The sequence below is a fragment of the Strigops habroptila genome, chromosome 5, assembly GCF_004027225.2.
Source record: "Strigops habroptila isolate Jane chromosome 5, bStrHab1.2.pri, whole genome shotgun sequence".
Taxonomy (NCBI): Eukaryota; Metazoa; Chordata; class Aves; order Psittaciformes; family Psittacidae; genus Strigops; species Strigops habroptila.
The window spans coordinates 8,177,070-8,249,158 of record NC_044281.2 but is presented as its reverse complement, the minus strand read 5'-3'; the positions used below and the strand labels follow the sequence as shown (position 1 = coordinate 8,249,158).

Here is a 72,089-nt window from a genome sequence, read left to right as displayed (position 1 = left end):
ATTGAAACCAAGGACTGTATGACTGATTTTTGCTGTGCTGCTGCTCTGATTGTAACTGTGTGTGAGAAGCAGCATTTTTTGCAATGAACTTGGACAGGTTATATGGGCTCTGAATCATTCCTATAAGGGAACTTAAGCCTCACCAGAAAGAGGAACTGATACTGAAGTGCAAACAAGGCGCAGAAGAGCCTAACATTGCCAAGACATTAATAGCTCACTAAAGTAACTCTGGGACTAAAGTTTTAAGTCTGACTCTTGCAGAGTTTAGATACCTCCAGGACTAGACAAGCATCTCAGTTTCTGGACTCTTAATTTTGTGTGAAGTTGCCTGAATTGCTTATAGAGTTCAGTTTACATGCCAGAGTCCTTTTAGGGATTTGAATCCTATATTGTAGATTTATTCTTGATGCTGGAGGAGATGATGGAGGTAACCTCCAGTGAAGGAATCTTACTTGCCCATCTCATCCAGGAGAGGCCAGTTCTTGACTAGATGCATTAAGTGTCTTGCTTTGGCTTCCCAGTACACATGTTTTCTGCCATAGCCTTTTATTTTTGACCTTGTAGTGTCTTTCTAGGTCATGCCTTCTGTTGAGCAGCAGTGCAGGTTAACTTCTTTTATGCATGTGAATCACAAGTAGAAAAATATTATCTCTCCATAAAAGCCTTAAAGTTCTAATGGGTTCTCATTAACCTTTCTTCTTGTGCCAGATCTTATTCAGCAAACCGTCTCCCCAGTCCCTGTACTACTTACTACACATGAGATAAGGTACAGACCACACCACACCCATGGGAGACAGTTCTGCCTCTGTACTACTTCATGATGTCAGACAGAATTGTATGACCACTTACGCTCTGTACTGAAAAATCAGGCAAGAGGTTACTCTGATTTCTCATGCAACTAAATTTAAAAATGAGAAAATCCCTTGAACCAAGCACCTTAGTTCAACTGATCTATCTAAAGGATCTTTACCAGGCTGAATAGGGTTGTTTATGTGTTTAATCATAATGTAATTTGGAGACTGTTGAAATTCCTTAACTTAAAACACCAAACACCAGCACTGACATATTTGCAAATAGTGTTGTACCTCTCTGCACTGTTAACTAAGGCTTCTCTTTGAGGAAAGGTAACTTAGTGAAATAGGGAAATAAAAACTTGCCTTGGCTTCCCCTTCTTCATTGTCCTTGATTTCATTTTTCCATTGACTCTTACTTTGTTTCTTTCCAGAGTGGAAATATTAGCTTTCCTCAGATAATTCAAAACCCCAAAGTTTAGTTCTTGGAATTTCTAAAGCCAAATGTTATGCAAGTATCTAACTTACTCATCTTAGTTAACCATTAGTCAAATTATTAACTTTGAATTCTAAATAGAATAACCTAAACATTTCTTCGAATGGCAAGGAATAATTCTCTGTAGATTCAGAAAAGCAGCTTCATACTATAAGCAGTTTCACTTGCCTTTCAAAAGCTCCAATTTCATAATAGGACTCTTAAATGGCTTTGAGATGTATTTCTAAGCAGCCTGAAGCCCTGATGTGCAGAACCATTGAGCATCTAGCAACTCTTAGGCATAGAACAATGGCACCATTAATTGAAACTTACAGGAGCCCAGAGGGTGTAATGCCACTCCAGTGGATAAGATTGGGGAGGGTGAGACATTCACTACCAGCAAATGGAAGATGCATTCATGCTAAGAACAGTCTGCTTGTTTTGACTGCAAACATCAAAGTGTGGAACAGAAAGGAGTGAGGACTTTGCTCACTATGTTCTGAGAATGCCTACAACTGCTGTCAACCAGGGTGACTCGATAAGGAAATTTAAAGCCATTTCAAAGGTCTGTTGCTATCGTGGTGGGTACTGTGGTCATCATTTATTAGAAGTAAATGGAGGAGATTAAGAAATATATGGTCCAGTATTGGGAGATAGTAGTTGCTAAAATAATCTTTACAGGAAAGAATTATATTATATGAGGTACCTTTTAATGTCTGGAGTTGTGCATGCTCGGTTTGAATGTTACAGAGATAGGCTTAGGTGCCCATAATGTCACTAGGACATAAGTGTAATCTTATCCCATGACTAACATTTTTACCTGCAGGAGTACAGTTCCGCTGTGAATCCAGCATGCTAAACCTGGTAGACCTCGTACAGGCAAAACTGGTGGGAGTAAGGGTTTGGCTTACAAATATCTTGTTTGGTCACAGTAAACTTAAACCTTAGAACACTTCAAAGGTGTCTCTGGTCAGCAGTCTAACTCCTGCTCCTGCTGGAACCACTTACAGATGGAGCAAGACTTAGCTTGTTGTGTATACATGTGCAATACTCAATTACATTTGTCAGTATTTCATTGTAAGTGTTTAGCAATTGCTTCATATCATCAACTAATTTTTGACAGATATGAATGCCACAATAAGAAGAATTGATCAGTTGACCAATATCTTGGCCCCAATGGCAGTTGGTCAGATAATGACATTTGGCTCCCCAATGATTGGCTGTGGATTCATTTCTGGCTGGAACCTGATGTCGATGTGTGTGGAATATCTGCTGCTCTGGAAGGTTTATCAGAAAACCCCTACTCTGGCTCTCAAATCTGCAAAAGTTGAAGAATCAGAACTGAAGCAGCTGAATGTAAAGAAAGGTATTGAAAACACAAAAGTAACTGTTTAAATTCACAGAATACTCACTGTATCAGTCAAACTAAAATGTTGACTTTTGTCTTCTGCAGACACTGCTTTGATGCCTGTATAGCTTTTTACTCATAGCTTGGAGGTTTCAGGTTTTGAATACAGAGACTCTGAAGTAACAATACTTCACAACCATTTGAGGAATCCCATAAAATGCAGCCAAAGAATGAATTCTGTCCTTTTTAAATTAATCTTCTAGAGTAAGTCTGCCCTGTTACTTAGGGCTGATTGCGAGGAATACTTTTATCCACCTATACCATAGCTAATAAGCTGGACAAAGCCCTTTGCTCTGTAATGTCTACAAGCAAAACTACCTGTGTAGGTAGGACTTTTTCTTGCTAACTCAGCTCTACTTAGTACTAACAGGCTTTCAGGAGATTGTAGAATAGGTAGTAATATTTCTAGTCTGGCATGCTTCAGTGAGTTCCACAGGCTGCAGGAAATGGTGGAGAAAACCAATCTACTTGGACCTTTTGCTATGCTTCCTTAGCCAAACCAAACAACTGTGATTTGCAATGTAGATAGCTATGACTATAAGCAACCTTAAAATTGGTACATTACTTTAGATAGTCTTCATGTCAGAAATTAAAATTGCTTCAGAAGCAGACTGTTTGTTATGAAGTATTTGAAACATCAGATACTGGAATACAAAACAGAAGCATTTTCCCATTTTTAAGGGAATACTGCTGAAAGCTCACGCTAAGGGCTCCCAAATGCGACATGCTGTGGGTTTAGGTTTTTTTTTTTTAAGAATTATAAATAATTCCTGGGTTTTTTTTTTTTTGTTTAAGAGCTAATTGGCAATCTGTTCTTTGCCCAGTATAGCCAGCAGATCCATTGTGGTAATAGCTGGTCCAGTGAGCTATTGGACCAGGTTGATCGCAGCTTGGGATAGGGAAGCAAGATAAAGAGCATAGAAGGCTCTATAGATTTGGAGCTGGCTCTTGAATGCTCATGGAAAATGAAGCATTCAGCTGATGTCAGTATGTAAGAAAACTCTCAGCCTGCCATTGCAGTATTCTGATTTCAGTAGAGGACTTGCATTTTTAAAAGTTGCCGAAAAGCTTTATGTCTCACTTGCAGTATGTGGAGTTTGTTTCAAACTTGACAGTGTGAAAACACTGCTCAGGAATCCAAACACTTGTATAGTTTCTATCTACACTGCTAATCTAAAAACCGCTGTGGGGTTTTTGATTATCGTTTGTCATCAGTGTAAGTGCTGTTCTTCTATATTGGAGTGAAAATGGAATTGTAGAAAAGCATGATCTGAGATTTTTATTTTTTTTTAAGGCAAGTCTTTGGCTTTGGTAGGCTTCAGCAAGCATTTCTGCCTTGGTTCTTTTACCATGACGTGAGATATTGACAGATGTTTAAGTATTCCCTACCCTCTGTGGTTACTGCATTTAAATAGAAAGCTATGCTAAAATGCCAACTAACATTAGCATTCATTAAGCAAATAATTTCTTCATGGAAATAGAGCATACAGTCTCAAGTCTATAGAGAAGAAGCAAGCCATGCTTTCTTCTACCACAGTTTAATTAAATAAGTAGGAGTTTAACTTGATAGGGATAAACTTTACTTGATCTTTCTATACAGGTGGCATTTAAGGACACTTTAAAGCATTTAAGTAATCAGAGGTTGATTCAAGGTTAATTGCAAAATTTAACTGATGCACTTATGCAGCAGTGAACTTTCTAACTGCAAACAATTGTCTTAGTTTGCACTCTGCACTTTCCAGGCAGGAATGTATCTAACAGTTACATTTCTGTTTACAGAGAGTGACATGAAACCTGCTGAAGGAGTGCAGTTAATTGTTGAAAAAGATGTAACTGGCTTTGAGCCTCGACAGGAGAAGGAAGTGAGCTGTGGTGCCCGGATTGCTGAGCCTTTCATCACGTTCCGTGATGGATGGGTTGCGTACTACAACCAGCCAGTGTTTCTTGCAGGCATGGGTCTTGCCTTTCTGTACATGACTGTTCTGGGCTTTGATTGTATTACTACAGGCTATGCCTACACTCAGGGTTTGAGTGGCTCAGTGCTAAGTCTCCTGATGGGTGCCTCAGCAGTCACTGGAATCATGGGAACAGTAGCTTTCACTTGGCTTCGTCGCAAATGTGGCCTGGTTCGCACAGGTCTCATTTCTGGAGTTGCTCAATTTGCTTGCCTGGTCTTATGTGCCGTCTCTGTGTTCATGCCTGGAAGTCCTATGGATTTGACTGTCTCCCCATTTGCCGACATCAGTGCCAGGCTGTTTGAAAGTGAACCATTAGCTACTATAGCATCTCCAGAAGATAAGCCTGAAATGTTTTTTGCGACTGGAATGCCCAACTTGTTAAACGGGTCTACTACTCCGGCTACCAGCGACCCAGAGATGAGTCCTGAGCCTGTGCCTTTAATCTCTGTTAGTCTCCTGTTTGCAGGAGTCATTGCTGCTAGAGTTGGTAAGTATTATATTTCTATTAAAATGTGAGCTATTGACTGCTTTTAATTATAAAAGTACAGTGCCTATCAACTCAATACCAATTTGAGTTTATAATTGTAGGCTACAGTTGAAGCGTTGTGTCACATTTCTAAGGCTAATTCATTACAGTTTGCATAAAAATGAAATGATCTTGCAATAGTATTGCCAGTGCAGAGACTGCAATACTGATTTCTTCCATATCATATATCGCTAATAGCAGAAAAGTTACCACATTTGAAGGTGAATGTAACTTGTTTCTTTGCTCATTTCTAGATATCTTCCTTCACAACCATATAAAACCATTCGTTAATTGGAAACAATACTAAACACTTCTGCTAAGAAAACCTTCAAACTTAGCAGTCCAGTAAATTAATCCATTCATCAAATAAATTGTCTAACCTTTAAACTTGTGAACAGCAAAGGAGTTTAGGACAGAAACTTTTATTTGGATGATGCTTAATTTATCGAGGCATTGCTGATTAGTGTCGTATTAGTATCTGCCAACAGAAGAGGCAATCAAACACATAAATGTAATTAACAGCAAGTCTCATGTGTAGAATTTTGGAGGAATGAAATAATTGATTCACGTGTATTAAGTTTGTTTGCAAGATAAACTTTTAAAACTGAATCATTAATGGACTAAAATAGCATAGAAGATAGTGTCAACAGAGACTAGTTGTAAACTATTATGTATTCTGCACAGTTTAAAATGTGTTTGTTTTTTTTTTGTTTGCAAACATTTTATGCAAAACTTAGCAATCGTAACTAGCATGAATACACTGTAAATAGCTGTAAACCAGCTGTTTAAGGAACAGATGAACAAAACATTGTTAACTTGATAGATATGTTGAAGCAAGATGTGACAGGCAAGTTAATGTGTGAAGCTGTATGTGTTATCTCGGGATATATTGGTAAGGGGAAAGTAAATTGCTCCCAACTGTCAGTGTGAAATCCATTCCAGACTGACAGGAAGCTAGCCTTGTCCTGTGCATTTTGGCAAAAGTGGAAAATTTGGAAGCATGAATTGAATTGTGCCGGCAAAGAAAGCTCATCATAAGAACTCCAGTTGTATTGATAACTGTGTTTTCTCTCCATAGGCCTTTGGTCCTTTGATTTGACTGTCACACAGTTGCTCCAAGAAAATGTGGTAGAATCTGAAAGAGGCATCATAAACGGTGTCCAAAACTCCATGAATTATCTTCTTGATTTGCTGCACTTCATCATGGTCATCTTGGCCCCAAATCCTGAAGCTTTTGGCTTATTGGTGCTTATTTCTGTGTCTTTTGTTGCCATGGGCCACGTAATGTACTTCAGATTTGCCCAGAAAACCTTGGGAAAACAACTTTTTGCATGCCGCACTCCTGATCCCAAAGTCTCTGACAGTTCACCAACTGGTAATACATCTACTGTCTGAAAGGATCCACTTCTCTTACTAACTTGCTACACAAATATAATGGTTAAACACATATACTGCCTTTAGTGACCCTAAGGTGTTTCTCTAGAGTCGAACGCATAACTTAGCTGTTTGAGGGAGCTGTTCAAAGAGAGCTAAAATTCATCTTACAGTGGCCCTGTAAAAATGTTTCATGTTTGTTAGAGGACAACCTAGTTGGATCCTGATAACTGGTGTTTCAAAGGATCCCTACATCTAGTATTTGATCTCAAAAGTTACGCTGACTTTCTGTCGCTGACCCCCTATCAGTACACCTGTATTGATACTTTTTAGTGGTTATACTAACTCAATTTGTTCATGAATTCTGAACAATTCTTGTATCCATTGAGCAAAACAAGGGTTTGGGGTTTTTTTTAGTTGCTTCAGAATAACTTGATATACAGTATTTGATTTTTTTTTTTGGTGGAGTTTTTCCTCTGTTTTTCCCCTTACCATGAACAATCCTGCTCCCCTGTCTTCTCAAATTGGTATAAACATCATTCTTGGATGCCTGAAGTGGACTCTTAAGTTCTGATGTTTTCCCAAAATGCATTTTTAGTACTCTGTTTCGGTTTAACTTTACAGAAACACCTTTATAGGGTTTTTTGCATGTTCTCTTACAATTTAGACAAGTGCTAGGTACAAGATACTGTATTACACTTTTGTTGCACTTGATAAGTAAAACATAGCCTCATCTTAGCAGAAGCTATTAATGTAACATTATAAAGCATGGCTTTTTTAATTGCAAATGACAGGTCTATTCAGGTTTGATGTAGCAGAAAGTGCTAAGGTCAGGAGTACTGGTACAGAAAGATAAAGTCTAGGGCTAATTTAGTTTTTGCCTCAGAGTACAAGCAGCTTTAGTTTATTTTTGCATGCTGTTGTTTTCAAAAACCCTACTAAAGCATGATATATTGGTATATTATTAGTATTCCAGGCAAAAGAAGTCGTAAAGTGGATTACTTGCATGTATCTGTTTTACATGTATGTGAATTTTGACTTATTTTGTTCTAAAATACCGCTAAAACAATGAGATGTTGGACTGTGTGGCCCTCTAAAGCAACTTTGGAGCAATGAAGAAAGATATATCCCTCTGATTTTCAGGAAGTTCTTGCATTTGTTTTTTTCTTTTTTTTTACCCTGCATGTCTACTAACACAGTACTTCCGTAGTCAATAACTGTATGTGCACTTTTGTGGAAACACTTTGCTTTTGCAGTAGAGTTGAACCTGGTGGTGATCTGAATTTTCCTATGGCATGACTAGGACTTCTAAACTTAAATCTTTGTAAAAATGTTTGTTTGCAAAATAATTGGTATGCAAAAACATATGTCAGCAACTCATGAAGGGTATCCTCTGCAACTTTTAAGCCATTTTGTACATTAGGTACTGTCCTTCAGCCATCAGTTTTGCCAAACTTCAACCCTGAATGCGTGTGAGCTCCATTGACATTAAAGGTGTTACACCAGGGCTGAATCTAGGCCATTCATCATAAAATTTGTAATGATTACATTATGTATCAAACTAAATAGAATGTGGCTTTTGTCTTGGATACTGCATTTTGTAAGAGGAGTGAAAGTGAATGTACAGCCAATGTACTTGTAGCCCTCAGTATTCAATAACTGGATGTAACAATTCTTCTCCTCTAATGGACCAAAACTACCCATTACTGCTATGTTACTGAAAGTGTCTCAGGGATGTTTTCATTAGGTTTATAAGTGTTTATACTTTGACCAAGCTTTAGGTTTTGTTTTGATATAATGAAGTAAAATATGTAAATTACAGTAGCTTTAAAAATTTGTGACTCAATCCTGAGTGTAAGTAAGTTCTTAAGGAAAAGGGAATTTCACCATCAGCAGGATTTAAAAGTCAGAAAACAAATAAAACAAACTCTTCTAGATTTGTAGAATAAATACGCCCAAAGGATAGCCTGTATGGTATGTGATAAGTACACAAGTAAATAAAATACCTCTGATTTGCCAAATATGTTTTCTCACATGTATCTAATCTGAATTGGGACCAGATTTTAATATTGCTGAATATAAGTAAAGGTAGCCTAAATGTCAGTGAATGCCTCCATACTGCACTTTGAACATCTGAATGCCATTGTATTTGTTGGACTCACTGGCCATCAGGGAAACAAAGCTGAAAATGCGGTTTCTTGTGGGCTGTCTATAGCCTACAAAACCCAGTGTGCCTAAAGCTTTATGCTGTAGCGATCGCTGAGCACTAGACATCCAAGAGAGGATGTATTCCTGAAGTCTGGAGAACTCCAGAAACGTAACAAATAGAGCTGGGAGCATACTATGTTCCCATCTGTTTCCAAAGTCTTTTTTTTCCCCAAGAGCAATGTAGTCTTATTTGAGTTGAGTAGCAATTCATTTCATAAATAGTTCCACTAGATAGTGCAGTCTGAATCTCAAGCCGAAAAAAAAGTAGTATTGGGAGGGGCTGGACCTTTGTGTTTTGTCCACATGATGTTGCTAGGATTCGTACGAGCAGATATACACCTGGAAGGCAAGACAATCCTAAAAGAGAAAGGTGAATGCTAGCTGTAAGAGGAATAAAGAGGTCTAAATTGAAATCTTGAATGTATTGGTCTGAGTCAGATGTCAAAAAATGTATGCTGCTTGAGCCCACCCCATTTGTGTGTAAGTCTGATGTACGCAGACACCTGTACTGATCAGTACTTTGAAGCAATGTGGAGCCTGAAGTCTTACTTGGCAGGACTTTCAGTAAGAAAGCATTTTTGGCCTTGTATTTATTTTTTTTTTTAATGTGTCCAATTTGGATGAAAACTGCCCTTAAAATGTACGCACTAAAAATCAATCTTACAAAATAGCATATTTTATTATACAACCTTATGCTGGACATAGTATTGATTTATGTATTACTATTGTTAAATCTGATGAATAAATTTGCATAAAAATTTATTTGTCCTGTTTACTGAGTTTGTGGGCATCTTGCTATGCGGTATTTAGCATGGATCTGGTAGAGGAAGGTTTTCCATAGTGATGGGATGGAAGCAGCCATGAAGCACAAACAAATAATATTGAGGAGAAAGAAACAAGTGTAGTAAAGCCTTTCTGTGACCCTATAGCTCTGTCTTTAGTGAACTGATTTTTTTATTTACCATCCACAGTTGTAACTTAAGACACAACAGCTGAAAGTGAAGTTGTGCTCTTACAACCTGAACCCAGGACCAACATTGGTGATATAGCAGTTTTATGTATTGATTTGCTGAGCAACACAAAGCAAATGATTTTACCTTCCCAGTCATCTTTTACCATACTGAATTTGAGATGATGGCCTTCTGTAGCAGCAACCTGTATGTGAAACCATTAGACATAATAATGTGGTTTTAGTCTTGAAAAGTACTCCAGTTGAGTATTTTATACAACATTGCTTCTTGTTATATGTATTTAGGATATGCTTGCATGATAAATCCATCTTTGGAAGGATGCTGTGCTCATTTGCAAGGATTTCCCTGATTCCTCTTTGAACTACAGGTTTTCCTAGAAAAATACCTTTATGGGTTGTGCCCAGTTACATTATTACCGTGATATTCCCCTATGGGAATTAGAATTAGTAATAATTACTTATTCCCATGTGGGAATTGGAATGTGAAACTATGGGCTTTGTTGCATGTATCAGACAGTAGCATTAGGGTGAGTGGTGTACCTTTTTAATAGGAGCTACCAAAATGTCAAAGAAGTCAGATAAAAATTCCTAAAAATTGAAATGAGTAATTTCCTTCACTGCCACTTGAAAAATAAGAGAAGTCTTAGAATACTGACTTGAAAATGTAGTTGCACTGATCCACCCCTGTAGGTGTAAAGAAGAAATGTCAATAGTATTGTCTAGTACACTTAATGGATAAAGAACACTTTTTCTGACTGAAGAAGGCCCTTTGCAATTTACTGTTTAGTGGTTTCACTGTTTTCCTTTACTCAGGTGTTCACATTGTGGAAAGTTCTGAGCAATACCCAGTGGAATTCAGTGCTCAGCAACCAAAGGTAGAATGATTGAAGATACCTACTGCTCTGATTACTTGCTTGTTGCTCTATGTCACTTACTAGGTAGTTGAGATACCAGCCCTTCCTGTGGAAGGCAATATGTATTGCATATTACATATTTTATTACTTTGTCCTGGAACATTTAACTGCTTTTATTTTCAAATCGATTTTCTTAAACTGAGCACTGATGATATGGGGACTGAAAATTGAATCTTGTTGAAGGAAAAAGGGTATAGTGAACTCAGTCCCTTCAATTTAAACTATCTTTTGTTTCTCTAATGAGAAAACACTCTTAGAAATTCCAAAAGGGTAAGTAAGTTAGTGTCTAGTAGTTCAAAAAATGCTACAGTTACTGTTGTCTTTGCTTCTACAGAGTATATGGTGTGTATGTCCCATGTTAGCAGAGCTAGCTCATTGCCTTTCTAAAAGTTGGCTGTGTTCCCTCAGTGACCACTGCCAAAGATCACATCTTTTGATGTCACAGTGTTACACTTCTTTCCCACTGGACAGAGGCTTCTCTCACAGCCTCCTACACAACTAGTTTTGCAAAGCATTTATTTGAACTCATAGTCTACAAAGGATCACAAGTTGCAGGTAAAGCTTTCATAAATCACAGAATGGTTTGGTTTGGAAGGGACCTTAAAGATCATGTAGTTGCACCCCCCTGCTATAGGCAGGGATGCCAAAGAAAAGAAATCAGACATTCAATGATAGAAATGAACAGGCAATTCCAGAGTAATTTAAAATAATAATTTCTACTGCTTTTTAGTATTAAAAACTAACAGATGATTCTGAGTCAATGAGAAGTCATAAGCTCTTCATAACTGTGAAACAATACAAGATTACAAGCAAACCTGAAGTAATTCAGAGTAAAGATTGTTTCTGCTAGAGAAAGAGGGCAACTAATAGATCTAGCTTTTCTAAATCTAGCACTGTGGAGGTGATAAATATTTTTTATCTGTCTCAAAACTGACCTGTTTTCAGGTCCTCAAGGAGTGTTTTGTGCTGTACTCTGCATTCATGTCTTTCTCAAGTACTTAGTACCAGAGAAACTAGTAGTAAGTATTAGAGTAATAGTCCTTAATGTTTTGCCCTCTCTACTCACACATTCTTTTCCCTGCTTGTGAGTACTGTTAACTGCATGGTGTGAAATCATTGTAATTTTATTCTCGGAGTTAGACTATGTCTCTAACTTCTGGTTTAAATAACATACTATATTTTGCAACTCTGAAGGGCAGAAAAACCTGAACAAGGATGTTTGCTTAAATGCTTGCAAAGTGCATGGACAAAGTGCACACTGTTCAATAATGCTTTTCCAAATACTTCAGCTTGTCCTTGTGTGGGTCAGTATTTCTTTCTAGTTAAACTTTATTGCATTTGGTCACAAGAGAGGCATGGAAACACGTGCTTTCCACTCTTATTCTAGGCATAGAGAGATGGAGCAATCTGTTTTCACACATGCAGAGTTAAGAGTTCTTAATCCTTTGTAAATGTATGGGAAGTTACTTGACTTATGTTTAGAAAATCTGATTCTCCTCCTTTGGCAGATAAGGGAAAGAGAATGTACAGTAGACACTGCTGTTAGAACTTCAGTGGGTGTCTAAGCATAACTCATTAAGACCAAAAGCAAACCCGCAAAACAGCAGAACACTTGTTAAAGCTGTACAGATTGGCTCAGAAAACACACCCACTTTGTTCATAGTAATCCATTGTCCACTTCAGTCAGGGGAAAGACAGTATAGAGGATTTCTGCATCCCAATGACACCATATCAGAGTCTGAAAACAAGTTCTTCCTTGAGCAGCAGAACTCACGAAGCACGGTTTTCGCTATCTATGTGTCCTCAGCCCTTACATGCCCACAGCTGCAGTAACTGTGGTTCCTACCCCTGTCTTGTGTAATCCTAACTCTCCCACGAGGTCTCCTTACAGTGCTCCCCTCTCCCCTGTTTTATCAGCAGAGCAAAGTAGAGCATGTGTTCTGACTGATCCTCAGGATTGATGTGTGTGCAACGGGCCCATGAGTGCTCAGGGACTGATTAGCCAGCTCACAGGACAAACAGCACACACAGGTCTTGTGCTCATGGCTTTTCCCTCAGAGAAGGGAAACAGTTTCAGGTTTCTCTTCTACTCAGCTGCTGATTCTAATAACATCTTTAAAGTCAATCTTTGAGACCTTTCCCTTTCATAATGTCATAGAACCATATCATAGAATGCTTTGGGTTGGAAGGTACCTTAAAGATCATAGAACTATAGAATCAACTAGATGAAAAAGACCTTTAAGATCATCAAGTTCAACTGTACCCCCAGGACTGCCAATACCACCACTAAACCATGTCATTGAGGGCCTCATCTACATGCTTTGTGAACGCTTCCAGAGATGGTGATTCCACCACTGCCCTGGGCAGCCTGTTCCAATGCCTGACCACTCTCTTGGTGAAGAATCTTCTCCAAATATCCAGTCTAAACCTCCCCTGGCGCAGCTTGAGGCTGATCCTCTTGTCCTATCACTGATTACTAGGGAAAACACACCAGCCACGTCCTTAATCCATCCTCCTTTCAGATATTTGTAGAGAGCGATAAGGTCCCCCCTGAGCCTTCTCTTCTCCAGACTAAACAACCCCATCTAGTTCCAAACCCATGCTATGGGCAGAGACATCTTCCACTAGACCAGGTTGCTCCAAGCCCCATCCAACCTAGCCTTGAACACTGCCACAGCTTCTCTGGGCAACTCGTGCAAGTGTCTCACCACCCTCATAGTGAAGAATTCTCTTCTAATGTCTAATCGAATTCTACCCTCTTGTCAGTTTGAAGTCATTCCCCCTTGACCTGTCACTGCATGCTCTTGTAATAAGCCCCTCTCCATATTTCTTGTAGCCTCTTTAGGCACTGGAAGCTGCTCTAAGGTCTCTCCAGAGCCTTCCCCAGGCTGAACAAGCCCCTGTCTTCATAGCAGAGGTGCTCCAGCCCTCTGATCATCTTCATGGCCCTTCTTGGGACTCGCTCCAATCCCATCATGTTTAGATGGAATTAACCAAGTGGTTTAAAAGTTGTTTGTCAGGAAGTAAGGGAGGTGACAGAGAGCAGTGTAATTGCCTAAGTCCTGTGTCCTTAGAAAAAATGGGTAAAATTGTGTTATGCCTGCGATGTGATGTGTGGTATGGCTGTATGTCTGTTGCCAGCACTAACACCTTAACAAACTGATACAGTGGTCCAAAAAAAAAAAAGATGAAATCCAGTGTAGACAAGTGCAAGTCACTACATTTAAGCAGGACCAACCGGCTGTTCCAATACTGGATACGGAACCCCTATCTGTTTTCCTAGAAAAGAAAAGAATAGCACAACAAAGGCCAAACATTAGTAATACTAAAAAAATAAAATTGAAATGGGTCTATAGTACGTATGATTCATTAATTGAATAGTACAGGGTGCTGTTCTCTTTGGAATTAGGAATAATGGAGTAATGCATCCCATTTTTCCTTCACGTCTGTCTTGAACAGCAGTGCTAACTGGAGAAAACCCAGAAGAGTGCAAAAGTTGTAATCAGAGTTCTAGGAATCGAGACAAAAGTGAAAGAATTTGGGTCATTTAGAGACTGAGAGGTGGTGTGCTAACAATACCTATGTAAAAGGGAATGGGAATAATGTCTATGTAATTGTGCTTGACAAGACAAGCAGTAACAAAGTCAGATTACAGCATGCTTGAAACCCTGGAAGTTGTGAAGTTTCTAATCCTGAATATCTTGAAGGGCAGGTACCATTTTTCCAGCTCTCTTTTCATGCAATTTTATATAATATGTTCCTGCAGTCCTTCCAGTTCAGTATTTCCTCTAGAACCGCTGCTGAGTAGCGTATTTCACACTGACTTTTCACACTAGCTTACGACCAGTTAATTGCCCTCCAGAGATCTGTCACATGGATAGCTTGTCCATCATAAATCTTTCCATTTAATGTCTTAATGTTTGCTTTCAGTTTATAAGCAATCTCTGAATTCGCTGTTGCAAGCTGTTCTGCAAGATTATTAAAGTGTTCAGGCATCTTTTGTAAGAAGGAAAGCCTTTTTTCCTGAGTACTGTCAAAACTCCACAATTACCACAGTCAGATTTCATAGAGCGATGATACAGCAGATCTTCAAAGGGGTGCTGCTGAAGGCAGAGCTGAAATACGTGGTTGAAAGAACAAAACTGTGTGAAAATACTCTTTACGCTTAAAACGTACAAGTAAACAGCTTCATGAAGCACCTTTTCATCTGAGGAGCTTTATGAGTAGGACACCTAAAGTGAAGAAAACACACATTATTCACATTACCATTTTCAATACAGTTCAAACAATTTCAGATATTTTACCTTGACCTAAAGAACTGAAATCGATGCCTCTTCATTAATGTTCACATAATTTCAGCAGGGAATCTTCTACAACTGAACAAGATCTTCTGAATTATTTAACATGAGTTAGGAATATTAGATTTTTGGTACAACAGTACAAATATTCCTGTTTTCATTAAGCAGACTTGCCAAAGCTATTTTCCAAAACACTCATATGTAATACTCCTATGAAGAGCCCGCCTGCATTGTATGTATACATATCCTTCACAGTCTGCTGCTTTGGGCTCTTCTAGCTGTCTGAAGCCTGCTCATTTAAGAGCTGCAGGCCTTAACTTGGACAGTGTGTTCCCTGAGACTGCTCCTAGAAAGGCAGATTTTGGTTCTAAAACTGCTGAAAAGGTAAATGAAGTGTTTGAATTCCTTTATTTCTTGGAACTTCTTTCCTTTGGCCAACCACATTAGACATAAGAACTGACAGGGAGTTATAAAAATATGTGGTCTGTCCAGCTGAGAAAGAGTGAGGAGGAGTTGTCCATGTTAGAAATGTTTGTTCAGCTGCTACTGGAGTAAGGCCAGTTACTGTTTACAGTATGAAGTGTGCTGCAGTCCATTTATCTGCTAAAGATAACAAAACAAGATAAAGGATCCATTCTTTGAGACAGTTTTGACAAAAGTTTCAGAGGAATAAAAATTACTTACTTGAAATGTTAGGAGCTTTTTTCCTTATTTATTTACTTGGCTGAGATATACTGCTCCCTGTCACCCTGTACTGAGCTTGGCATTGTTCAGCCATACCCAGAAGGGGCTAACTGACACAGCCAGGGACCAAAGAACACTAAACAGCCCATCTGGGCTTCAGAGCTTCCTTGGTGGATATCTGAGCACAGCCAGAGCTGCTTTGCAGAAACCCCCTGCAGATTTCGGTAGCATAATCTCAAGGTATCAGTGGACCGAGTGGATGGAATCAGGAACAAACTCTCCCACAACCACTGCACATGGTGGGGCAGTTGGAATACAACCAATTCCTGGAGAGAAACACACAAAATATCACTAGGAGTAGTATATGTCCATGGAAGGCATGTAAAACAAAATTAAACATTTCTCCCAGGAGAATTGTTTTTTACAAGAAAGTCTCCTGAATGCCTTTGAAAATTTTCTTTCCCATCTGAAATACCAAGAAACTTTATATGTGTCAGGAAGCCTTTATTTACTTATTTTTAAGACAGAGTGTTTCTTTTATTATATGTCTTATTATAAAGCGATGGCCATTTTTGCCATGCACATTCAAGGGTCTTTAACTTTGCATCCTTTTTGCTGCCTTTACCATCCCAGGGTAGCCTTTCCAGGGATTTTCAGTTGTCGAAGAAGTAGAGTCATGCTTTGGCTCTTTTGTTTTCTATTGTCTTGCTTGCTCTAATTAGTGCCTGAATCTGGCAGATATCACCTCAGTGCAAAATCCACAATATCTAGAAGAAAATAAAATACCTTTAATTCACCTTTAATTCCTTCCCCTGAATCTGTGTCATTTGGCTCATGCTTAGCCAATAGAAGGAAAAGTTACTGTTCTCCCACTGTTTGTTTCCTCTGTTTCTTTAATTTTGTATAACTATGTGGACATAAGGAAGAACAGATTTTCTGAATAGGAGAATTCAGTAAATAGAGGAATCAGACCTGAGTATGTCTGATCTTTGGATTTACAGCAAAGGCAGCCTGATTAGGCAATAACAGAGGTATGTTTTTCTTAAGATGGATGCTTAGGTATGTCCTCCCTCCACAAATAATGAATTCTTATCCAGTGCTGCTTTGCTAACTGAGACTAGCAACAAAATGGTAACTTAACTTGGGTCAAGGAACATAGGAACCAGTTCAAGTTCAGGGCTATAGAGGAACATACGGTTTCATTTTATCTGCTAAACTGTGTTAAACTCTAAACGTTGGCTTATCTAAATAGAACAGAGCAAACAGAAGAGAACAAGGCTGATAGCTGGATGTTGAGCAGAAAGCTGTATTGTAAGACTGATTCTGTACTTCTTTCCCATGTTGCATCTGCTGTCTGGTTGGCATTCCCCACTTGGCCACAGAGGACATAGGTTAGATGAGTATCAGAGCATGGAAACAGAAGATCATATTAGTAACCTCAGTGCTTTCTGGCAATAATGAGTCCTCCTCAATGTGATAAAGGAGTTGAAGTGCACATCAGCATTCTCCTCAACCCTAGCCACGTACACAGAGCTCCAAACCATGGAAGTTGCACTGGTGTGCTCAGGATAGGTGCTGATTTCTGGGTTTGTACATTTCCCATGTATCACCTATTTGCTGAAGATAATTTTGTATTCATTGACAAATTTTACACCAGAAAAGGAGGATGTAGAGGAGCTACCCAATCAGTGGTGCTTCAGCAGGGTTAATAGTGGTTTTCATGGACTAAGCTTCAGGGTGCAGGCCTTACTTGTAGCCTGGAACCGAACACGATGACCAAGGCAGCAACAACTTTCATTGCTGTAGCATATTGAATGTGTGCAGCATTAGTTGAGTTCACACTTAAGTGTTACTTGAGGTCATTCTGTGAAGACATCCATGCACTGCTATTATAAAATCTGAGAACCTTCACCTTTGGAAAGGACAACAAGCCAATATTGTACTGAATTAATAAAAATATATATTTAGGGAATGATTATTACCATTTTGGTCTTCTAATTCTCTTCATTAAAAGACAAAATTGTGAAAAATTACAGTTCTAATCCTCCTTGTTAGCTCTTCAGAATAGGATATCAGACACATTAAAAACAATGTATGTTGCTTGTGAAAACTTGTCACTGAGTAAAATTCAAGCAATAAAATAGGAATAGCTCACCTCAGTAGTATTGACTGCAATTTCTACAGTGCATTTTTGTTCAGTTAACTTTGCTTACAGCTACAAAGAACACAGTTCAAAAAAAAGGAAAGACCAGTTTCACAAGACCATCCTTAGGAAGTGATACAAGGCATTATTAGATGTGCTTGAGGATGAGTCAGCAGTTCTTATGTTACATCATGCTAAATAAATTATACCAGAAGTTTGGCTATGATCACAAAACAACAGTAAACCAATTCTTGGAAGCCTTAAGTATGAACATTGGCTAGAAATGGAAAAGACAGTTCTGACTGGGTTTTACAGAGCAGCAAAGTATGGCTGATAGCAAGAGAGGCATAGGAGAAGGCAGCTTCTGTAAAGGAATATTTATCCAGCACCTGTAGAAGAGTGTACTGGAGAGCTCAGGCTGGAATGATAAAAGTGTATAAAACGTTAATGAAGTGGGAGGTGTGTCAGCCCACCAGGAACATGTGACAGAGGACACATACTACAGAATGAGATTCATTGGCTTCCATGTGATAACCTCTCTCCTAGTCATTGTTTAAATACCTGCACCCTTCTTCAATTATTCAGTGGATGATCCCATCTTTCCCTTCTCTCTTACTCTGAAGCATCACTTGTCACACTACTGTAAACCGTATCTAGAGCTTACTCCTATCTGAAGCTATCTGGAGTGAGATAGTTTTGTGCCACCCTAAGGATACTGACTGAAGGTTCATATAGATTCTTTGTGTCTTGGGCTTGCTGAATGCATCCAGATTTCTGGACTCTGATAGTCTCAGTCACTTGCTGTTGAAATCTAAAAGAAGTAGGACAAGAAGCAAAATGTGTTTGTGGATTTCAGGGAAAAAATGAGTAACCTATTGGGCAGAGACCAAGAGGAATTACCTGATTACAGCTGTGCTGAAGAGTTCAGTGACTTGTGAGCAATACATAGCACAAAGGTAACTAATTATCATGTGTTGAGGGTTCATTCTGTAGAGCAGAAATATATAGCACAAAGTACCTATAATCCCCTATACAGTGTGGATATGGCAGGTGGCCTGTGCCAGTCAGCTTTGCTAAAACAGCAAATTAACTCAGCACGTCTCTTCAACAAACCTCATGTGTCCAACCTACCGCAGCTTAAAGTTCCGTAAAGGAAACTGGAAATACCATCCTCTGCTTTCTGAGTAAACTGCCCTCCATGGAGACTGGAGAGCCACACTGCCCACACTTCCTGCCTAGAGATTATTTGCCTTTTCAAAGATGGGTTTTATTTGCAAGAAAAATTACATGATTATATGTAAGCTACAGACAAAATGCAAGAACTGCAACTTCAAATGGCTGTGTTACCGCAGGCATTTTTCTTACCACTCCTGTAATAAAAAGTGCTTGAGAATGTTTCATTATGTGACACCAAAACTCTTGTATAAAGGTTACAGGGCAGACGGTTAAAGGGCGATATACTTTTTGTTCCTTTAAATGGTCAGATATTACATGGATGAAAGTCAGCCACTTGTGGAGAGGTCAAGTCAAGCAGAGGGGTGGGAAGTAACGCTCCCAGACTGAGCAGAAAACTGCAATAATCTTTCTTCCCTTCTTAGGCTTCTCTTAATTTCTCAGTGCCTTTTCCCTGGCAGCTCTGATGAAGGGGCTTCTTGGCATGCCTTATCCCTCCAGCAGAGCTGACACTCACTGGATGAGGCCAGCAGCAGCTGTGGTATGTCTGGGCCAAAGCAAGAGGCCCAGCACACTGGCAAGCTAAGGTTATGAAACGGAGAACTACTGTAGGAGAAACCATACTTGCTATTCTCTTTCTCTTGAGGAGGCAGAGAGGTTAGGAGAATGCTTGTTCATCCTTTGTGATTAGTAGCTGTTTCACCAGGCTTTCAACAAGAGGCCAGAAAAAGGATGAAACGCGTGCTGCTGGAAGGTGGGTGCCTAGCCACCTTAGACAGACTTTGCCAAGTTCATACCAGCAGCCTGCATGGCACCCTTTCTGCTGATAAACCCAGGACTTGAGTCTAGGGCTCCGTCACACCAGGGCAGAAGGAATAAGGGAGAAGGTAATGAGGCACCTAGAGAAACTCAGAGGGCAACTCTTGTCTCTCCTTCCACCTATGGGATGCTGAAGGCCAGGAAGCACAGTCATTACAAAGCCTATTAGAGAATGTAATTAACTCCAGCTGGAGCTTTTGAACTCAACTTCTTAAAACCTCTTCCTCCTTGTTACAGGCATTAAGCAGTCACCTTTTCTAAAACCTCAGAGAGAATCACTTTCGTCTTATTAATTCAACCTTATTTAAATGATCAAGAAAGGTTATTTTCTCCTCTCAAGTCCAATAAATAATTTACAGACCATGTAAGTTATCACAGTCTCACCAGAGAGGACTACAACTGAGAGGTATGTACTACTCATCAATGATGTGTGTGTGTAAAAAGGCGTAAGGTGTCTCAAACTCAGAAAGCTCACAGAATGTTTTGAAAATGTTTGGGGACTTTCTTGTTCTGTTAAAAGCTAATGTTGTAAAAGGGAGAACTACTGTAGGAGAAAAAATGCTTGCTATTCTGTTTCTCTCAAGGAGGCAGAGAGGTTAGGAGAATGCTCGTTCATCCTTTGTGATCAGCAGCTATTTCAGCAGGCTTTCTACAATAGGGAACATTAGTACCTTGTATGTGCTTTGCCAAATGAAATGCTATTTTTGGTATGAGCTTAAGGGCATGATTCAGCAGTTTCCTAGCCAGCAAGTAGTTCAAACCTATCCCAGAGTATTTTAAGACTCGCTATCACGTGTTTCCTGGTTAGAGTTTTCCTGTCCTACTCTATCTGTGATTTTATGGTAAATCTATTAATGTATCACTCATTAATAAGTACGGGAGCAACTGAGTTACACAATATAGCGAGAGGACTCAGTCAAATGGACACAGTGATAATTAAAGGTATTCCTATTGAATAGAATTATTTATGGCACTCTAAGGTACTTTAATTCTTGTGAGAAAATTAAGTTTGACCTAAAAAGACCTGCAATGAAATATGACCACGGCAAGGTCAACTCTCTTGTATTCTACCATACTACTCGTATGTCACTTTGCACACAGGTAGGAGGATTAGTAATCTTCTCAAGGCTACTAATAAAGAGGAAGCAATTTTCATGTATTTCCTGGATTGGGGTTCTGGTTGCAGTTACACCTTTGACATTGACAAGAGAAAAATCCAATGATCAGAGAGGTCAGCTGTAAGGCTGGAAACCTGAACTGACAGTTTGTGAACATAAACATAATGAAAAAGGTAAGATTCAAGTATGTTAAAACGTGAGATGTGTGAGGTGCTCTTTAATCTGCAGTCAGGTGTACATTACTGTAACTGTCATGTGTTGACTGTTCATGCTGTATAACAGAAATACAGCATCATTAGCAGCAAGCAATGCCTTTGCCATAAAAATCTTGAGTAAAGCTAAAAAGGAAACAAAACTCATGTGATGGACACTTCAGCAGTTTACCAGTCCCCTTTCTTTATTCACACAGGAATGCTTTGCGCAGATCCCCTCTCCCCACTGCCCTGCCATCTCACTGGGTAGCTGGCTAACAGCATGTGCAGAAGCACCTTCTCTTTCAGCTTCGTGGGGAAGAATCCTGACATGGTGCTTTCCTATGGGAAAGGACTTCAGCCTCCTTGCTACAGTAGCCCACTTGTCTCATAAACTTTGAGCTTTCACAGCTCCCCCTCAATTTTCAGGAAGAAAATAGGATGCAGCACATCTGATGCCCCTTGGCACGTCCACCCCGTGCCTTGCATGGAGAGGAAAAGCCTGTGTGTAGGATGCTGCCCCTGGGAGCCACTACAATCTACAGACTTGTGAGGTGGCCTGTGCCCAACAAGTGGCCTTCCAGCTCCCTGCAGAAGTGACCCTGCCAGGGACTGCCCAGCCTATTTGTCTTCTGTGGGGCATGAAGATTAGTGGGATTGTAAAGGGCAACTTCCAGTATCCATGAAATCAAACATGTTCCTCCAGAGAAAGATTTCATGGTATTTCCTTAGCAGGGAGGGGCAGAGAATGAGAGTTGGAAAGAATCTGACATGATACCACAGTGCTCACTGAGAAAGCAAAGAATAATCAGCACAGCTGTCAGTGGAGTTTAGTGATTCCTGTTGATCATGTGGGAGTTAGGCACCTAAATGCCTTTACTGATTAGTCCATGATCTAGAACTAAAGTAAGGCTTCCACCTAGGCCATAAAGCTAGATGTTGTTTCAGTGACAGAACCGGGGCAGGGGGGAGGCGGGGAGGGGAAAGAATCTCACTCAGCCTCAAACATTTGAATGTTCTTGGCAAACCCAACAAAAAATCACAACAAAAGAACCCATACTCCAAAACATATTTTGGGAAAGCCAGAACATTAAGCCTTATCCAAAGCATGATTTAAGAAGAATCATTTTCTACACGAAAGTAGAATGTTAAAATGCTTTTAAATGTCAAATCCCAAACAATTTGCTTTACTTTTTACTCAAGTGACAAGGAAAACCTGTTTATTGTGGTTGTAGCTGTCCTGTGATTTAAATCAAATTCTCAACGAAGCTTCCTTAACACTATAGTCCCAGCCTGTTGATTTGTATTTCTGGGGTGGTACAAGATGTATGAGAATGAAATGGTGAGAATGAATGTTATGTCACATCACAGCACAGGAATAGCAACAAACCAAAGAATTAAGAAATGAAAACCCTTCAAGAATAAATCACTTGTCCTTTGGCGAAGGTAACTTAAGAAAATGGCTGTTGAAAGTTTTGTGGCTCCTGTGTTCACTCAGCTGTTCACAGGCAAGATTAAACACTTTGGCAGTGAAATGCAAATGGGAGGTATGTCACGTGAGGTTTTCTCTTGGCTATTTCTGGCAAAGAAGGGCCCTTTAGGTCAAGAGATGAATAAAGCCATCCTATCAGTCAATATGGAGCGGGGGGGGAGAGAAGTGTTTAGGAGAAGGTATGTTAAAAGAACTCTAGTAGCTGGATATCATAGCAAAAGCTGACCTGTAACTACTGGCTTAACACAGTATGAATTAGTAATTTACAATGAAAGCTTCTTTTCCCCTGGATTCCCACAGCATTTACATTTTCGTAAGCAAGTAAACCCAAATGAAAACATGAGAGCCTTACAGGCCTCAGGGCTTGTCAGCCACTATGTGAGGCAAAGTTCAGCTCTCTGCTCTCCATCGCTGGGATTCTTGGCAGGCGCGACAAAGCTTTCCTCCTACCACTGCTGGAGCCTTGCCACAGCTGTTTTGAATGTCTCCCTATTTCAGTCCCTGGGAAGCTGACAAGAGAACATTTGACATTATACCTGTATCTTTTTTTGTGGGGGGAAAACTAAAATTGACTCTTGAAACTGCTGTGTTCATTCCTTGAGAAATGGTGAAAGTCTTAAAATCTGATTGGAAGTTCCAAATGCTTCCAACAGATCCTTCTATTAAATAGAAACCTGTGGCAATCCAGAGCACTGGTAAAAGTAACCATTTTACAGTACCTTGCAAATTGAAGTTAGGCTTCACATAAAAGGAATGAGAGGGAGCAATCACCAGAACGATTTAAGCTTAATGAATCTAATCATGCTTCAACTCGGCTATTTCTCCTTTTGCCTGTAGTAGAGCTCATTATTGGTTTTATTTTGTGAGTTAAACAGAAGCCAGGAAAACTACACAGTCACTGTTGAGAGGCTGCAACCAAAAAATAGAAGTTTTTCAGAACAGCCTGGGTTCTGTTGACTGGCTGAGGACACAAGAAAAAATTATCAGCAATGACCAGCACTCTAAAAGAAGCTCTCTTGTTTTGAGAACAGATTGTTATTCATCACTCATTGCAGAAAAGCAACAAGAAATTGTCATTTTGGAGGACTTCTGCTTAACAGCTACCATCAGGGTGGAAATTTCAGCTGTCTTGCTCTCTATCAGAAGGGACACAAAGGTTCTCTATGAACTAGCAGTTAACCAACTTTAAACATTACTCTAACATTCATCTTTAGCTCGATATCCGAACTCAGACTTGCTCCTCCTCTGAGCTTCCATGTAAGTGGTAACACTTTAAAAGGATTCATTAAGAAATGGCTCAGAGCTCCTGCCTACACCTTTACCATTTTCCTCTCCATCCTCCCTGGAGCACCGCATCTCTAAGCACAGCGTGACACAGGGCTCAGTTCTTATGCCACAGTACTGTCATAGTGTATCTATTACTGGAAATTTTTGAGCTACTTTTGATGGAAAATTAGTAGTCTTCATTATATTTTGTTAGGCTTCAAATACAAATTTATGAATAAAATAGTGGAAATACTTCCTTAAGGAGAGATGCAGTAAAACATTTCTATGCACATTAAAAAGATGTGGATATGAGGTCAGTGATGTATGAAACACCACCTGCAGCATACTAAGTTTATGCTTAATTTAATACAATGAACTTTGCCTCAGCCATGAAATGTCTTCCATGCAGCCACTGACGGGGAAGAAAGGTTGTGCTGGAGAGCATATGCTTCTGCTTGTTCAGAGGCTGTGAATAGCAAGGATGCATTAGTTCTTGAAGAGCCTGCTCCAGTGCCTATTCAACATCAGGAGGGCTTACTATGGCTTTTAATACAAGGATCTGTCAACTCCAAAACATTGTGTCTACGTGAACCAGAAAATTCATGTGTTTCCCTTTGCCTTAGGATCACTTGTTAGAATATTTGCTGTTATTTCTTTACTTAGAAAGAAAATGTCACGTTTCTCAGCACAGATATAGCGAATGTAATTATGCTGATACTTGTAATTGGGGAGTTTCATTTCCTTGAAGCTCTTCTCTTTCCTCTGCCCTTGGAAAAACAGAAATGCAATTAGGAAGTCAAATCGCTGTCTATTGGTTATCTGTGGAAAGTTGGCACATTTCTCACATGATCTTTATTTTTGCCTTGAAAAGAGCTAATGTCCTCTTTCACCTTGCATATGCTCTGCAATGAACCCATGAACCCCTATCTCCTGCTTGCACTCTTTCGGATAAGTTACTTCGTTTTTTGCCTGACACAAGCTAGAAATAAAAAGAATAATGATAATAAAAAAAAGACAAGCTTAAAACTGAAGGTAAATATTTTATGAGTTATAAATATATGTATAATATTAGTTTCAAGTAATTTCCGATGCTAGGATAAGAAGGGATTCTCAAATGACAGTGTAATTGAAAAGTGTTTTTGTAGAATTGGTCTCATGGGCCAAAAGTCATTTGTCACATCATAGAGACACTTGCCAGAAGTGCAAGGATGACAGGCAGCAGCTGCAGAGTGGCTGCATATTGGTAAGAGGCACTGGGCAGGAAGAAATTGTAACAATATTCAGACCCTTTGAGAGGGGCATGATGAAAACTTATCTAGAGCAGGATAAAATCCAGTAAGGTATGTAAAAGTGTATAATCTGTCTGCCTATAAAGCTGTAAGAATACATTTTCTTACACGTCATCTGCTAAAGTTATCCATTCAGTGTTTCTGCCTTTCGGTGAAAGCTATTTTTCAGTCAGTTTGTTCACTATGGCATCAGAAATGCACTTTATTTCTTTTAAAGTCCTGAAAAAGCTCAGGCCTCAACAAACAGGGAATGTTGATTTCTGTGCTAAGTTTTGATGGTTCTCCCTGGTGGAGAACTACATGTTGAAGGGAAAATAAGTTATGCTATAGCAGCTTTTGCTGTCAGTACCAAACCCATAATATGTGCACCATGCATAATGGTACCTCCTCATGTACATTCATACATGTACTATCAAACTGTAAATGTGCCAAAAAAAAAATAATGATGGAGATTTCAGAAGAGGATGTTCCTTCATAAAGGAAACTTTAGCTGTAAATAGTCTATTTTAATAGATCGAAACCTTAGTTTAGCACATTCTGATTCTAGTAATAAGCATGCTCTGTGATTTGCCCCTGGGAGCAACCACATTCATTGTGCTCATGACATATGAAAATATACAAGAAATAATACTTCTGAGGTTTCACATCCTTTCACAATGTAATCAGGAGACTCAGGAGTAGATGTCTGAGCAATGATAGGAGTACTGTGGAGTCATGTGTTTCCCATGGAAATCATTTGTGACTTCCCGCTCTTTACTGCTACACATCTTCAAAGCACAAAACCAGCTTGTGTTTTGAGCAGAACAATTATTTGCTTTACATCAAAGTTTTATGTAGTTCTTGATTCAGACTGGGTTTCAAAGGGGTAAAATTAACGCAGTAATTTTGTAACACATGCTCTGTAACACATGCTTTCTATTGATCTTATTATACTTTACAAATACTAATAATTCAGCTGCTTGCCTGAAAGAAAATATGGCTTGCTCTTTTATAATAAGAACCACTTCTAATTATTGCTAATTCTTTCTGCTTTTGGAAAGAATTATAATCATCTCCACACCTTAGCTGCTGTGTGACTGTACTATGATTATAGATGATATATCTCAAAGTGTTTCAGTTTAAAGTATCTGGGTGGTATAGTCCTATATAGTATAATTTCCCTCTCGGGATCATACCCTTGTTGGTACTTGAATTGTTCCCAAGGGTAAGAGTTTAAAAAAAACCCAAAACAGGCCTGTTGTCTTGTGCTTAATGGATTGAACTGCTCCTGAACAGGTTGTTTAACATCACTCTGATGATGCAACTAAAGTACTTGGAAAAAATGAATTTAAAACAGGACTGGGATTACTCATACTATAAAAATCTGCATGTTCTGCCTATTGTACTTTAGGAGTCTATCAATATAGACAACCATGGAACAGCGTTCCATGATAACCCTATTTTTTTTTTTTATCCAAGTAGTAGACAAATTATTTCATCCTCAAAATAAAAGTTCAGCGTTCACTGATAAAAAATGTGGACAGTAGTGTTAACACCTTTGTGCTGACTGAATCGTAGAATAGCTCAAAACCTTGTCTGTGATCACTTGGTGTAACAGTATAGCATTTGCCACTGTGGTTATGTGAGCACCCGGTGCTGCAGGACTCTTATTCTACTGGTCTGCAGGTTACTTGCAGAAAGCCAGTTGTGAATGTTTTGTTTCTGAAATTCACACTCAGCCCAAAACTTGTGTGGACTGGCTGTTGTTTGTGTTTCCTGAGAAGGTTCAAATGGCTTCATTCACACTAAACTATCCATTCGAGCCATTATGTCTGTAGTTCTTCCAAGAAGCTATGTACCTCCATAGGGAAAGAGACGACTGTAGCTGTTTTTCAGTATTATATTTACTTTCATTATAACTCTTTATTAAAATGATCTTTAGACTTGATGTTTTTTAAGTGGGCTCAGGTCCTGGTTAGGTTCAAGAAAAAAACTAAGATAAAAACTGTTTTCTTTCACACTCTAGTTCCTTATGGTCAGGAGCTGAGATAGCAGAAGTATTTTTGTTTCAAGGCTGCCGTTACACTGGTAACGGCAACAGCAGAGACCTGTGCTATTGCAGATAAATAACTTTGTCTTCCTGACTGTGTGACTTAGATGGGCAAACACTCCTCTCAGAACAGGGAAATCTCACCACTCAGTCCCAAACCTCCATCTCAGGTAGAATCCCAGTCAGGAGTAACAACTAAATATCTCTTCTTAGTGTCCAACTACTTGTTACACAGAGCTGTTAACATTTCTGTTTTAAAATTTTTACTCTAAACCTCCATGTTTTCTTTTCCTACTTACAGATCCTAAATTCTTCAGAAAGAGGCATTTCTTCCCAGGCCAGCCCAAGAGAGGAGTCTTAGGAAAAGAAAGAAAAATGAAGCGTCTGAATGGTCCAATTTAGACATTGCGCTTTCTTCTTATCTCTACAGTTGCCCTTAAATATCTCTGCCTGCCTTCAGACTGCCTATTTGTTCAGACTGCCAGACTTGCTGGAGTCAAATCCAAGGGGAATAACATGAACTCCATTAACCCCGAGGCATAGTCCGATTCTCCCACGTGTCCAACTCCTTAGTGGTTCTATCTGTCTAAAGGCTAATTTGCATCGTAGGGGTCAGAAAAGCTTGAAAATTAAAATTGTTTCTAGCAACAACAGAGCCTAATGGAAGCCATCGCTCCCTTTTTCTCCCTCAGCAGTGGACAGGGTGAATTTGCATGCTCTGCTTTTCTTTTATTAATCTCCACAATGTATTTTCTGTCAGGATGGCGATGTGGTGCAGCTGAGGGCCGAAGAGCTGCTTCCATGCTCGGCCATATGAAATACATGTTGTCTCATGAAGGAAGTCAGCTCTCAGGAACTAGAGGAAGGAAATACTTTTCCTGTTTCATAGTAGCCCGGAAGGATCTGAAGCCACTTTTGTGATTAATCTAACCAAGTTGCAGTTTGTCGATATGAAGAGAGATGTGTATGTTGCTACTCTCTGAATATCTTCCCTTTTTGGAATTCAAACATGATATAAAATCCTTGGTATAGGCACATTTTTTTTAGTAGGAAAATGAGTATATTTTTCTTTCAGTCCTGTAGTTGGCCATAGATCACAAATTGAAGCTAAAAGCACTCAGTGAGAGGCATACTTCATGCTTTCTCCATCTCAGTTATTATACAGGTTTTCTTCTTCTAGGAAAAAAGTTGCACTTTGAGACTGTCTGAAAGACACTTCAGCAGAATGAGGCCACACAGCGCAAGGTGTGCTTTGTGAGAAGTAAATGATTAAGTATTGTTTCTGTTTCTTGTTTTGGTCCTTTCTGTGGACCTGGAGGTCTTTGTGAGAATATATTCCAATGAAACTACAAAACCAGTTCCCTTACCTTGTCTACTGGGTGGCTCGTTCATCGGCAGAATAATTAAAACAAGTAAATGGTGTATGAAAACCTAAAGGAAAAACTGGAAAAACACGTTAAAAACCAGACACGAGAGCAGTAAAATGAAGACAGTGCATTACTCAATAGTTGTTTTGTTTTTTGTGGTTAGTCAAACTGTCCTTTCTTTGCACGACTATGAGGATTGCTAAGCACAAAAGATCCCCTTTTGTAAACCATCCAAGCCACAGCGTATTTGCTGTGTCAGCTTTCTCACCGGTTTAGGTACTGGTAGCTGGAGAGAAGTACCATGACTTGTACTGGTTCAATGACCAAGACATGTCTGAAGTAATGGTTAAGGAATAAAAATGACCCTTACATCCTATGATTTTGATCTGGAGAACATATTATTGGGATTAAGGAGAATTTAGGCATGGTTTTCAGCTTTAGTTTACTAGAAGAAAAAATATTAAACATGGCAAAATACAAATTTAGAAACCATGTGTGAGAAATTAAAAACTACAACATATTAAACTAGACGCTAAACTGCTTTGGTATACTGTTCACAGTAACATTGTTGTTCCCATGTGAGATCAGCATTCTTGGTAGCATAAATAGTTGTGGTTCATGCTTTTAGCTTTAGTCTTGAGGGTCTGTGGCTTCAAAACCTCTCCTGTGAACACAGGCTGAGAGAGTTGGGGTTGTTCAGCCTGGAGAAGAGAAGGCTCAGGGGAGGCCTTATAACAGTCTTCTAATACCTAAAGGGGGCCGACAAGAAATCTGGAGAGGGAATTTTTACCAGGGCATGTAATGATAGGACAAGGAGGGGAATGGCTTTAAACTGAAAGAGGGGAGATTTAGGTCAGACATTAGGAAGAAATTCTTCCCTGTGAGGGTGGTGAGACACTGGCATAGGTTACCAGTATATTATATATACTGAAATATTACCAGTGTACTTGGAGGCATTGCTGCTCTTTTGAGCACAGGTAGCTCCAATTGGATATGCACTAGGAGGCCTTCGTTACCCATTTCCCTAATTTCATTACACATTTCCCTAATTCTTTACATATATACCTAATAAATTTCTCCCCATTTTCCTTAAAAGGCTGTAGGTTTAAAAGCTTTTCAACGGTATCATACATGAAACAAGTTCCTCAGTAGTATCCTTAACTTCTCTAGTAGAGAAGCCTCAAACCTGCAGTAATGCTGATGGTTTCCCAAATGATCCCAAGAAATGAGCCTTTAGTAAGTCCCTGACACAGAGGCTTTTCAGATAGGGTTTTTGTTGGGGGATTTTTTGGTGTGTGGCTGATTGGTTCGTTCATTGGGGTTTTTTTTCCCCTAATCATTCACAACTACACATTTCAGAAGTTTCTTGACTACTGAAATATTGTCTAGTGACAACTTTTTCTAGCTTCCCTAAGAATACAGAAAGTTAATACCAAAATACACAATTTCAGTGCCACGGAGAAAGAGCCTTCTATTAGAATTAAATGGTTTGGGTATCCCCACTGCATTTACTGGTCTTGGCTTCTGTTTATGAACTATTGCAGTAGCTAAACGCTTGTGCTGAGTGTGTTAGATAATGTGTGTTATTTGGAGACAGCGCAGCCTAGGGACATGAAGTAATCTATATCTTTTCATGACTCTGAGATGTCACCCACACTAGGATTCATTCCATATGCATAGAGATAGAGAGGTATACTTGTAATGGAAAATGTGAAAAAGCATCTATAGATATGCACTGTTATTTCAAAGCTGTAAATTCTTTTAGGCCACGCAACCTTAGGAAAACGAAGACGCAAAGTACAAATATAATTACATGCCTGATTACCTTAAATTGTTATTACACACTACAAGTATGAACTGAGAGAGATCATGTATATGTTTGTTCAGTTGAGACTTTTTTGCTTTCTGTCCAACTTTTCTATCTGATTGACTTTATAGGTAGCCTTCAATGGGGTTTCTTTGTATTCTTAAACATGGATGTATGTACAAGTAGCTGAGTTGCTGTCCAAGTAAGCTTGCTTTTTTTTTTTTTTGATAGATCTAGGAACTTAGGCCTTTGGGGAGACAGAGAATGTCATTAAACTTAATGGACTGGTAGCACATGCTTAATCTTTCAGAACCTCTTCAGCTTACATGGTGTTGGAAAACCAGAATCACAGACTAGTTTGGGTTGGAAGGGACCTTAAAGCTCCTTCAGTTCCAACCCCCTGCCACGGGCAGGGACACCTTCCGCTAGAGCAGGTTGCTCCAAGCCCCTGTGTCCAACCTGGCCTTGAACACTGCAAGGGATGGGGCAGCCACAGCTTCTCTGGGCAACCTGTGCCAGCGCCTCAGCACCCTCACAGGGAAGAACTGCCTAATATCTAGTATAAATCTACAACACCAATCCCAATACCGTCCCTTGAGGAACACCACTTGTCACTGGTCTCCACTTGGATGTAAAGCAGCTGACTGCAATGCTTTGAGTGTGACCATCCAGCCAATTCCTTATCCATGGAGTTGTCCATCTGTCATATCCATGCCTCTCAAGTTTAGAAACAAGGATGTCATGTGGGATAGTGTCAAATGTCTTGCAGAAGTCCTGGTAGATGATGACAGTTGCTCTTCCCATACCCATCAAAGTTGTAACCCCATTGTAGCAGGTTGCCAGATGTCAGGCATGATTTGCCCTTAGTGAAGGCATGTTGGCTGTCACTGATCACCTTATTTTCCATGTGCCTCGGCATGGCTTCCAGGTGGATGTGCTCCATGAGCTTGATGAGCATTAAGGTGGGGCTGACAGAAGAGCATTAAGAACATGTGGTGCCTACCTCCTTGGTATGAAATTTCTGCCACCTCTCCTATCCCCATTTCCCACTCTCTCTAGGGCTCTAGAAGATTTTTGCTAACCTTCATGTAAGTAGTTTCTAATACATCTGAATTGCCCCAATAAACTAAAATAGTCTAACTTTATGTGCTCTAACTCATGTGGAAAGACTGGGTCTTTTCGTAAACATAATGATATTAAAATTCTGAACCAAGAAAGACTGAGAAAGATTTAGATGTTATTTGGATGGCTAAAAGTCAAACACCAGAACTGCATCTAGTTTTGAACAGCTTTAAATGTCTGGCAAAGTGAACAGTTTCTCTGACTAGATTTAGTTAGTTAGCGGTGTCCCTCGGTCTATTGCTGTGCATTCCCTGCACGTACAGCTTTATGTGTCCAACTGTGAAGGCTTGATTTAGGGGGAATTACTTATTTAGTGTGCTAAACTACCATCACTGCAATCTAAATTCAATTAGAATTCCTTTCTTTTTTTTTTCCTTTTAAACTAGTGTCTGCTCCAGAGTTTCAGAAAAATTAAACCAAACAAATCATAAATGTTCTGTGTGTATCATCTGTTCTGATTACCTGCTTTATCGTCTAAATAGCAGTGGGTCTTATTCAGCAAATAAGTGTACAGTCCAGAAACCTGTTATTGATTAATGAGATACATGTTTTGGACTTGTCTGCCATATAGCTCATTGGTTGCCAGGCATATTGGTGCATTGCAGAATGGTTTCTATTGTTAGCACACAGCTCTGAGTTGGTGTTGCTTAAACTACAGACAAGGCAAAAAACTGAAAGGAAATAGATTCTTTGCTATGGAACAGTGCCCTGTATTGTAGTTACAGAGTGCTTAAAGGATCCATTTACACTAATTTTGATTTCCGTACAAGAAAGTCAGAAATAAGTGGCTCAAGTATATCAGAAATATAAATCAATTATAGGCATGAAATTTAAGGCAAATACAGAGAAGACAGTTTCCTAGTAACTTTTTTGGCTAAGGTGTTCAGAAAAGTAGATTAACTAAAAAACTAGTAGTCCTGAAAGTTGCATTTCCTCTTTCAAAATGACCAATTGTTTTCAGACTGCAACAGTATCTACTATTGAAAGAGTTTTATGGAACAAGTGGCTAGTAAAAATCTGTCTAAGCAGTGATAATCTGATAACCTAGGAACCACACTTTGTAAAAGAATATGGTAGGAAATTCTTATATTGTTCTATGGAATATACTATACATATATGTCAGATTCCTTTAAAGATGTACTATGCATGTCCATATGTTCTTCCTTTCCTTCATCTTTTTGTTTTCCCCAGTTGAGCACAGGCATGGGATGGTATATTAGTAATAGGTGCTGTGCTTCCTTCCCAACCATTCTTGGGGCTCCTATACCTTCTCTAACCTATTGATCATGTTTCTCTAAAGAGAATACACTGTAAATACTAACATCTGCTCATATATCTATTGGACGTATCAGTAGATTTGCAGGAGGTGGAGTAATGGAGTAAGCCAGAGACACAGCTGCCAGGTTACTTCTACAATAGGTTTCCTCTGTTTCTCTTGAAAAAGCAGAAGTGTGACTGAGCTGTCCCCTCTGGAAACTTGAAGCTGAAGGTAGATTTACTGTCAAAGTATTTATCTTACATGTCATATTTTATTTCTGCCCATTATACTTAGACGTACAAATGCAGTGTGCCTTTCCCTCCTTGCTTCCAGATACTGTTGTAATAAAAGACTACACACATAATTAAATTAGTTAAATTCTAATAGTCTACAAATATTTGAAGGATGCTACAAACTTCCTAAACTATTTTTAAGGTTACTCATTACTTCAATCAATTAATGTTTCTTTAAATGCAAACACAGCTGTTTTTCATGTTTGTTTGGTTTTTGCTCCTCTCATGAGGGACTCACAAAGTGAGCAAATAAAACACATTGTGTTGACAAACCTTATTTCTTCTGGTTTGTAACTCACCCTTGAAGCCATAAAATGAATAAAACTGAGCTTCCAGTAATTGCTTTTAAGATGGTTCTTGTCTCTGTCAGTGTGACAGCAAAATGCTCAGAGAAGTGTGTCTCAGTGCCATATCTGGAATATGTATTTGGCCTTACAGGCCCTGAGTATAAAAACCCAACACATTTGCTTCTGACTCTGATCTCTACTTGTGTCAGTGACCACACACAACCCCCCATTTGCCCTGGGTGATGTTTGGGCTGTATTTAAGCAGCAGCCACCCCCCTTAGCACAAGGCAGGCTTCACCTCATCAGAAGAAGTAATAGTAACCTTTTTCCCTCAAAAAAACTGGAGAAGATAGAATTTTCCTGTGCCTTTCAACCCTCTGATCCAAAATATGCACAGTGTAGTCCTACTTCACTATTACTTTACAGAAAATAGCACCACAAATACCCGCTTCTTTCAAATCTCTTTCAAAACCACCTTCTTACAGGTTTTATTCAGTGTTTCCCAATTATTCAAGTTTTTCCAAGGATTTCTAATATTCTAGTTTCTCTTTCTTTAAATATGTATATTTACTTCATTTTATGTTGATGAAAATGAAACTCCTAACTCTCTTGATAGTTTGAGCAAGTAGTAAATACAGGATTAGCAAACTTGCACGATGAGTTGGTTGCATTTCTTTCTTTGCTGTATGATCTCATTAATGAATAGTCAAATTGAATTTGGGAAATGAATACAGGGTAAAAAAAAGCTGCTTTGTACTTCTCAGATTCTACTTAAGAAGTAATTCAAGCTGACTGGATCTAATAAAAAGGTAGACTTTTCAATTTATCATTTTAAATTGAATGTTTACTATGTGTCCTAGGTTCAGGACACTATGACATACCTTATTCTTCGAATTTCTTCAGAATTAACAACAACTAAAGGTTCTGAGGTCTTTGCTGTGGAACCCTGCTGATGTCATTCTTACTAAATTCTATATGTCTGAGCAAAGCTATTATGAAACTTAAAAGAAAATGGCAATTAAAGTGATTATTTCAGAAAAATGTTGAGAAAATTAACCTAATCCCTATTGTTAATAGGACAGCTTTGGGGTTTTTTTTCCTATGGAGGAAAAAAAATGTAACAAATGACTTAGTTCTCTGAGGTTTGTCAAGCAATTCATATCTTAAATTTCATTTAGATCAGAGCAGTGTTTGCATTAGTCCAGATATGTTTTCTTAGTAACTGTTGAAACTTTTTTAAAACAATGTCTAAATCAATTGTATGGTTTAGATTCCTCAATGAAAGTAGCCTACTTCCATGGCTCAATTCTGTTTTCTCTAGCACATCAAACAGAGCACGATGGCTTGTTCCATGTTTCATGATGATATCCAGTACCAAGTAGCTGAGAATGTTTCATACATTTTGTTTGATCAGCAAGTACTTGTGAATGGGAAAAATGCATGTGCTTTGAAAAAAACAGAAGTTCACTATTCCTGCCATGGCTTTGCTTGTGCAAAAGCAAAACTGCACTTCAATTAAGAGTACCACAGATACGATGGCCAGAGCTTTAATTATATGTGGATATTAAAACTGAAACAAAACCCAAGAGTTCCCAGAAGCTATCCATATCTTCCTTTGGAGAAACTTTACTTCTCGGTAATGCTCTTCCTTTTTTTTTGAAGATCCTGTTTGTTTCAATTTTAATTTGTATTCGTGTGACTATCAATTGGAGCATTATAGACCTGAGAGTTATCTTCTGCAGGCTTACTGAAGTCTCATCAATTTCTTCTGTAAGAATGCTCTTTATCATCTGCTGCCCAGTTACTTTAATCTGTTTTGATCTCTGTTGTTGTTGTTTTGCTTATGTATCTTCTTAACAGCTTGTTCCAAGTTCACAGAACCTAGAGCCTTACACCAATAGAAACTTTCCTTAAAAAAAAATAAGAAAAAGCAGTTGCTGCCCAGAGTCAACCCTAATCAGTTCTATAGTGTTTTTTGCTATTGTGTGATCTGCAGTGTCACAACCTTTTGGATTGTCTCTGAACATCTTTATACTAATCTGAATTACTGTAAGAAAATCATTACAAAAACGTAGTAACTTTTCAAGTCCATTTGGCAATGGCTGCAGGAAGCCTCCTTTCTGCTTTTCCAGATTATTCTTACTCAGAAACCATGATCTAAATTTGTTACACTTCTTCTTGTTGAATACATTTTCAAGTCCACAAGTCATTGGGGTCTTGATGTGAGATTCTGGTCCCTGTGCATTAGGGTGTGATCAGGGTGATCACTTCCCATCGCTTAGTACCAGCGGTGGCAAAGTACATGAGTACAGGAGACAGGCACAGCAGCTGCCTCTCGGCTTGGCATGACTGACTAGGAGAGAGTTACAAAAAAGGAGAGAATTGATTTCTAGGGTGGTTCCATTAGAAAAATGAAACCTGCTGCAGTTCCTGTGTGTGCATCTGCCTCACGTCCCCTCCCCTTCTAAATAACTTTTGAACCCTTTGGTCAGTTATAATCCTGTTAGATTGAGGGGTTACACTGCAGAAAGTTAATTGCGATGAGCAGTTCGTAAGAGGAGCATCCTGCTGAAGAGGACTTTGTGACTCGGCACTAGAGAATTCCTGTGGAAGAGAGGCGTGAATGCTTCAGGTAGATGAAAAGTGGCCATTGGAGGCTGAGCAAAACCCAAAGCCGCAAAACGATGGGAAAACTAGCAACAGCGCACTGTGCAGGGAACCTTTTTGGTTTTATTTTTCCTAAAGCTTTAAGGCATGTTTCTCTCTTTTTGTGAGTTCCCCTTTGCTGCTCCTTTTCCTGCCAAGACAACTCTTGCAATCTGAACAGGTACCTGTGAGTCTGTGCAGATTCATTCTTTCTCAGGTAACCAAGAGCTAAGTATGCTTAAAATATATTTCTCTGGATGTAGGATTTCTGTATTATTCATCACATAGTTGTATTTAGTCTGAAACACTGCTTGAGAACCTCTGAATGGTTTTTTTTTTACTGTAAATAGGCAGCTCTCTTTGGGTTTTTACATTTTTTTTTTTTTTTATTGAAATGTCCCTGTTTGAACTGGCACACATCTTTAAGTTGAGGTCTCAAGCATGGTTGTGATATATATGTATATATGCAGCATATGTCTTTGCAGCAGTGCTGTGGGGTCTACCCGATTGTTTTACCTCAACTATGTAAGTGGCTTGATTTAATACTGAGCTGAGAAGGGCAGCAGCAAACCTCCACCATTTGCATATCCCAGCCCATCTTTGTTTTGTAAGTAGTTCTACTTATGATGCACTATGGAAAGTGGAAATGTTTCTGGAACATTCTTTTCTGGTTAACTGGAAAGCTGGATTTTATTGCTTTCAGGTGATTTGCACTGATGATAGGCATTTTGGGTGGTTTTCTGGCTTCATCTAAACCAGTTAATTTAGAAGTGGTTTTTTATTTTGCAAGTAATGTGAGTTTTTCTTTCCATTTAATGCTTGAGATCAGCTACTGGATTTCATAAAGAAAAGCAAAGATAAACTGTCGCTGTATCCTGAGTCTACTCACAGAAGATGCAGTCCAGAAATAAGAGAGTGTACTGACTGATGGAGCAAGCACTATGAATGTTTTCTTTTCCTAGCATGTGTGATAGTTCTCAGAAATCCAGCTTTCGTTTGCACTATGCCAAGCGAAAAAGGGCTCCTTTCATTATGGGATATTTCAGGGTTTAAATAGTCTCTTTGTATTAAGAGTATATGCACTGCTTTTTACTTTTGTTTATAGTTTCAGTACTTTTCCTTCTATGATTTTGCAGTGACATGGGAAATCGAGCAAAATCTGCAGCCTCTGCTGGTTCATGTGGCGAATAAGGAGACTAAAGTGATGTGCTTTGGGACTTGCACTTCCTTGTCTTCTCAGTCGTGAGCACAACAGAGCGTGTGTGCTCCTTGTCGGGCACAGTGCACACTGCAGAAGGGGACAAACCCACTCCAATTCTTCTTCCCAGTAGAGCCTTTGATTTTATTTTAGTTGTCTTTTACACTGAAAAGTCATCTTTAACAGAATTTTAATGAGACCCCTGAACTTTTTGCTACATTAAGCTTCATTTTCAAAGTGGAAAAGTAAGAGGACTGTGGAAGATCTCTCTGCTTTCCCCTGTATTTCTTTCTTAGATGAGCTAGGACTGAAAGAGAGGAGCAGGGCCGAGGGAAGCTCAAAGCACAGCAGAAACTTAACCTGTACAAAACCTTTTATTGCAGAAGCATGCGAATTCAATGCAAATCGCACGTTGCCTTTGAGTTACAAGACGAGAGTGCCGAGTTACTTTTTCTTCATTGTTTGTAAAGTAGGTGGCTAAAAATGAACGAGATGACATCCCAGATAATGTTTGAGAATTTGTTTGTTGGCTTGTTTTACTGTTTTGAGGAAGAAATGAAAACTCCTTTGGTCACTAAAGGAAATGAAATAGCCAAGCTTTGATCACAGTCTCAAATCTAAAAATATAATAAACTAAATAGCACTGCAAACAAACATAAGTTGAGGCATCCATAACAGAAACTCATAACCAGCTTTATGGTTGAGATAACTTAAATTCTGTGCTGTTTTAAAATAAAGGGGTTAGAAATATGAAAAAGCCGTTTTGAAAAATGGGAAAAAAAATAATCTTACTGTTCCGGGCAATCCCTTCTATCCCAAAACCTATCCTTTTGTTCCTGCTTTTATGAAGAAATATGACGCGTTTATGGCTGCAGTGTCTGTTCCTGAAAGATAAGCCTAATTCTTAACAACACCGCTGTATCTGTGAAGGTCAATGGAGGACAAAGGTCATGGCTCCAATAATACTTCATTACATGTTAAAAACCTCATGATTCTTTAACTGATTTCACTTTAGAAGCTAAGATCCCCCCTCAACAGTTTAATACCATGCTGGTCTCAGTCTAAGAGTTCGAGCTGCAGCCCACTTCTTTATTTGAAGTTTGTTTGTTTAGCCCATTAGCTTGGGAGAGGAGGAAGAGGGTGTAAGGGGAAATCAGGAGTTGCTGCACTGGAGCTGAGGTGTCTCCTGTCTCACATCAAACGCCCCTCAGGAAGGCTCTAGGTGTGGTTGCAGCTCTCCTAGCGCAAGAGGCAGAGTGGGATTTTGGGTGTGTAATGTTAAAACCTCATCTCCTGAGCATACACAAACCTCTTGAAGAAAAGTCCTTCCCTGTCTTGGTGGAATTTGGCTGTTCTGTGAACATCCTAAACTATCTTTGTGTATGTTCTAGTTTCATTAGAAGCAGAATTTTTTCCTCAGCTTAGTTCCTGACAAAGGCAATGACAGCTTGTGTTGGCACTGGTGATTCAGAAGTAAGCAGTTGATGTTAGCTGGAAGGTGGGAATGCTTCATTCCATGGTGGCTGCTTACGTGTTCAAAGCATTTGAGAAACCTGCAGCCTCTGAAACTGCTGATACACATGTTCCCAAAGCTGTATGGTAACTCTTCCTTACAGCCACATCATGTTATTTACCTAAAGGGCTTCATTTGGTGTAGTATGAATGATATTAAGAAGTTCTTTACGTAGCTCGGACTACATTTACTTTCAAACTAAATATACCATCAGAACACTGTTTATAGCAGTATTTTAAGACTTAGTACTTTATCATATTGTTGGTATATGATAAAGTCCAAAGACTGCTTCCTGTCCCCAAACTATAAAGCCAAAGACTGCTTTGTCAATTATTTGTGAAGAGTCAGGATATCATGCTGAGTTGCTTTACAGTAATGCAAATTTAATTCATGATTTCTGCCATCCAGTAATCATTTCTTCTTGTGAAGATACCCTTGTGACAAGTTCTCCCCTTTACATGCTAAGCTAGGAAAGCAGTTAAAATCCTGAGCTGTTCAGAGTATTATTTAAATGTCTTTTGCAACCTTAGTGGTGAGTGACCTTGCTGCACTGGCTAAATTTCAGTTTACATAATTATAATCTAGTACTTAACTCCCCAAGGAAATGCTGTGCAGAGGCCAAAACTAATGCCCATGCTGTTCGATCCAGCTGGTGTATCTAGAGAGAATGGTGCCCTGCAGACATTCTGCATCTGAAGCGGTGTTTGTTTACAACAAACATGGAAGAACAGAAGTTTCGCTGGAAAGAAAGGTTACTTTTATTAGGAAAAGCTGTGACTGTCAGAATAGGTAAGCTTTGAGCAGGTTACATAGTTTAACAGCATGACTTTTATCAGAGGTTTGCAAAATTAGACAAATATCCATCAGGACTAAATATACCTCATTTACTCTGCTTCAGGGCAGAAAAGTAGACTAGAATGTTGAAGTCTCACTTAGTTGTATTTCAAGTTGTTGTTTTCATCTGTCCTGTTCTCTGCCGATTCTAATTCTGGCTGTTACTGCATGCTTTGAAAGGTTCATTGCAGACTGGGATTTGGCAGATTGAGGCTCCCCCAAGGTCAGACAGCCAAATGACTGTTCGACAGAAACACACGTGAAATACAAAGATCCAGAGTGATCCTAAACCATACTGCACAATTTGCAGTTCTTATTTTTATCCTGTTCTTGAGCAACAGAGGAAATAAAGCCACTGGCTGTATTAGTATCAGCCTTTCACAGAGTTTTCCTGCCAAGTCTGCCCACCAAAGACCAGGCTGTGTTTTGAAGCTACTGTTTATCAAGAACCAGTCCACAGCCGCAAAATACCCATGCGCAGCAGCGATTTTCAGTCTCTCTGGAACTAAACTTGGCTGGAACCAGTAGGTTAAAATTACTGGCCACCTCTCTAATGCTTTTAGAGCAGTATCACAGAGAAGCAGCATCTCAGTCAAATCCCATTGCCATGATCTATTTCCCTAAGGAAGGCCTTATCTATTTGTTTTTTATAATGCTTTCCATAGCTGCTGCAGTTTCAGGTCCTCATGCTTATCTGACCATTTGTCCGAGTGGAGGATTTGGGAAGTAAGTAATTTCCCTTCTAGGCTCCTGCCCCCTTGTGTGGTCTGTCCCTCAGACCTAAAGGTAGACTGCTTCTGTGAAAATCACTGTCCTAGGGTGATGCAGAAGGCACCCACAGTTATTGAACACTGACCTCTACATGTTGCAGAGGTATTTAATACCTATTGTATTGATCATTTAACTGGAATCATGAGATTAAGTTCAATGTCTTTCTCTATGGTATTTTGTGTCAAATCTTTCTATAAGGATTTTATTATTCTTTAGCAAAGTAGCCTTCAGAAGGAAAAAGCAGAAGCCAAAAAATCAAATTAAGATTTGACTTAGTACTGACTGTACAAATAAATATTGACTATATTTACTTGCAGTAAATATAGAGAGCTTTCATGGCCACTGAGATATGAAAAAAAAAAAATCATGTTTTTCAAAAAAATAAATATTGAGGAACAGCAGGAAAAAAAATAAGATTTAAAGATAAAGCATTCCAAAGCAGGCACAGACAGATGAGTTGCAGCCCTCTGAATTCTTCATTGTTGTAATTGCAATATCTTTCAGAAGACATTTTCAAAAAGCTTGGTCAGAACGTGCCTACTAAATGCAGTAAAACTCTAGCCACAAATCTATTTCCTGCTTGAGCAGAAAAAACATACACACAAAACTACAAAGTGAGGGCTCTCTTTGTTATCCTAGTACACTTAATTTACTGTGCAACGCAAAACAAATTTAGTAAAGGCAAAGGTTAGAAGACATAACTCTTAAAAACTCTACTTTTTCTTCATGAAGATTCCTAATACGTGACTTTACTACCTGAACAGAAAATGAAATTGCATCTTTCGGAGCTGAATTGCACCTAAATTGTCTCTTGTTCATACCTGCTTGTTTTCCAGCAAAGCACTTTACTTTCACAACAACATGTCGAGTTTAAAAAACCCCGCATTAACAAATAGCGAGATTTCCTTCTGACCTTTAAAGCCACACTTAAGCGTTGCTGACACAATAACATGATACCAGGCTTCGATGCAGCCAGTGTTTCTGATACATGCGCCTGGATCTCTATTCAACTTGCACTTGTTTTTCCACAGAACTGAAGTCTGATGTTATTTAAGAAAAAAGACAAACATTTTGGTGTCTTTCCTAGATTAGTGCTCATTGGGGGGGGATCTGATTACTAACCCCCCCCACCCCTCCGTACTTTGTTTTTTAAAACCTCTGAGTTTTCAAAAGCTGTCAACTGACAGTTAGAGTCTTAACACATTTTACCTATTTGTTCTGTCGAAACTTTTCATTTAGGGAAAAATCCACTGGGTACAAGGTTCTGAAAAGGCTTTATCAGTTCTAGAAATACAAATTGCATAATATTTGGGGAGCTGTGATTTTTCTTTTCAGCTACATATGCCAGAAAGGTATCTGAACAGGGAGAAAAATTCAAAAGCAGAAAACTGCTGTAGTTACGACAGTTTTGACGTGTTTTCCTTCTCTTCCTGTAAATTTGAGAGATTATGCTTAGGTAAGTACCCTATTGGCCAAGAATCTCCATGATCTATGAACACCAGCAAATATGTAGGCATCTACATTCTACAATCAGGCATAGTAAACCATTTGTTATCAGTATCAACAGCTAGAAAGGAACTTTCTAGGAGAAGATTTGCTACTTACCTGTATACAACACTACTAAAAACTATCCTGATTTCCCCTACCAGCTCTTGAATTAAGCAGTCTTTTAACTGAAGCTGTTTGCTGCTGTTGCTTTGGCAGCAGTACGCCAGCCTCAGTGGGGGAGATTTTCGGGAGCTTAGCTGTCACTTTGCTAACTGATCACAAGTCAGATAATGAACTCAGTTTTGCCTTTTAAATACACTTGTAAGGGGAAAAAAAACCCCACAGGTTAAACGTTTTCTAAGGTCACAAAGATCCAGTAATAAACTAGGAGCAGAACCAGCTTTTTGAACTTTAACCCCTTCCCCCAGTTCTCCTTGCTTATGGAAGTAGAGGCTGCTAAGATTTATGGCCAAAGGACTTGATTTTTTTGAAGAATATTTAATCCACAAAAGCTTCAGTTTACAGTATAAAAACCCAAAGGTGTCCATTTAGAAAGCTGATATCCAACTGTAGTCCATTTTTCTTAATTTCCGTAGCTCTCTTTCCTGGGATTTAGACAGTTTACACGTCATCTCTCCTAATAATTCCATAGGATTTGTATTTTCTTGTTCCATTTCAGTAACATCTCCTTCCTCATCCGAATCATCATCTGTTTTTTCACTTTCCATTTCCACTTCATCAGCAACTTCTTCAGCACTGGAAGATGATTGGAAACAACCCAATTAATGGATACTCTCACATACTATAGCATCACATACTATAGGAGAAGTACATTATCATGCAAATAACTAAGTAAACACTAGATTTTATTACTTAATCTCAGGCTACTTGCAAACTGCTATACTTCTCTTGCCATCTCAGTTACAAGCCATTTTTCAAATAGCTGTCCTCTGTTTTAAGTAAGCTTCAAGAAAATATTTTTCTTTCTCCAAATACTATGCACAATGTCAGAACAGGCAGATCATGATGTAAAAAGTTATAATCCCACAGGATCAGAAACACTGGATACACTGGTAGAGACAATATTGAAGAAGGCCATTCTTTCAAATCTGAAAAGGGTCACTTGGTCTTAAAAATTGCTACAAGATCTAGCGTTACTAGAAAAGAAAAAGGTTGGTTTTTTAGGTGCTAGGGAGGTACTTGCAGTGACTGCTCCCTTCTGACTTCAAGAGTTAAACTTGTGCTGAACTAGAAAGCACACTTGTAAAGAATTATATAGAAGAGTTGCCATTTAGAATGTGGATGCTAACACTATTAATTCAAATGTCTGTATGTATTTTGGATCTCGTTAGGAATGACCTGCATGGCAGAACAGTACTCCCAGAATCATCTGTTCTAATACAAACTATTTATCACTCACAAAATGTAAATGGTCAACATTGATATTACACTGTCTTATATCTATACAGTGAAATATTCTTGTCGTTCTTCAAGATCCCAATCCTAAAATCCTTATAAGTAACTTTAAATGTGCACTCGTAGCACTCGTACTAGTTACCCATGTCAAAGTACAAGATCTACATGTGCAAATATTTAGAGAGGCCCCTGAACTCCCAAATTCTTCAGTACTGAAACTACATGGAAGTTTCAATATATTCCTTGTATTAGACTTTTGCCAGTGTTTTGTTGATGTGGCAAAAATACTTTTACTTGTGTCATCCAGTAAGAAAGCTAGCAATACTGGCCAACACAATGTAGCAGAATTGTTTATACTGCTGCTATGGCAGAATATAACATGCATCACAAACGATGCAAACAGGGTTTTTTTTCTGGGTAAGCTCTGGCAATGTAAACAATCTTCTCTCTGGTCTTTCCAAATTCAGGATGGCAGCTAACACTGACACATTTTCAGCTCTGACTTGGTAGAGTTTCATTAAAGACTTTAAAGAATAGATTGCACAAAGAATGCAAGCATTTAAGTGGCTTCAGTGTAAGTGACAAGATATTAATCCTAATACAAGACTACAGTCATAACCCCTGTGCCTGCATTCATTTTTTAGCAGCATGCATTGATCTCAAAGGAGCAAGCTACAATGCATACTAAGTACCTATCAAACTTCTCCATTCAACTGGGATTAATGCATTGTAACACAATCTTAGCTGTGTTTACAGTATACACTATAAAGTGTAGTGTACACTACACAGTATAGACTCAGATTGTGGTGTTTGTTAATTTTGTAGTGATGAGGCACTGGAACAGGCTGCCCAGGGCAGTGCTGGAATCACCGTCCCTGGAAGTGTTCAAAAAAGGTATAGATGAGGCCCTTAGTGACATGATTTAGTGGCAGTCTTGGCAGTCCTGGGGTAATGGTTGGACTTGATGATGTAAAGGTTTTTCCAACTGAGTTGATTCTATGATTTTAATTAGGAACGAAATTTGAGTTCTAAACAAACTGTTAATATCAAACTTAAGGACTAACCTCTTGCTGTATCTAGAAATCAAAACCAAGAATCATGCAGGAAGTCATCATAATATCAAATTAAGTTGAGAATCTGACATTTATCCCAAAATAGCACTAAAAGCATTAAATCCCTGGAATAACGTTAAATTCATAAAGAACATTTGAGTATCAAAGGCAACATTTTGCATACAAGCACATTATCCCAAAGAACAGCAAAAATAACAGCAACAAAAGAGCCAATAGACTAAACAGCCACTCTGCAGCTCTTCCCAAACCCAAGTTGTTTTAAACAAATCTTGCCACAATCAAGCGATACACTAACTTATGTCAACAGAAGAATGAAGAGTGTTGGAAAACTGCTTTTATACTTTAAACAAAGATGTACATAATTTAAAATAACTTCAATAACTAAGGAGAGTTCTTCTGTTTTTCTTACCTTTTATTCTCTCTGGAGATGAGCAATGAATTAATAAATATAGGACATAGGAAGGAAGCAGATGGCAGAACATGCGCTGGAGTGTGCAAAAGCTGAAAAATAAAAGAGCAGCTTTATGAAAGCTTTTGTCATGATTTTGCTCTTACACTTACTGTAATTACTCCTACCTCTTTGACAGCGGGTGAATCTTGCTCATGCTTGTTATGAACAACTAGTTTTCCAAGGTCTGTATCCTCTTGTGATTGCTGACGTCTGTGCTTTCCCAGTAGCAAACTAAAAGGGGTCACTGGAAGACTTTCTTCTATTGCCAGCTTGAAAAAGGTGAAAGTTCTAATTAGACTTTTAGTGTCACAAATCTATCTCATTTTGAGTTATCAAAATTCAGAATCAACTGAGGTGACAGAACTCTACACTCAAATTTAACTCAACTGAGCCATATGGCTCTTTGTACTCATTCTCTGGCAGACATCCTGAGAGAATCCTACACAGAGGTAGTAAAACTCTCCAGGATTTGGGGTTCAAGAACACCAGATTTAGCTGGTTAATGTACCAATTAACTTCCAAATAGAGAAGCTGGTGCATGTGCCAGAAACACTAAGTATGGCTTTCAGATTCCACTTCTGACTAAAAGATCATTTACACTCCAGCATCTTCTGCTGAGTGACTTAATTACGTAACTGGAAGCAAAACATGGCATTTTCCTAGCTCAATAAACCTTAACCAAGTTCTGAGTTATTCCCCACCCTTGAAAGAAACTGATTGCTTGTACCCACATCCCCACTGGATTTTGTATTAGAAAGATATTAACTTATACTTCGATCTATTTTATCTAACCAAGCAAATCAATCAAGTGCTGCTGTTTTATTCTGTTCAATGGGTATGAAACACTTCTTCAACATGAATTTAAAGGACTGAATTTCCCAAGATACTTCTCCACAGAAGTATATACTGGAATGTAAGTTTGAAATTCCTTCTCACTGATACTGACAACTGTTCATTCTCATCAGAATGCGCAGCTCAGGCCACACTCAAGGTTCCAAGTGTTAAAGAAACCAAGATAACAGAAGAGCTTATTCAAATCTCAAGTGGTTTTGCTTCATTTGTGTGAATCCCTTTAGGAAAGTATCATTTTTTTGTTCAGGGGAAACAAGGGAAGGCAGGAGCAGCTCATTAATACTCCTTTTATTTTTTAAAAAGGTTTTTACAAAAGGCAATTCTGTCAAAAAATAAGCAAATACAGATTACTGCCCCTTCAGCTAAGTGCCTATGACCCCATTTACGGATCTGGTGTGCATTTTGATGACAGAAGAGGATGTGAATCTGACAAACTGAAACCAGCAGAATTCTGAACTGCTCTGTACATCTCTTCCAGAGCTTCTGTAAGAGGTACCTGTTTGCTGGATGGTGTGAGCCTTTCTTCTAGAGACCTTGTGCTAAGCGTCAATAGCTCCTAAAATACACAACAAAGTAGCAGAGTTATAGTATGTGAAACTGCTTTTCGCATTCCCATACCTTGACTACAGAAGCTTCCAATCGGTTCAAAAGCTTTTGTCAGCCTAGTGGAAGAGGACAACACATCTCTTCCTCTTTATTTTATAAAGAAATGGAAAGGAAGCGGGAACGGACATAAAGGCTCTGTGTTCATTTTTTGGGAAAACAAATAAAAAACTTCCCACCCACCCAAAAATTACAGGAAAACCTGAATAGCATATGAAACATTTCAATAATCAGCAATACAGCTTCTGGGTGGCTGTTGAACAGCATAGGCAATGTTCCCAAATTATCTAGTTTCTTGGATGAATGAAGCAGCAGAAAAACAGTTGAAAGCCTTTAATAAAGAACAAAGCACAGCTTACACTGCCCTGAAATCACAAAAAGAAACTCTTACACTCAACAGAGCAGAACTCTGAATTTGTATCAGTCTGCATTCAGGAAAATACTTCTTCCCCAAGAACCACCTCCCAGTCACTATTTCTTACTTGCGTATCCGTAAGGAAAAATAGTTGGGATCTTCTTAGCCAAAGGTATTTTTCTGACCCAGTCATTTCAGGTTCATCTCTTGGAACGAAGGCAGCAAGCAGGATCTTCTCTTTACAAAGGTTTCTCTGGATATAGATTGGCCGTGGCTCATTTGGTTTAAACACAAACACTGTAAAAAACCAAGAACATCTTCTCTTTAAATCATGACATTTTACCTTCCTGGATAGCTGTCAAAGCCCTCTCTATCACAGCCAGTAAGGGCTGCGCAGAATTGCCTTCAAGCACTAGTTTGCAGGAATTGTAACTGGATGACCTTACTGCATAATAGAAGGTACCTTTCACAGCATTCCAATCCAGAGAACATATTTGGAAAATAACATTTCTGTAGAACAGTAGCTCTAGGAAGAGTAATCATAATTTACAGTTAAAGCTCTAAAACACAGCTGTACAGTTCAACCAGTTTTCTATTTATAGGAGAGGGTCAAAACATCCCAGATCCTCACCCAGAGTGCATGGTTAATCATGTGCTACATCCTGCACCAGGAACTAACTGTTGGAAGAAAAGATGGAGAGCCAACATGCTTGACTTGCCGGCTGCTGTCAGACATGGCTCAGCTTCCCCCAGGTGCAAACACAGACTCAAGTTTGTCTTATGGCTTTCATGGGGCTGAATTCTAGGAAAACCTTTTCTAGAGATTATGCTTTCACAGTTTTAAATTCCACTGACTATTACTTGTCGAAGAAGCCTTTGTACTTACAGCTGGATTCTTTGGAGAGCCATGAGACAGCAGCAATATGTTCGGACAGGGGATCAGGTTGCAGAACTAAGACGTTGAGGTGGGCACTCCATTCCACTGGAAAGCAAACACAGCAACAGACATGAAGAGGTGGCATTCAGTTCTATCCCATGCTTTGCCACACAACAGGGCAAATAGGAATGACACACAGGGTCTTTACCTCTGGAAAAGGCATGCAATTTCATTTACTCCCAGGTGGCTAAAAATACACAAATACTATCAACTTCTACACTAACACGAAATACTAGCTATTGCTGTGTTATCCATCATCTAACTTAGAATTTACTCTGCACATCACACAAAGCGCACACATGCTGGACAGAACACTATCTTGTCTAAAGTATGAAAATTACTGTATTTCTATAGGACATTTTGTAGGGGGTCACTCTGGAATCAAACTAGAATTGTTTTAAGGTTTCATAGTAAATTCAAGTGTTAAACATTACCACACTAGCACACATTTAAGCTGATCTTACATGCACAAGTGAGCAGGTTCCAGCAACATAGAAAGCCATGATCAGTGGCACCAATAAGGTACTTGGAACATGTTAGTCTCCCAAAGCAGATGTTCCTACAGAAGTAAAAAGTCAAAACAAGTTAGTGACCTTCAGACTTCATCTGTTTCTCTATATAGGGATGATTCACAAGTCACAAACATTCCATTAAGATTTAGTTCTGATATTTAATTTAGGAGAAGTTTGCTTTTTGCTTTCACCTCTAGTGGCGTACAACTTCACACACAACCACCAGACAGGTCTGGGAGATTGAAAAGAATGCATAAATCTACGACGACTACATGTTCCTACAACATTCCAATCTCAAGGAGTGATTTTAAGCTCTTAAATAAGTTACAAACCCATAAGTAATAGTAAGTGTTCATACTGGGACTGGAAAATAAATTCCATATTTAAAGAATTCCTACTATTGCTCTAAGCACTAGAGAGAGAGAAGCAGTAAAAGTTATTCTTATAAGCTGCTCCAATTGAAGGAAGTGTGTGATTTGTTTTCACTTATTTTAATTTCTCATTCTCTTGTTTGAGAACAATAGAACAGCCTTCTGATTTCTAATGCTATAGAAAGTTTTCAAAAAAGCTGATAAGGGATGTAATTTCTGTATTAAAACATAGCCCTTTGAAATTATGCTATTAATATAATCCTAGAGTAATTTATTTCCTTTTAATATAGCCTATAGTAAAGGCTACAACAAAAGGAGCAGCTGGCCTGGGAAAAGCTTGCCACTGTACCAGGCTGTCAAGAGTTTTCACCATAGATGCAGTAAAGGTGTGGCTTACATGCCTCCCACAATTTTCCTGCACACCAGTTTTAGAATCATGTTTCTTGATTTCGAATCTCAGAGGGCCAGTAGAAACAAAACACACCTGATCATGCAAAAGAAAAGATTACAAGCACACACACACAAACATGGAAGTGAGAAATCTCTCTCTCTTTCTATGATTCTTTGTGTCGGAATTTTTAAAACATCATGACTACACAATGTTTTGCTTTCCATTTTAAGTGGTTCCTGGAAGCAGGTATATAAAATATCTCTGACATTACTGCAGAAATGATTATGAGAAGCAAGTCTGAGAAGCAGTCAGAAAAAACCCTTGGCACTAAAAGAGAATGCTACAGGAGGTTTGTAGCATCTTCCTGTTCCAGGAATTGTTTAGATACAGAGATCTAGCAGAGAGATTAAGTAGATGAACCCATGAGGTCACCTACTGCCCTATTATTTCAAGGTTATTTTAAGAAAAATGCTACTTTACCTGGATCAGAAACTGCTGTATTTTAGTACAGTCCAGGAAGCTCAATATTAAAGTTGTCCTATTCTTCGAGTCTCTGTCTTTTATCTCTAACATCAACCTATACCATTCCTCATTATCCTTACACAATAGAACAGCATCTAGACCTTCAGGATGTCTTTTATCATGACAGCACACAATGGAGCATGCTGAGATAGTCTGCCAGGCAAACATGGCTTCTCCAACGGAGGTTAGAAAGGATCAAGAAATCTGTTTTATAATACAGATAACCAGGTCAATATGCCTTTATGGTTTACTGATATAATCGCTTTTTTACACATGCATACATGAATAAAGAACAAACTTCTTATACTTTTTCAGTATTTTGATTAATCCCTAGATTAATAGGGAAAAAGAAAAGGGCTATTAACACACTCCTGTTATGTGCCAAGTGACACATATTTTAGTATGGGAGGTAGAGAAGTCACAAGAAAGTAAAAAGATGAAACTACGAAACTTGATCTTACTATTTTTAACAGTATGTTACCAGCCACGTAGAAGCCATTTTAGAGTCTTTTCTATATATGAACTTAAGACTGTTAAATCCAATGTTTAGATGAACATATAGAAGGTCTTGGGCTGCTATGAATTGATTCTTTCTGTTCCGAGAGTTCAAGACGTAAAAAAAAAGATGAAAAACATACCTTATTTTTCCAGGTGGATGGCAAAACGTACACTTAAGATCCCAAGTAACTGAATCCCATACAGTGACAGTTTCTTCAAAGCTAACAGCAAGCAAAGAGCCATCTTCTGAGAAACAGCAGTTCGTGGCTTGGTAGTTGTGGTAGCTGCCTACAAAGTCACAGCTCCAGCTCACACTCTGTTGTGCTGCATTGAACAAACAAGGTAGTTAATTCAAGCTCATACATGAAGAAATAAGAATTCAAGTATTAGAGCTGCAAAATAGGCTCAAGAGCAAGACAGATTTGTTTCAGAAGCCTTACGTTTTTGAAGAGTACAGAGAATCTCTACTGTTCTAGTACAAGAAACATCTAGTAGGTTTTTCATTTGTCCTCAGTTTTGCATTTAAACAGTGAATCCCGAGACTGACATGGCACAATATTCACGTTTACTTTGCCACCTATATTAACTGTGCTCTCAAAGAGGCAGATATTAGATAAAAGAAAAAAAGATACTGAAGGAGATTCAACACTTAGTGTTCTGAGACATAACATTCTTTTAAAAACTGTAGCAATAACACAAGCATTACTAAAAATCTGAATACAGGTTGCATTTGAGTCCAGCAAAGCTCATGGTTCATTTACATAAAGTCTGAGGATCGCAGTGGCCCATCAGCATGGTCAACCTTGTGTTGGTTAACCTGCCAGTGCACTGCGTTGGGATACCTGCCCCAATGTTGACAACCATCAAATAAACAGCAAGGTGATGTACTTACCACATAACATACATTTCCCTGTATAAATAAATTCATACAGCATGCTTTTGAAACATATGAGTAGGATGAGGAAGAAAAGGGAAATAAGTTCACCCTATGCTAAGATATCCTTTATATAATGGCTACGAGTTGATGATTAAAAGACCTGCCTGTAAAAAAAAAGCCAGAAACAATTCACTACTTTAAACTGCACGGCACCATCTAGAGGCACATTGAGAGATCTGCAGTTAACTGCAGTTAAAAACATGCCAGTGTGTTCTATTTATGAACTACTTATGTTCATTAACAGAAGCTGCAGCACGTTGAATCTTCCTACCTGAGCATTCCCTACTCTGTCCCTGCTGGGCAAATACACCACAGAAGTCAGCACTAATTTCTACTTTTACACTTTTAAACAACTAATAGAGGCTGCTTTTCCCTTCTGCAGCAGGCTCAGCAAGGCCTTTGCTATTTCAGGAACCTCCACATCAATCCACAGAACCGCAAAACTATGAGAGAACTCTGTCACATAGGATGCTTAGGAGAACACAATACTTCAAGCAACAGCAGAAATAGGTAAAAACATGGGACTCGAGGGCCTAGTTCTGACAGGATGAAGTTAGGCTCAGAAATTCTATAGCATGCTACAAGGGGCAAGCATGTGACCATATTTACCTTCTGGATCAGTGTCTTCTACCATCACCCAGACTTTAAACACACAGTCTCTGCCAGCAGTTACCAGTATCACAGAGTCATCTTCCAATTCATTCATGTCACGAAAGCACATGTCTGTTATGTGGTCTTCATGGGGCATATTTATCCTAGTATTCAGCTTAAAGCTACAGGAAAATAAAAAAGAAGCTTGCCTTTTATTTCATTTTGGAACTTCGGAAAGACTTCAGTTTAAGGTGATTCTGAAAGGGGCGGGGAGAAGAGGAATCAAAGAAACTTTTGTCTAATTAGGTAGCTAAATGGTATTGCGTTTACAGATCACATTTCCCTAATCACTTCCGTACAGCGAGAAAGGTTGTGGCCCAACAATGAGAAGGGATTATCACTAAGCAAGCACAGCTCTCAAATATTCAGCCTGAGCTCTGGGCAGTCTTTCCAGTACTTAGAAAATCAGCCACATAGCTACTACACCAATCAACTTTGTTTTGCTTTGTTTCTTCTTTAAGAAAATAAGAACTTATAATAAAAATATATATTTTTTTAATTAAAAAAAAAGGGAAAGTGTATGAACCAGATGCATATGCTAGCTAAAGAAAAAAAAAAACCAACAATAAAATCATAATCATCTGTACCCTGGAAGGACTAACCAATTCATGATGGATTAGACAGAGGCTGGAAAACTGATCAAGCTATAGAACCTTTCCTTCAAGGCCATGATTTTTAATACCAAGAAAATATGTGAATTTAAGTCCCATGGTTAAAACAGCTTGTCTGATTACTGTAAGTGAATCAGATTCAGAGCAATAATTTTTGGTATGTATTTACTTCAACTCTGTGTTGTTTCAGATGCATGTAGCATGCATGGTAAACTCTCCCTAGGGTATTCCCCAGGTTTTATCATCTGGAAAAATTGCCTTTGCAAGATAAAGCCTGGGTAGAATTTGTGTGATACTTAAGATTTTGACACCTAGAAGGCCAGCTCTATTACCATTACCTTTGTGTTTCTTCATCATAGAACCACAGCTTCAACTGTAACTCAGGGTCAGTTACTTCTTCTCTCTCTTCCACTGTGGCTAGCCACTTGCCTTGGGCACTAAACGCAACCTTGACCAAGTCAGCTTGCTTTAAACCTGCCTGGTGAATGTATTGTCGCTGCACAATATCCAACTGCAAAACAAAAAGGCCAAAATTTAATTTCAAAATTCAAGCATAGACTTACAGATATCATTCATAAAACCATGGAAAAAGGATGTTCTGAAAGCACCAATTAGAACTGACTGGCTGTGGCATATAAAAATAATGTGGGGAAAGTATAATTAGGGCATGTAACATTCCACAAGAATGCTAAGTGTAAGAATGGATGAAAAAAAAATTTTGGAGGGATTTTACCTAGAATTTGACATTTAACAGGAGCAGCACACTGTATTTATTCAACTATCAACATTTAGCTATGCTTAACAAGTAATAGAAATTTGTGATAAAGCCAAAAACATCTCAGCTTGGAATCCAGTGTCAGGCTATTATAGCTGCTGGCTTTTGTCCTGCTTGCCAAATTAAGTCTCCAAGTTCTGATGCATGACTTTAAGTTAAAGTTTTAGTATAAGCCCATCCAACTTACACTGAACAGCTGTTGATCACTTTGGAGAGAATAGAATTGCAAGTGGCCAGGCTCTCCATTCAGCACCAAAGCTTTGGTTCTAGGATCAACCACCAGACCAGTCTTCACATCCATACCTAGAAATAAAAATCAGATGACAAGTTACCCAAGATGGAAAGTGACACATTCTGCCCCCAAAGTGGAGGACAAATTTTATTGTACTTACTTTTGATTAGCCCTTGAATACTTTTAGAAAATCTGAGGTTGCTGTTGATAATTGTAATTCCTGAAAGGAAAAGCAGATAAGGTCTTGTGATAGGCTTCTGCAATGTAACCACATCTCATGGTAGGGCAGGGACCTTAACCAACTCTACTTGATCCTATAAATGTGTCTTTTCTCTATCTATGACAACCCTACACCAAGGTGGAAAGCCAAGTTACAGCCATCACCAGGCACATTCACAAGACTGATGAAAGACCAAAAGATCACTTCAAGCACGTGTTCTTTCACAGCAATATTGAATTTTTATGTAGTATCTAGTTAATTCATCTGAAATTAACAAAATAAAGCTCAAAGATTTGCATTCCATTTTGCATTAAGTGATACATAAAATATGTTTTGGCTTACTGTTGTCTTTATGCAGGGTGCAACAGAGTGAGCCATCAGATGACATGGAGATGTACTCAATAGGAGACCCCAAACGAGGAAGGAAATCCTTCCGACGGTCTGATTCATTGTGCCACAGAACTAAAACAGATTCAACTCCGCCACTCAGCAAGCTTGTTCCTTTTCCAGAAATAAAAATACAGTTACAGGTTTTGTTTTAAAAAAAAAAAATATCATCAGCATACATGTTTACAATGACAAACAAGTTTCTCAAAAACCTTTCCTAAACTGTCATGAACAAAGCAATTATTTCTCATATTGAGCCTGGGCACAAAGATATGTTTCTCATTATCCCATGTTAAATTGCTATAGAAACTTGGAAGTAGTAACAAGAATTTGTGCTAACAGTAAAATTTAAACAGTGTTTTGGGAGTAGTAGATCCCATTACTGTCTGGATCAGCTGAATTATCTGCGCTACAACATAGCTGAATTGTTCTCTTTCTATCAGAAGTACTTAGCAGTAAGAAATACCCTAAGGAGAATAGTTCAGATCACACTATTCAGATAAAAGCTAACCGTATTTTTGCCCCTAGGTTTGAGCTCAGACAAGACTGGCTTGTTTTATTTGGAGGCAAATAAGACTCTGGCAAGAACTCATCAGTATTACCGATAGAAGTGGGGGAAAGGAAGAGTGGTGGTGGGGGAAAAGAGGTAAGAGGATTCCACATTCTACCACAGAAGGCAGATATCTGACATTATGAATGCCAATCAAAATATACAACAACTGCCTCCTTTTTTACTTCAGATCCTTTCTGGACATATTTGAAGTTCTAGATACTACTTTCTTTGTTAATAGACGAACTTTTATTGATTTTTCCCTCCCTGCTGCAACTCTGACTTCAAGAGCATTTGTTTGCTTGTTTTTTTTTTTTCACTCACCCTCCACAGAATAAGCTAGATCCATGACAGTATCATGATGCCAGTGCAGTGTGGAAAACGTGTATTCTTTCTTGTGGTAGAAATTCCTCCTATGTAGGGAGGAATAGAACAGTTCTTTAAGCACAAGATCAACAGAGCAAACGAAAGGAAATACTTAATCAAGTATACCACCCTCTCCTCTAACCTCTAGACTAGCGTTTCTTGAATGCTCAAGTGATGCAAAGGGAGGGAAGGAACCATACTAGCAGGTTTTCAGCACCTTCCTGGTGCACACTGCACATCTTAGACATATTCAACAATTCAGCGGTGGGGAGGAACTTGGCAAGCGTATTGTTCTTATCCATGCAATTCTGCTAGTGTGCTCTCCCTAGGACTCTGTGCCCATAAAGAGTTATGTCAGCTGCTTCTGCATTACCTTTTTCAAATACAGTTTAGATTTGTGGAGCACAGGAGTATTTTCCCATATGAAATTAAACTGAAGCTGTACCTTGAAGCCAGTGTGTCAGTACTGCAGCTTCACAGGGCTTTGCCATTCTTTGCTCATTATGACTTCTGGAAATGGCAATACTATGGATGAATCAGACTGCTTTGCTTTTTAGGTTTCACTTAATTCCTATGGTCACATCACTTTATGGGGTACACAGCTGAACTAAAACGTGCATACCAGAGGCGAATCTTTCCATCAGCATGGCCCGTTGCAATACAATCCTCTGTAGGATGGCATGCTATGCAACTGAACTGACTGTTTCCACCTTTTGTCTTCACTGCATTTACAGAAAACCTTCAAGAGTTTAGAAAGTAACTTTAATTATATGAGGGTAAACAAAGCTTCAAAAGGATTACCTAATGCACATACAAATAATTCTGAGAACCAAAATTAAACATCTCCAAGTTGTTACAGTCACATACACTCTCAAAAAAAGTGACACGTTTTTCTCATTATTTCATTAGTTCTTTGCCTTCAATCAAGCTGAAAGATTTGTCCTTCCTTCCCTCTCCTTCTCCATCCCGGCCCACCCTTTCTCCCTGACCAAACTATGTCACTTTTTTCAGTCCAGCATCAGCCTAAGCATTTACCTGAAAAAAATACGTGCCCGAGCCAAAAAGCCAAGCTGCCATTGCAGCACCCCACTGTCTGCCTCTACAGGAGGCTTCTTACAAAGTGACTACACCCCCTCCAGCATAAAATCAAATGGCTGCTGACAAATGTAAACTAACGTGTGCACACATCACCAGTTAAGAGACATTTATGATATATCTGACTGAATCAATACCTGACACTTTCATTCTTACCTGTTCAACTGCTTCTGTTTAAAAAAATAAACTTGGAGATTAGCCTCCTTCACTGATGCCACATATTGACCCTGTTATAGTAAAACAAGAACATAGGACATAGTTTGTGTTCTTACACGTGAAAGAAAAAAGAAATCATGTTTGACTACAAAATATTTATAATCGAAAAGTAACATATATAAGCTGATATTAAGTAAATATTTTCCTATTTTAAGTGTTGTTCTTTTATTTTAATAATAGAAAGCATAAGTCTGACACAGATTCATTTAACTTCAGTTTTGTTTCTGTGCTGCTGTGCTTGTATAAAAGCATAACAGCATATAGTTCATTTGAGAGGAAAAAAAAAAAAAACCAACCCCAACCAACACCCAAGAGAACTAAAAAAACCCCAAAAGGTGAATATACTTCTCTTCCAAATGCGATATGCTTCGGTGATGCACCCACACCATCCAAAACCACTGACAATTCCTTGGCTTCCACATCTTGGCCTGCTGCTTTTGTCAGCTTAACTGAGACCAGCTGGAATGTATCTGAGCAAAGAAAAATCTGTTATCAAAAGGCTTTTATGAAGAAGTTTATGTACGTCCCTTAGAAAGGAGCTTTACACCCCTCCTACCTTAAAACTAACATGAAGTGGTAAATGCGCCATCCTTGGCAGTGTTCAAGGCCAGGTTGGAAAGAGCCTTGGGCAACATGGTCTAGGGTGAGGCATCCCTGCCCATGGTAGGCGGGTTGGAACTAGATGAGCTTAAGGTCCTTTCCAACCCCAAACATTCTATGATTCTATGAAAGTACCTTCCAATATTTTTAATATGCGTGAAAAAGTTTTTAATACCTTTCAAAAAAGAACTGTTTCAGATATTTTGATTGAAACAATAATAATGAAGATTGAGGACTAGCTAGCGGATACCAGTGCAACTGTAAGCAAAACCAAAGCAAAGTTACACAGAATTTGCTCTTGCTCTGAAGGGACATTTGTAGCAATATAGTTAAGAGTAAAGTCAAGCTATATTCATATTTATGTTGGACAAAATTTAAGGAATAAATTATCTCGGAATGCTGTTAAATAGGACAAGTTATTTATGTTAATGCTGCTTAAGGTGGGTGAACAGTCACAAGCACTGCAGCATACCCTGTATCATGGTAAACATTGCTTAAAGATTTGGTGCACCTACAACATCAGATGCATGCAGTATGTGTGTCAAAAGTGAAGATAAGCACTCTTCTGGACAAATATTAAAGAACAGATATCAAAGAATGAACACAGAAAAAAAACTTACAAAATGCAGCACTGCAGACACCTGGCACAGGACTTAAGTAGTATTTTCAAAACTAAGATATTAAAGTATGTTCTTGCAGCATACCATTCACTGACATGACCGTAGCTTAGACACAGAATGACAAGGATGGTGCTAATCATACTGTACCTCTTTCACCACTCTTTGGAATTACTACAAACAGCAAATCCTCAGAACTAGCAAGTGCATACAGTGCCAGAAGTTTGGATCCTACAGTGAAAGTCTGAAGAAAAAGAATACGAGGAGGTCAACAATTACTACACTTGCACGTACTGTTTTCAATATTGAGTACTGCCAAGTTCTTACAATAAGGAAAACACGTGTGCTTTAATGAAATCGATGTGTTAAAATTCTCAATTCTACAATAAAGGAGAAGACCTTTATTCTAACAAGGACTAATACAAATGTTAAAACAGTGCTAAAAATGTAAGACATCAGATTTACTGAAAAACCTGAAGGTACCTTACACCTGATACAAGGCAGAAGGTCCACCTATAGGAAAGTGCCTCTCTTTAGCAGACAATGGGAGCAATAGGACAGTCAGCAGCCCACATTTTCAAGCCACCATATCAATTCCTACTGGCATATCACAAACTGCAGCACAGTCCCCAAGAGCTACACTAGACTCTGAACTGCAGCAAGGAGCAAAGTTACATGTTGGTACATATTCCACCTTTTCCCCCCAAAAGATTCTGCATCATCATGAATTTCTGCAGCGACACACACATCAAGTGCCACATTCTATCACTGCCATAGACAGACAGTTTTCAGGCTGTTTTAATGGCAGAACAGCACATCTCAGACTGATTTGTGCCCATCTGTAGTAACAGCTGCAGAAATCCCTATTCTGGGTCTGACATGTGCTCAACAAGAATGAGTGAACATACTTTAATGGGAATGCCATCCATGAAGTCCCACAGCTTAATGCTGCCGTCAAGCGAGGAAGAATAGAGCTGAGGGGGGAAAAAAAAAAAGGAAGCTAAATATACCAAAACCAGCTTTTACATAAAATCACAGCTTAAAAGTTGATCAATGGAACTGATTCCAAGTGACTGAACCACCAAAAATACAGGAGACCGACCAGCTCTGTGCTGCCTTCAAAGCCAGCACAATGGAAATACACTATTATTCCAGTTTGAAACATACATTTTCACCAAGTGTGAAACAACCAACAGCTTAAACACTTGAGACTAATAGTGTATGTATGCACAGATATCTATTATGTGAACATGTACTAATCTTTGCATCAGATTTTACATAGATAATATGCAGATACAATCCATCTGGGCAACTGTATCTTTTTTTTTAACACCAAAAAAACTCAAGCACACTGAGAGCCAGGGCAGCAGCAGCAGTGCACAGCTAAGGCAGGCTGCCCATAGACAGAGAGCCACTGGGCAAATTAAAGGGATTAAGTCCAATCTGCATCTGTATCAGCAGATGGAGAGGGTCAAACACCAACCACAGTAAATGTTACTGATTATCTTACATGCTTCTTTTCCCCCTTCAATGAAAAAAAAGAAATCCTGTAAATTTTGCCGATATTTCCATTTTGCCGTTGTTCCATTCAACCAGTGTAACCCACACGATGTTTCACTTTTCTATTTGTAGAAAACAGCCACAAGGCTTGCCCTTCCAGCCAGAAACATCAGCTGAACAACGCTCTAATCGCTCCCAACCCCTTCTCAAACTCCAGCCAGCCCCCAGCCGCCCCGCAGAGCCACATAAGCTCGGCTGAGGAGCAGGAGCACCCCCAGCCAAACTCTCCTTCCCCCCCAAACCTGCATGTGGTTGTGCGGGTTGAGCTGGATGCCCGTCACCAGGTCGGCGTGGCCGCCCATCAGCCGCAGCGTCTCCTCGGTAACCACGCTGTACATCTTCACGAAGTCCCCGGAGGCACATAGCAGGTACCTGAAGCGGGGGGGGGGGGGAAGCACCGCCGTTAACCCGCGGGGAAAGGGGCTCAAGCACCGCCGGGAGCGGCCAGGCCGCTGTGACAGCAGCGGCCAGCGGTCCCCGCGGCAGACCTTTAAAAGCACATCCCCCCCCAAAGGTTAGAAGCCCAGGTCCCAGCCCCACTTACTTGGAATCGGCGGAGAAAACGGCCCTGGCGCCGTGGATGGTGCCGCCGCCACAGCGCACCACGCGGAGCGCCGCCGGCGCCACCATCTTGCCCGGGCAGAGCTCCGACCTTCCGCCCGCCGGCCCTCCTCCGCTGCGCGGCCGCGACGCTGAGTTCCGCCCGGCACCGGCATGGCGGCCGGGGTTGGTGCTGCGCCGGCGCCGATTGGCTCCTTGCCTGTGATGTCTGCGTGGCGGGCCGCGTGCCTCCACAGCGCTCTCCGCCATTTGCAATCGGCAGCGCCACCGCCAGGGTCGCGGGGAGAGCCCGCCCGGGGGCCGAGGACAGCACCCCGCCGGCCCCGCGCCTGCCGCACGGGTCTGCATGGGCCTTGGGGTGGCGGCTGGACTCGTGCCGCTGCGAGGGAAAGCGCTGTGCCCGCGCTCGGGAATGGCGCAGGCACGGTGATGCGAGGGGAGGAACGCAAAACTCCTTGTTTGAGCAGGCAGAAAGGCTGAGCCGAAAAATAGGTATGTTTTTTTAAAACCCTGGCCACAGTGAGGAGTCTGGAGCATCTCTTACGAGGAGAGACTGAGGGAGCTGGGCCTGTTTAGCCTAGAGAAGACTGAGAGGGGATCTCATTAATGCACGTAAATACCACAAAGGCGGGTGTCAGGAGGGCAACACCAGGCTCTTTTCAGTGGTGCCCAGCAATGGCTGTAAACTAAAGCACAAGAAGTTTCACCTCAACATGAGGAAGAACCTCTTTACATTGAGGGTGGCAGAGCACTGGAACAGGCTGCCCAGAGGTTTGTTGTGGTGTCTCCTGGAGACATTCCAAACCCGCCTGGATACGTTCCTGTGTAACCTGCTCTGGGTGGCCCTGCCTTGGAGTGGGTTGGACTGGATGATCTCCAGAGGTCCCTTCAACCCTAACTGAGGATTCTGTTATTCTATTCACTGACTTGGACAAAGTGTGAGTTTGCTGAGACAGAGCATTAATGTTCTCATGTCTGAAGGAAGGCTCCTGTCAGAGTATCAGGAATAAGGCATGACTTAGGGTGTCTGGGCTCTTCACTTCAGCTCTAGGATAGTAGTTGGGGTTCTCATGCAGGTGTGTATTCTGGGCTGCTGTTGATGTTATTGTAACAATCTCTGGTATGTTTGTAATTGTTTGTTAAACAGTCCCCGCTTCAAATAACAATAACATTAACAGGTGCATTCGGGGGGGCTACTTGTGATTGTCTGCTGTAGGCCGCTTGGAGGTTAAATGAGGATCCTACAGGGAAAGTAGTGCACTTGTTGGAGTATTGTGGTTGTAGGGAACTGGGTATGGCTGGGAGAGAGTATAATGCAACCAGAAATGTGGCTCCTATCTCCAGTGGTTTCTCAGTTAAACAGTGTGTGCTTTCTGGAGCTGAGAGCGGGATTTGCAAGTTCTGACCGACAGCAGTTGTTGGGTTTTACAGCTAGGTCACTCTCTCATTCTGGTGAATATTTTAGGATGTGAAGGCAGATGCACTCTAATGCTTTTCCTTTGTGGGACAGTAGGACGTGACTGAGTTCTGAGCCACAGAGCCTGAGTAAAGCCAGAGTTCTATCATGGGGGAAGAAACAGGGTCTCTAGGAAAAGACAGCCCCTTTAATTTAATTTAATCCACATTAATTAGGTGAATAGGAAAAGTCTAATTATCTCTGTAGTCTGAGTCTATGCTAACTAGTTAAAACCCCGAAACTTGGCCTGTTCAACTTTCCTTGATGGAGAAAGGCAAATTCCTTGTGTGTCTTAATGCATATGAGTTTTATTATACTGTTGTAATGCACATTTAATTTTATCATTTTAAGAAGTCTGTCATAAGCTTTGAAGATCATAAGCCATGTAGAACTCAAGACTACCCCCAAACTAGGAGGGCAAATACTAGGCCTACTGTAGCGACACAATCCAGTTCCATTTGGAATAGCACTACTAATGTCTTTAGACAGCATTACTTAGAACAAATACTCAGTGCACCTGCAGGTAGAAAAAACCTCTCTATATCATAACTACCAAATGGTTTTTGCTACTGAAATCACACTAACTGTAGCTGCATTAGTGGGTTCTAGTGCTTAAGGAAGGGAAATACAAATTAATTGTGCTGCTGGAAGCAGAGAAACCAGTGCTGAAAGCTGTGTCTGTGCTGTGGGGGAACAGTGTTCTGCACCGGTACTGCTGGTGTATGGCTTATTTGAATTTGATCCTGAAAACCTTGTCTCATATTTAATGCATGTGAGGTTATGTATACAACTTTATGGTCAGGTCTTACCTCATGTTATTGTTTTCCCAGAGTTTCATGTGAAAAATAGCCTAAAAGAGGGAAGTTCTTTCTGAACAAGTGTTACTAGTTGGGTTTACATACATTGTCTAGGTTGTATATTTCTTTCCTGTTCAAACCCTTGTGAAAGCCTATATAAGTGATAGAGTGTAAGAGCCATCAGGAGAAAACCACAGCTCTGGCTTCAAGGAAGCAGAATGACAGTCACGTAAGGCAGGGCGCAATATGCTGCTGTGCCACTGTAATTCATGAAGTCAGGAATACAGTTGAGGACACAAACTGTTTTGAAATGATAATTCTGGTTTACATTTGACTTTCTTTACAGTAGATTTTGTACTTTCTTGGACCTTATTTCATCTCAACCTCGCACCTTAACAGAGTGCCCCCCAGCTATGTGTCATTGTCTGTTCTGAAGACTGCTCAAAGTGAGCTATGGTCAGCTCCCTTGCTGTCCCCTGCACCCTGCTCTGACATTCAAATCCCTGTTGGCTGAGGTTTCAGCGAGGGTGTCTGCTACATTTCAAATTTCAATCTGTTTGTAAACTCCAGCGTTGGCCTTGAATGTTTTTTTGTCATCATAAAGTAATAGAAAAAATTGCTGTAGTGACAGGTCATCCATTTTGTGGGGGGGGGTTTCTTTTTCTTTTCTTAACCAGCTTGTAGATTGCAAAGAGTAGAAGAGGGCTCTGAAATTTATGCCTTGTAGTCTGATCTAAGGAAATAAGAGATGAGAAAGGCTGTGCGTTTTAATAACTCCATCATTTAGGAGGTGATGTGACTGACTCAAATAATCAATTATTGATTTCCCTGTGAAAACTTGCTTAAGGCAAAGGTAGTGAATTCACGTGTTAATTTCCAGTTTGGGAAATGTGTTTATTTGAAGGGAAATTACAATATTTTCCTTTCTGTAGTAAACAAAACTAGCATTTCATTTATTTACTGAAAGCAAATTTCACATGACAGAAGTTACAGTTGAGTATACAAGAGGAAAACATGTTGTTTGGGGAGCTCCTACAGCGGAGCACATTAGTAGTTTTCTTTTTCCAGTTGGGAAAGCAGTTCTTTCCGGTGAGGAAGATTGGTTTGTAATGCGGCCATGTCTCCGTTACCACGATGATCCGTAGCTGCCGTGAACACCAGAGGGTGCTAGAAGAATGGCTGCACCATGAAAAACTCGGTATTTAGAGCCTTGTATGCCGGTAAAACAGAGCTTGCTTGAGCCGAGATGTCCCTTAGACATCTCTGTCCAGCCCAGCCTTGCTGTGAACTGCAGGCTTGTGTTCTGCTCCTGTATCTGCTGCAGTTGAGGGGAAGGCAGTGACCCATGATGACTCTGATATAGATAACCTGTTCTTTCCTTTGCGGTGCGCAACAGATGGTACTGTCTCATCTGAGACCATGGAAACATGTAATCCAAAGGCAAAAGCATAAGAAGAATTAAACTGTAAATGCTCGTCCTAATAACCATTACCATGTGTAGTAGCGGTCTTGATGGGACAATCATTTGTACATGGAAGAGTTCATGGCACATGGTAGGTAGGACTACCTTGAGCAAGCCCCTGTGCTGTGCTGCTGGGCCCACAGCCCCTGTGTGCTGCACAAGCCCCATGGCTGCAGGATAGACCTGACTAGTGTCGTGTAATGGGGGAGCCTGCAGGCAGCTCCCTTTGGGGCTGGCCTGGCCTTTAAGAAGCAGAATGGTTTGGGTTGGAAAGAACCCTAGATATCATCCAGTTCCAACCCACCTGCCATGGGCAGGGACGCCTTCCCCTAGACCACATTGCTGCAAGCCCCATCCAACCTGGCCTTGAATGCTGCCAGGGGTGGGGCAGCCACAACTTCTCCGGGCAACCTGTGTCAGGGCCTCACCAGCCTCCCAGTAAAGAATTTGTTCCTTATATCTTTTAAATAGTTTAATCTCCTTGTATGCTCTTGTCTCTGGTAAATTGTGAAACAGAGTAATTAGTATACTTCGACTTTAATTTTAAATAGTTAATTTTGAATGCACTGTTCTCTTGGAAGTTATAAGAATATATAATACTATGTGTTTTTATTATAAAGTCACCCCATATTAGTTTGATTTAGAAGTTAAGTATTTTGGAAATATTGGCCAGGAAGTACTCACATTTTTGAAGTATATTTAGTTTGTCAATAGAGCTGTTTGGAATTTCTATAGCCAACATTTTATGAGAAGTAGATGGCAGTTACCTAGAAGAGAGGCAATGACATGGTGAGAAGCTTTGCAGGTAAACAAAATGGAGAATTGATGTTAGACCCAACATGGATTTCACTGAAGTTTTTTCCCATTTTATGAATTTCTGTATTTTCCTTTTTTCTTTAATGAGAAACAAGGGAATAGGCTTTGTGTTATGGCTATTTCTAGTAGTTAATCATCTCTTCCATTTATGGAAATAGAGTAAACTGTAATGTAAAAGGCCAGCAGAAGCTCACTTTGTGGTGCTGCAGATGTGCTTGGTTTTTTCTTTTTGCACTGGATTGTGTCTTTCCCTTTGGAAAGGATGTTCTGTGGAGATGTGGTGCCAACTGAACTCCATACAAGTACAGCTGTGCTTTTGTCTGCAGGTTGTGAATAGTCTTCCAGCCCATGTATGGCACCTGTATATAGTCTTATGTATATGTTGTTCCATAAGGCAGTTTTTAAAAGCTGTGCATCTGCATTTTAGGCATCTGTATGTGCCTTGTACCAGTGCAATCATAGAAGAGTCAGGGCTTCAGCTGGGCAAGTGGGTGCCTGGTAGATAAAGTGCTGGGAGGATCTTCTAGATTGACCTAATAGAGAGAGTGGAGCATGTGTTAGTTAGCATGTGTTAATCCAAATGCATTTTACAGCTTGGGTTTTGCTCACTGAGAAATAGATGCTATGTATTGTACACTTCTGTGATGGCAATGCTAGTCAAATGCCATCACTATAAGCTGCTTCTTCTTACCAGCTGGATGTAGAAGTGCAGTGCTGGCTTTAGGTTCTGGCATTTCTCCACTAATCTGGTAACAAAAAGAAATTCTGAAATAAATGAGAGTACGACCTTTATAATCAGCCACAACACTAAATGACTATAAGTTACTTTGTCGATAAGGCATTGGCTCTGCTGGACATTTTTTCCTTTCCACAAAAACGGAAACAGAACAACTCATAGCTTCCTAAACAGATGCTTAGTATTCTAAAAATATCCAGGTAAGTAAAACAGCGCTTGCATCTTCAACTTCTTTCTGAACTGAAACTGTTCTGTACAGAGAATCTGCCATAAGGAGACAGACATACTTGAAGAATATATTATTTTGTGTCAAGATCTTGCCTTAAGGTTTTGTTCTCTTTAAATAGTGGCAGTTAGCAAGGAAGGATACGGTGTGAGTGCGGATTAAATGAGCCTCGTGAGTTTATTTACCTCAAGAAGCTGCTGAATCTCTGGTGTTTCTTGTTCCGTAATATCTTCGAAGTTTTCTATTGTTTTTTTTCCTTACCACTAGCAAAGGAGGCCAAGCTTTGTCCCTGCTGGGGAAGCAAGTACTGTAACTTTTACAAAAAGGTCCTGGATTAAAAAGGAGAGACTCTTAGTTCTTTAGAAACTCTCTTCTTGTAGCCTAACAAATTTTCACGGCCTTTCCTCTGATACAATCCAGCTGTAACTGCATTACTGTGTGTGTAAACAGTGTTCTCCTGCTCTTTGCATTCCCAACTACAGAGCAACAGATTGTAGGCTTTACTGTTCCCTTTTTATCTGACCTTGTTACTTCCCTACTACTGAGAATCCATGAGTTTTTTAAATGCTATCCCTGTTGAAACCAGTGAGAGCAGGGCTCAGCAGTGGATGATGTGCCCAGGGACTGGGAGGAAGCAGGCCGAAGAGGCTGGGGTCTTGGTGCAGCTTTTAGCGTCCTCGTGAAAAGTCTCATTGTAAAACTTGGAATTCATGGAGAAAAATGGCACTTTTCTTGCATGACTTCATTAGGATTAACTGTCTGCACAACATTTTGAGAAGCAGTTTAGAAAGCAAGCATAGACTCTTATTTTTTCAGTATTTTCATTAACTGGTTTATAAATATTCCTGAAGGGAGGTGGTTATCTTTATTGGGAGAGAAGTCTCAGAGGGGCCTCAAATGTTCGTAGGTCTGATCAATGAACTTCAGAAGGCTTCAGAACTCGTGGGTATCCTGTCCCAGGTAACGTAATGGGTCAGGTTGTGACCCACTATATGTGACAACTAGTAGGGTTTACCTGCTTTTTTCCTCTCACACACCATTGAAGTAATGCAAGAAAATTTTGAATAGTTTCTTGGAGAATATCAGTGGTAAAGAACCTGACACTCCCCAGCAATTTCTTCTCTGAGGAAAAATGTCCCCAACACATTCCACAAACTAGTGGATGGTGTGTCCTGCTGTTTTGCTGCCTCAATAGGTGTCTAGGTAGCTGATGTCCTTTAACTACAGTAAGAATCTGCCATGTGCCTACTTTTATCAGTTATATTGACATAGCATGCAAGCATTTCCTATTTCTAAGATGATTAAATAAGATTATATGTGACATCTGTGGATAAATATTTTGCCTCCACTCTTCCCCAAGACTTGCAGCTGTCATTCTTCAGGAGAACTCATGGTTACTGGCTGTGAAAGGCCAGACAGAGCCCCTGCCAGAGCCATTGAAATCCCCTCTTTGGTCAGCCAGCAGACGAGCTCTTGAGCAATGTGAGGCCCTCCCTTACTCCAGAGACTAAGTATATTGTCACTGCAGTGCTTCCAGACACTTCTGTGTGGACCAGGAAAAGGAATCAGAAATGTTTAGTCTCTCACATGACAGTATAGGAGGAACTGAAGTACCTGGCTGGCAAGGCAGAGAGTTTGATAAGTGCTTAGTTTCTGTATAAAATGTATTGTTCGTTAGCCACATGATGACTGTTGTGGAATCTGTGCTCTTAAGTAACTGTCAGGTCTGAGGAGCAGGACCGAAGGTTAAATAATCTTGTCCTAGAGGATGTGTAGCTTGTGAAATATCCAAAATAATCTAGGTTGTCAAAGTAAAATAGCAACGGTATCTGCAGCTGACTTTTTTGGCTACATTTTCTTCCTCTATTGAGCAATTATGTCTGTAGACGAAAAAAAGATCCCGAGAGCTCCACAAGAGAGCGACTGCCAAATACAACAAAGCTTTCCTGTGCAAAGCTGGAGAGCCAGACCTCAGCCGCCGGGCAAGTGCTGACATGTGCTTACATCTGCGCTTTGTTCAAATGGGTGTGCTGCACCTCTATTGCACCCATGGAAGTGACCAACTGCTGACTTTGTGGATTACAAGTTTCCAATTGAGGTGAAAAAGAAAGACAACTGGTGTACGAGAATGCCATGTTAGATGGTTTGAGTGAAATTTCATGCACTTTACTTTTACTTGGATGCTGGTCTCTATTACTAAGAGCCTACAAGCAAAAGAAGTGTAATACTTCTGTATTTCTAAGTGGCATTTAGAAATACGGCATTCTGTATGGGCATTTCCATGGGCAGTGCTACAGGTTCTCCCAATTCTCTGTTACTTGAACCTGAGTGTTAACTGATGAAAGGTTATTTCTCAGTGTCATTCTTGTATAATGTTGCAAAAGAAACATTTTTGTTTCCATCACACTAGCAGACCTTACTGGTTGTGTCTGGTAGGCAGGTATCTGGCACAAACTAGTTAGTTGGGTAATTCTCCTTGTTGTTCTCTTTTTTGGCTACGTGTCTCAATGTCATAATAAGGATCGTGGTGGCAAGTCTGTTCTGGGTGTGTGCAGGAGGAGGAGTGTTTGCTTTATAGGTGTGTGGAAGAAACTGAAACATAAGCCAAAATAAAATGAAATAAATATGAAAGTTCTGTAACAAACCCCTCTGATATGGACTGAAATAAACAAAAATGGTGTTTTTTTTCTGAAACATACTACCTACTCTTCAATTGCAAACCAGGCTGTTTGCTGCCTTGGAAGTCCAAAACGAAAAACTCCTATACTTTGTCATGCTTTGGATTACACAGGCTTCCAATACAGAGCCTGCTGTGACCCACAATGTCCAGCGGTCAAAAACACAGTCGCCTGAAACTAAAATGGAATAATCTTGGGGAAGAAACCCAAACAACCAAATCAAAACACAAACCAAACCAAACAAAAACAAACCTAAAGCTTTAATTTCCTATTTGTGGATGCATTTGTAATAATAATTTTGCTTCAAAGCTGAAAAATAGCTTTTCGTATCTGTCAAGCCTCTCCTTCAAAGGTATTTCATATTTTATGCTAGATTCCAAAGAGGCATGTTAATGTTAGCTACAGAGGGATCAAAATTCCCCTCCTTCAAGGACAAGAGGAAAATCTTTTGTTTGAAAGGAGGAGGCTTTTGTCTCGCTGTGATTTTGAACGCTAGAGGACAGCTGAGTTTTCCATAGGTGAAAGAAGCAATGTATGAAAAAGGAGAGGGGAGTCAAGACAGCAAAGCAAGATAGTGTTGAAGATAGAAACATGAACAGTCTTTTCTTTTGATAATATTGAACAGAGCATATGACAAGTGAGGGAACAAGTCTCGATGTGATGATCTAGCTTTCTGACTCATTAAGCTCAACAGGAATTCCTAGAAGATCCTGAACAGAAAAGCACATCTGGAGGAGAAAGGTGAAGCTTTTGGAAAAGAGGGAGAGACAGTGTTCAGAGCGAATGTTGTAAACTGTAATTATAGTCTGAAGAGGCAGGCCCTAGGCTGAAACTTTTGAGACTTAACAATGACGAATGGCTTTCCCTTTGTGCCCCTTGTGAAAGGATCTGAGAAGGTTAAGATCAGAAAAGGTGTTTATGGAATGTCATCAGCACGCCCAGAAGCAGTTTGTATTTGGAGTGGAGGATCAGCAGAAATAAAGACTAGAAGGGTATGAAGCTGTATTACTTTCATTTGACTTTTTTCTAGGTATGATAAGTAGTCTAGAGTTTTGAGAATCTATTGAGAGATTTAAAGAGATACTGTACCGCCAACTGCCTGTGCTGTGCAGGTGAAATCAGAGTTCCTGGTTTTCACCATTGTCTCCCACTTCATTAGCCATAAAGTTACATATAGACGGAAAAAAAGGAGAACTTCTAAATTAAACAGTGGAAACTGCAGCCTGATCTTTCACAGATAATAAAATGAACATGTTTCTGGCAGTAAAGACAGGCCTCTTTTATCAGGCTCTTTGTATCCCTCCCAAAGGTTTTTCACTAGCAATCCTACTACATCATGAAGCGTGAACATCCAACTTTTCAGTTTGCACTGAGTAATCACAGAACCGCATTCAGCCATGCTGCAATTCCATCACAGTGGACAAATCACTTTTAACGTAGGCACTGTTTACCCTCAGTAGGAGAACAGAAGGAGGTTTATAGAGGTTTATTTCTGTATTGCCTGTGGATGATGCAACTTACACAGAGTATAGTGAAAGTACCTGCGGGAGAGCTTGGTGATAATTCTTTGAAGGAAAAGACGTTGCCGCTGGCAGTGTCATGCAGTCTGGGAGGATACCAGCCGCTTTCCTCTGAGGATGATATGGAAAGCGTCTGTTTTCAGACACTTTCATTAGATCATTCCATTAGAAAAGGAAGTGCTGGATGTTTTGACTGGGAATTATGCGCTGAAAAAGAATGCAGTTGTATTTTATCTATAATAGGGCCTTGTAATTCAAACAGAGAAGTTTACATAATATGTGGGCTACTAAGCATGTGAAACAAGTTTTAAAGTATGAAGATCAAGCTGTAAGTGAACTTGGTAGTTGCATCTTCAGTCCTGGTGTAAAAATGGCATGTGATGAGCATTTTTGTTACTCAGTTTAAATTATTTCATGTGAAGCTCATATTAGAATTTGATCTAGAATTGATTTGGCCTATTTTGCTTGAGACTAATGTTACTGTCTCATGGTGCATCTATCTTAACAGATGTATTTTCTATGTCATTTTATATGTGATACTGAGGCCCTTCTGTTCTTTGAGAGCAACTTTCATAAATGCTGAGGCACACTATACTGACTTGATGAATATGGCTGTACTTACATATCACCCCAGAGCTGGGGAAGTCATGATGACAGTGTCAGAACTGAAGAATTCTCTTGTAGCAGATAGATCTGGAAAGAGGAGTCAAGAGACAGGTTGTTTAAAGTGCACAGTGCCAGAGTTTGTGGATGGCAGAGGCTGGCATCATGATTAATGAGGAAGAGGACAGGTTACAATACAGAGTGTTCTGGATCTCTGCTTCAAAAGGGTAAAGTCAAATAATGCATATTTGTGTCACAGGCAGAAAATTATTGTTAGTAGAGGCATATGAGAAGGGAAGTGGTGATTGTCTGTAGGAGCTGGAAATGATGGATCATCAGGTGGCTGTGATGACAGAAAGGATGTAGAAGAATAGCTTCTACGCAGTTTGGAGGGTTATTTTTGTATTGTTTAGCCTTAGAAATCCTGGTTCCTGTTCAAACTGTTAAAAGATACAGAGTTGCTAAAGCAGGGAACCTTGGTGGGATAAATGATAGTTTAACCACACTGCAATGCCAAGAGCGTGCAGCTTCGCTTTTGCTCACTTACAGCTTTGAGACAGTCTCCTGTGATCCCTACAGGAACTGTAGAATATGATCAGCTTATGTGACTTCTGTATCTTTCCCCTTGGCAGCTGCTCAGTGTTCTGGCAACGGGCCGAGGGAGAAGCAGGCAGAGGAACAGTTTGGTCATGTTTTCCACTGAGCTAACCATTGAGCACCTTACGTTACACACTGGTGTTTAATAAATCAGCTCTCGGAGCATGAGTGTGAGCAAGTCATAATTCATGTACAGCAATAGGGTATATATTTAAATATATGCTGTGTAGATACTGGTAGCTGCTTAATAAATAATTACCATAGCAGGTACTAAATGGCATCCCCCTTTGTATGAGCTTTAGGAAGAGTACACCAATGATACATGTTAGAGAACCTGCATCAGGTCATAATGTTCCCTCTTGTTTGTTAGCTCACCTTTATCTATTTACACCATTTCAAAATCCATTCCTCTACTTCCTTTGTGCCAAAATCCTACTTTTTGATTCAAGAGACAGCCCTGATTGAATGAGTTTACCTGAAGTCAGCCTTTAAGTCATTTTCCCCACACTCTGGAAGATGCTTTAGCATAGAGAAGGGGAGTGGCTGGAGCCTAGTGAGTCATGACCCAGCTGGTAAGATTTTTGTTGATCAGTTGACTGAAAAGGAATAGTGACATTTTTGTTTTGAATGAGCTAGAGGCTTCTACCTCCCTTTTGTGAAAGTAAGTGTCCTTCAACTCATTTCAGCCATGTTCTTTAGCTCCAGGAGACCTTACCATAAATAAGGAGAATGTTGTGAATAACTTGCCATTTGCCTAAAGGCTTAACTTTTCCTTAAAGCCTGTACCCTGGCAAACATGGGATTTACTTTCCAGAATGTGACCTCATATTTTTTAGAAGAAATAAAGTAATAATTACTAATGCTCAAGCAAGAGGTCTTCAAGACAGTCTTCCATAAAACCTGAATAAATTCCTTTTAGTCCTCTCCACACAATAATGGTCTCAATTTCATCAAATTTGAGGGGAGTCTACAGACATTGTGTAGTTAAGAGTCATGAGACTACGAATTTAATTTTAAGAAAGTAAAACATACCCTAAAACCTGAAGCACCAGCCAAAATCTGTGGAGAAGCCTGAATTGTGCATGTTTCCATTCAGCCTTTAGGAGTACAGCCGAGACTTGGAAAGATTTCTTCTACCAGGACAAACATTTTGCTTGAAGTATATAACTTGTTCTGTACCGAGACAAAAATGCCAAAATATTTGAACTTTAAAGTGTATGGTGCTTAGGTGGGATAACAGCCAAGCCTGTATCTCATCCTAAATAATCTGACTCCCTTTAGGTGGACATTACTTTGTGTAGGAGAAAGATTAAGTCCTTCCGAGATGAAAGAAATATAGTAGCTATTAACAAGAATGGCGTTCAGTAGTTGGTAGTTCCATATGAGTGAATCTGTTCTGTTCCTTTTGTTATTTTGTGAATGGTAATGAACTGTTTGTGGATTGAAAAAAAGAAACATGAGACTGCTATGTTTAACTTGCAGGTAAACTTTGGTGTGACAATACATTAGGAGCCTAGAGTTACGCTGGCTAATGTATATACTTTAACAACATGTATTCTGCAAAGGTATTTTTTACCTACATCAGTCATTACATATCCCACCTTCTCAAGTGGTGGAACTTGTATTTTACCAATATTCTACATATAGATTACTCAGGCATATAAACTATTCTTTAATATTTTAGCTTTAGTTATTTTGAGCATCTTAAAGCTTGGTTCTGTTTCCACGATTTACTCAGAGTGAAATCCAGTAAGACTGACCCTCCCAGAGAGTAGAAGTATCCAGGTCTTGTTATTTTTAAGGTGTTGCCTAAACCTGTCTCAAAGCCAATTCTTTAGAGGAAAGCAAAGTCGTAATTCATCTGCTGAATAGGAATAACTTTTCTAGTTATAGCGGAAAAAGCATTCCATCATGTTGATAGATCAGCCAAACAAACCTCTGACGTGTTATTAATCAAAATAATATATGGCTTTTAGTAGGAAAAAGAGAAGATGTATTCCTAGTGAAGGAGCGGTCCTGATATTGTGGCTACAGCACAAAATAGGTATTTGGATTAGTGACTGTGACAGTAGGGGGGGAATTTGATTGTTGCCTATTTTTTTTTCCAAGGTCTTATTTGAAAATCAGTG

At 39.6% G+C, this 72,089-nt stretch overlaps 2 protein-coding genes across 4 annotated transcripts in view; one reads left to right on the top strand and one right to left on the bottom strand.

Annotated features, from left to right (window-relative positions):
* Positions 1-9,502, top strand: part of SLC40A1 (solute carrier family 40 member 1) — a 16,248-nt gene extending 6,746 nt beyond the window's left edge. The window contains exons 6-8 of one of the 2 annotated variants that reach the window (XM_030485982.1): positions 2,390-2,632; positions 4,454-5,119; positions 6,237-9,502. In XM_030485982.1, coding sequence (XP_030341842.1) covers positions 2,390-2,632; positions 4,454-5,119; positions 6,237-6,553 — 1,226 coding nt within the window. In that variant the 3' untranslated portion in view covers positions 6,554-9,502. The remainder of the gene's footprint in view (positions 1-2,389; positions 2,633-4,453; positions 5,120-6,236) is intronic. The other variant, XM_030485983.1, reaches the window with a different exon arrangement.
* A 32,690-nt stretch (positions 9,503-42,192) lies between these two features.
* WDR75 (WD repeat domain 75) lies at positions 42,193-59,316 on the bottom strand. Of its 2 annotated transcripts, XM_030485980.1 has the most exons (21): positions 59,053-59,316; positions 58,751-58,880; positions 57,857-57,922; positions 57,099-57,192; positions 56,077-56,201; positions 55,672-55,742; positions 55,043-55,159; positions 54,379-54,467; positions 53,460-53,618; positions 53,058-53,117; positions 52,853-52,968; positions 52,229-52,401; positions 51,238-51,401; positions 49,832-50,015; positions 47,862-47,956; positions 47,347-47,442; positions 46,588-46,757; positions 45,999-46,058; positions 44,776-44,919; positions 44,609-44,700; positions 42,193-42,466 (listed from the first exon to the last, which is right to left on the bottom strand). In XM_030485980.1, exons 1-21 carry the CDS (start codon positions 59,136-59,138, stop codon positions 42,259-42,261), a joined length of 2,499 nt encoding a protein of 832 aa, XP_030341840.1. In that variant the 5' UTR covers positions 59,139-59,316; the 3' UTR covers positions 42,193-42,258. The 2 variants fall into 2 exon arrangements, with proteins under 2 accessions (XP_030341840.1, XP_030341841.1); XM_030485981.1 differs by lacking the exons at positions 58,751-58,880; positions 59,053-59,316 and having other exon boundaries at positions 57,767-58,272.
* Positions 59,317-72,089: the final 12,773 nt, after the last annotated feature.

Excerpts from the sequence above, each read along its gene's own strand:
- WDR75 (XM_030485980.1), bottom strand. The coding sequence starts at position 59,138 with ATGGTGGCGCCGGCGGCGCTCCGCGTGGTGCGCTGTGGCGGCGGCACC. Across the intron at positions 56,202-57,098 it reads TCCAAAGAGTGGTGAAAGAG|ATACATTCCAGCTGGTCTCA; the intron begins GTACAGTATGAT and ends TTCTTTGCTCAG. Across the intron at positions 53,118-53,459 it reads CACCCTGCATAAAGACAACA|GAATTACAATTATCAACAGC; the intron begins GTAAGCCAAAAC and ends TTTTCCTTTCAG.